Source organism: Saccoglossus kowalevskii, chromosome 8 (genome assembly GCF_978046115.1).
Source record: "Saccoglossus kowalevskii chromosome 8, keSacKowa6.1, whole genome shotgun sequence".
Taxonomy (NCBI): Eukaryota; Metazoa; Hemichordata; class Enteropneusta; family Harrimaniidae; genus Saccoglossus; species Saccoglossus kowalevskii.
In genome coordinates, this window is record NC_140648.1 from 28,816,282 (window position 1) to 28,888,370 (window position 72,089).

General features: G+C 35.4%; 5 protein-coding genes across 7 annotated transcripts; 2 read left to right on the forward strand and 3 right to left on the reverse strand.

Annotated features, from left to right (window-relative positions):
* Positions 1 to 3,058: 3,058 nt before the first annotated feature.
* LOC100370410 (ribulose-phosphate 3-epimerase-like) lies at positions 3,059 to 10,193 on the reverse strand. 2 transcript variants are annotated; one of them, XM_006817609.3, is made up of 9 exons: positions 10,129 to 10,193; positions 9,185 to 9,253; positions 8,287 to 8,440; positions 7,809 to 7,882; positions 6,556 to 6,587; positions 6,078 to 6,185; positions 5,361 to 5,495; positions 5,071 to 5,157; positions 3,059 to 4,592 (listed from the first exon to the last, which is right to left on the reverse strand). In XM_006817609.3, exons 3-9 carry the CDS (start codon positions 8,418 to 8,420, stop codon positions 4,470 to 4,472), a joined length of 693 nt encoding a protein of 230 aa, XP_006817672.1. In that variant the 5' UTR covers positions 8,421 to 8,440; positions 9,185 to 9,253; positions 10,129 to 10,193; the 3' UTR covers positions 3,059 to 4,469. The 2 variants fall into 2 exon arrangements, with proteins under 2 accessions (XP_006817672.1, XP_085358580.1); XM_085502454.1 differs by lacking the exons at positions 9,185 to 9,253; positions 10,129 to 10,193 and adding an exon at positions 8,583 to 8,690.
* Positions 10,194 to 10,274: 81 nt separating this feature from the next.
* On the forward strand, positions 10,275 to 29,194 carry LOC100371619 (ATP-dependent RNA helicase DHX30-like). Its single transcript, XM_085502453.1, has 22 exons — positions 10,275 to 10,471; positions 11,619 to 11,875; positions 12,983 to 13,147; positions 13,659 to 13,897; positions 14,408 to 14,558; positions 15,741 to 15,924; positions 16,384 to 16,543; positions 16,689 to 16,875; positions 18,122 to 18,199; positions 18,553 to 18,623; positions 18,793 to 18,922; positions 21,494 to 21,617; positions 22,113 to 22,244; positions 22,950 to 23,088; positions 23,184 to 23,274; positions 23,974 to 24,130; positions 24,700 to 24,818; positions 26,239 to 26,339; positions 26,797 to 26,884; positions 27,476 to 27,584; positions 28,177 to 28,358; positions 28,754 to 29,194. Exons 1-22 carry the CDS (start codon positions 10,294 to 10,296, stop codon positions 28,901 to 28,903), a joined length of 3,192 nt encoding a protein of 1,063 aa, XP_085358579.1. The 5' UTR covers positions 10,275 to 10,293; the 3' UTR covers positions 28,904 to 29,194.
* A 4,586-nt stretch (positions 29,195 to 33,780) lies between these two features.
* LOC102800659 (uncharacterized) lies at positions 33,781 to 43,133 on the forward strand. The gene is made up of 5 exons (XM_006817610.3): positions 33,781 to 33,944; positions 39,068 to 39,324; positions 42,048 to 42,072; positions 42,191 to 42,388; positions 42,731 to 43,133. Exons 1-5 carry the CDS (start codon positions 33,860 to 33,862, stop codon positions 42,799 to 42,801), a joined length of 636 nt encoding a protein of 211 aa, XP_006817673.2. The 5' UTR covers positions 33,781 to 33,859; the 3' UTR covers positions 42,802 to 43,133.
* Positions 43,134 to 46,592: 3,459 nt separating this feature from the next.
* LOC100377911 (NTPase KAP family P-loop domain-containing protein 1-like) lies at positions 46,593 to 58,256 on the reverse strand. The gene is made up of 5 exons (XM_085502465.1): positions 57,945 to 58,256; positions 55,820 to 55,905; positions 51,924 to 52,020; positions 50,326 to 50,517; positions 46,593 to 49,773 (listed from the first exon to the last, which is right to left on the reverse strand). The coding sequence occupies exons 2-5, from the start codon at positions 55,841 to 55,843 to the stop codon at positions 48,080 to 48,082; spliced, it is 2,007 nt and encodes a 668-aa protein (XP_085358591.1). The 5' UTR covers positions 55,844 to 55,905; positions 57,945 to 58,256; the 3' UTR covers positions 46,593 to 48,079.
* A 2,937-nt stretch (positions 58,257 to 61,193) lies between these two features.
* Positions 61,194 to 72,025, reverse strand: LOC102802714 (NTPase KAP family P-loop domain-containing protein 1-like). 2 transcript variants are annotated; one of them, XM_085502455.1, is made up of 9 exons: positions 71,777 to 72,025; positions 69,328 to 69,418; positions 68,864 to 69,061; positions 68,116 to 68,281; positions 66,044 to 66,216; positions 65,366 to 65,473; positions 64,644 to 64,827; positions 64,233 to 64,424; positions 61,194 to 63,859 (listed from the first exon to the last, which is right to left on the reverse strand). In XM_085502455.1, exons 2-9 carry the CDS (start codon positions 69,361 to 69,363, stop codon positions 62,019 to 62,021), a joined length of 2,898 nt encoding a protein of 965 aa, XP_085358581.1. In that variant the 5' UTR covers positions 69,364 to 69,418; positions 71,777 to 72,025; the 3' UTR covers positions 61,194 to 62,018. The 2 variants fall into 2 exon arrangements, with proteins under 2 accessions (XP_085358581.1, XP_006817682.3); XM_006817619.3 differs by lacking the exon at positions 71,777 to 72,025 and adding an exon at positions 70,323 to 70,475.
* Positions 72,026 to 72,089: the final 64 nt, after the last annotated feature.

Here is a 72,089-nt window from a genome sequence, read left to right on the forward strand (position 1 = left end):
CCAACTTTTTCGACCTTCCAACCATTGACAACTTTTTTTGACTTTCCAACCATCGTTTCTGACCCAGCAAACAGCTTTCACGACTGTCCAATCAACTTTTTTGGCTTTCTGAACTAACTGCTTTGGCCTTCCAAGTAACTTTTGCAACTTTCTAATATACATATTTAACTTTATAAACCAACGTTTTTGACCTTTTGACACGACTGTCCAACCAACTTTTAGAACTGACCAATCAACGTTTTCGACATTACAACAAACTTTGTTGACCTTGCAGCTGTTCATTTCGACTTTTCGGTAAATTTGTCCAACCTTCCAAAAACTTTACCGACTACCGCCCGATATTTTCTACTTTCCAATAACTTTCCAAACACCCCCTTTTACCTTTTGAACAATTTTGTTGACTTTCTCAACCAACATTTTCGAATTTTCAAGACTTTCCAACCAGCTACTTGACATTCTATCCAATTTTCACGACTATCGAACTATCATTTTTGATCTCGCAACCAATTTCACGACTGTCAAACCAACTATTTTAACTTTCCGAACCAAATTACTCGACTGACCATCCACATTTTTCAAACATCCAACTGAACATTTCATGCAACTTTGCCAACTTCCCAAACAATATTGTCAACATTTCAACAAACTGTTTTGACTTTTCAACTAACTTCCACGACTGTCCAACCAGTGTTTTCGACCCTACAACCAATTTTCACGACTTTCTTTTTTGACTTCTCAATCCATTTCCACGTCGACTGTCTAATCAACTATTTCGAATCCCCAACCAACTTTCACGACTGGCTGTTCATTTGCAAAAGAATCTTACAAACGTTTTGATCTTCAGTGTAAGCATTTCCACTTTCCATCAAACTTTTTCTAATTTCAACCAAACTTAATCTTCCAGCAAATTTTGAAAACAATTATTTCGGCTTTCCAACCAGCATTGTCGACTTTCAAACAAACAGGTTTTCCAACCAACTTTTTTCCAATAAAACCAACCAATATATTCCATAAAAACAATTTCGGTGACTTTCCAACAAACTTTTCCAACTGTTTAATGAACTTCCAAACAAGGTTTTCGGTTTTTTTGACTTCCCAACCAAATTGTACGACTGTCCAATCAACGTTGCTGAATTTTCAAACTTTCATACACACCATGCACCATTTTGGGCATTCCAAGTAACTTTTGAGGAATTCAATTTTTCCGAACATGCAACCAATTTCATTAAACAAACTTCGTTACCTCCCAAATCAATCATTCAACTTCCGAACAAAATGTTTAACTAACGTTTTTTTTTCCTGGCCATCTACCTTTTCGACTTTCAAACCAACTTTTCATGCCTTTAATTGCGACTTTTCGACATCACTTTTCAAGCAATCTTTCTGTCTACTAAAGTGATTCATAAATAAATGGCGGACTTTTCCACCTTCTGAAAGCGACTCTCAGAAATTTGCAGAATGACATTCAGGCTTTACTCAAGCCATTGAAAGCGATTTTGCAACTCATCAGACGATTTTCATTAGTTTTGAAGCAACTTCCTCCCAAAGCTAGTTTCTTAATTGCTCATATGGTTTCCACTTCCAAATAAACTTTTTGAGTTTTACAGATAGCTCTCGACACTTTTCAGGCAACTTTTGAAGCAGCTTTCTGTCAATTTGTCCGCTTTCCAAACTTTGCAGACGTTTCCCCCCGACTTTTCAAAAGTATCTACAAACTTTGCAGACAGCTTTCACAACTTTCCTGGTATTATTCCTTCCTTCCAAAGATTTTCCGAACGTTTCAGAAAGTTTTCATTACTGGTCAAACTACCTGTCTGCCTTCCAAAGCATTCTACAAACTCTGTAGGCAGCTTCCAAAACAGTTTTCTGGCCTTTTCGGATGGTGTTTATGACTTTTCATAACCTTTTATGTCTTCCAAATTAACTTTATGAATTTGGAAACTACTTTTCAGACCTTCCAGGCAACTTTGCTGCCTTTCAAAGCAACATTTCATAACTTTTGAAACAACTGGTCATACTTCAGAGGCAACTCTCCAAACTTTCAGGCAACTTTTCCCCTCTCTAAAACAATGTATAAACTTTTCAGACAGCTTCATGACTTTTCCAATTTTTGCAGATAATTTTCATATTTCATCAAACATTTCCGCCTTCCAAAATAATCTTTCATGACATTCCAGAGAATGGTTCCCGCCTTCGAAAGCGATTTTCCGAAATTTGCAGACAGGTTTCATGATTTTTCAAACAACGTTTCTGTCTACCAAATTAACTTTTTGAACTTTGCAGACTGCATTTCAGATCGCAGATCGGTTTCATAAATTTATGGCAACTTTCCCGCCTTCCAGAGCAATTTTCTGAGCATTGCAATTGATTTTCAAAACATCCAGGCTAATTTTTTTCATCTTCGAAAGTGACACACCAAATTTCAGGCATTCCGACCAATATAAGCAACGTTTACAACTTTGAAGGTGGCCGTCTTGACTTTCCAGGCATTCAAAGTGAATCTCTCAACATTGCAGCTATGTTTCAGACTGTTTTTGTTACTTTTCAGGCAACTTTCCCACCTCCCTCTTGACTCTACTAAAAACACAGACCACTTTTTACTCTCCAGGCAACTTTTCTAACTTGCATAGCAACACTCCAAACTTGGCAAATGGCTTTCAAGACATTTGTCTTTTGCAGTTAACTTTCCTGCCTTTCAGAGCAACATTTCAAACATTCTAACAGCTTTCATTACTTTTGCAACTTTCCAACCTTTCTCCTTTCAAAGCAACTTTTTAGAATGTTTCAGATGGTCATCACATTTCAATGAAACTTGGTACATAGATGCTCTGATCAGTTTTGGGGTAAAATCTGTGCATATTGATTACCTGACTTTGTATAATCATTAGTGTTTCAGCTTTCCACATATATCTCTAGAACCAATTATAGACAGACAGACAGACAGACAGACAGACAGACAGACAGACAGACAGACAGACAGACAGACAGACAGACAGACAGACAGACAGGATAACTACACAGACAACCATTATGTGCACACAAAAGTAAAAAAGACAAATTTATACACTATAATATAAAACGATTATTTATGCATTATTTCTATGAATAAAAATGAAAAATTTCTAAAATGAATTAATAAGATAGTTTCCAATATGCATAACTTATTCAGAAAGTTTATTCTGTTTGGGAGACATTACCATCTCAGATAACTTTCCATCAATTCCTATGTCAAAATCAAGTTTACCAATAGATGACATATCATCCGTGATTATAATATTTAAATTTAAAGAAAGACCAAATTAACATTGCAGATATTGAGAACGACACCCCCTATAATTCAATCACGAAATAAAGGCTACTTTGTTTTTTTATTGCATGTTCACATCTATGCTCCACAATGTATGGTCTACAGTACAAAAACAACTAATCCACAATAAACATGTTATTTCTCAACTGCTCTAACAAGAATGATAATTTTATATAATCTTGTCACTCTTCCTGAATTCAGACAAGTTTTAAAGGATGGTGGTTTTGTTGTGTTCAATACTACAATTAGCAATGTATACATGTATTGTCGAAAAAATTCAAACATGAGCTGTACAAAAACCAACCCCCCCACATCAGATTAAACATTTGATTCAATGACATTTCACTGTCAAGTGATCATTCATAATTTTCTTCTTGGTTGGTACTGAAGAAATTTTTTTTGATGAATATGACCCACAATCTGAATGGATTAACTTCAATCTGGTGTAAACAGGGATGAGAATGAGAATTTTAATTTTCAGCTGAAAGTAAAGTAGCCGGGGTCCGAGAACCGTAGTTGATCAAATCGCTACAATACAGACACTGCGCCTTTCCCAAGACCTCGCACTTGTTGATGAAGTCACTAAATTTTTCAGTTACCACTTCATCTTTCTTCCTGATTCGCACGATCAAAGTCACTTCTTTGTCAAGCCATGCTGAACAAAATTTGTTCCCAATGTCTTTATCGATCTCTCGCACAGCTGACTTGTTGTCTTTTGTAACGAATTTCACCAGTATCGCTGCATGAAACTTGTAAACAACGATCCAACGCAGCTAACAATTGAAACAATAAAATGGCGCCATTGGTGAAAAGAAAAATGAAAGCTCTTCACTGACAGCCGACAACAATGACCCGACAGCATGTTTACTTCCAGTGAATGAACAAGATTTGTATTCTTACCCCCCTAAAATTTTCTCTTCGGATTTAGATGTTTCAGAAAATCGATCCCTGGGGCTTAGAAATCCGCGAAATTCTGCATATGCGCGGAAAATTCTCATAACTGTGTAAGACTGGAACATAATAAATCCAATTCAGAAATTAGCTTCAATCCCAGTGTAGTCTGAATACAATACTAAATCTAATTCAGAAGTTAACTTTGGTTCGCATTCATACAAAATGTCCAACTATATTCCATTCTTGTCAAGTTGGGTATATATAATTATCACCGTTCTAAGTTTGCTTTTTGTATACTATCTTCTACTTTACTACGAAGTGTCTGAATTACTTGACGAGGATTATCACTTTTCACAACAGCAGTACCAGAGACAATCATATTAGCACCAGCCTAGGGAGTACAAAAAGAGAACAAGAGTCACTGCATGAAAGTGAAGATAGTCTCAGATTTGGATTTAGCTCGGTTCAGTATATAATAGCAGTTTCTGTATATTTGTAGGATTTATTTATAAGGGCACAGTTTTCATACAAACTATGTGCTCATGACCGAATATGACATGCATAGTGCAATGACTGTAAAGAATCAAGCGCAAACTACCGTAGTATAGGAGATAGCACACAACAGTTTGTATAATGCACAGCATTTCATTAACAATGATCGCCAGGTTAAAATAATTTTTTTTTTTTTACAATGTATCACATTGCTTATTGCCAGGCTAAAAATTAAACATATCAACGACGAAATTTCAATTCATCAATGAATCATCACTGATGATTCTTTTTACCCTCTCTACCCTCGTTGCAAACATCTTTCAAGGTGCTCAAATAAATTGGTAAAATACTGAGCAATGAATTGTCACTAGACTCACCTCTGCACACTGTTCTATTGTATTCAACCCAACTCCTCCATCAACTTCAATGTCGAGAGCTCGAAACTTTTGCCGCAAAAACTGAACCTAAAACCATGAGAAATTAACGCAATCATATATGTTACATGCAAATATTTTGGATGTTTATTAGTCATGTAACAAGAAGAAAAATTTGCTGAGACCAAGAAAAACAAAGAAAATTGCTCACTGCTAAAATATTCTTAACCCTTCTACTCTATTCTCAGAATTCATCTCACGCAAAGCGGTTTATTTATGATATAAAGACATACCTTCGGCATCATGTCAGACATAAACGACTGTCCACCAAATCCTGGTTCTACTGTCATTATTAACACCATGTCAACATCTTCTATGTAAGGTAATACCACTTCTACATCTGTTTTAGGTTTAACACCAATACCCACCTAGGTAACAATTAAATGATATTAAAAAAATTTGCCATCATTTTTGGGGGGATGGAGGAGGGTTGGTTAGATGGGTGGAAATTTTATTGATCATTTATTATTGGAAGGACATGTTCTATACTTTATACTGAATTAATTCTAATCTTAAATCTTTTAATTCAATCTTGATTAACATGGATATGCACGTTATTTCATAATTTACACATTTGTTTTGCATGAATACAAAGTCTATGATCAAATAGTATTAAAACCTATTATTATACGTCTGTCACCATAATGCCATAGGTTACAGCGTGCTGTTATTTTGCGGTATTTTCATCCTACCATATAAGGAAATGTGAATTCCAAATATGGGATGATTACGCGCGAAGAAAGCGTCCTCTAATAATAAAAACAAACATGGCTGCCACCGGGGATTGACCGGACTCCACACAAAGAATTTTGCTGATTTTGTTCTAAACTTTTTGTGTTCTAAACTCAGACAGTACTACATCACATCAACCTCCGCTACATGTCAGTCGATACTCTCGCTGTACTGTCTTTGTGCATATCTTAAGGTTTTTTCAGAATAACCTTATATACCTTCATTCCAGCTTCCCGTATTTTCCTGATACATGACTTTGGATCATCAGTTGCCTCCACATGGAAAGTATATTGATTGGCACCGGAATCCGCCATTGGTTCTACCCACTGGAGGAGAATGAACAAACCAATGAATATTACAGCAGGTACGAAAATTCTGTATAAATACCAGGAACCGATTTAATTTTGCAAGGGAAAAAAAACGACAAAAATATTCATCAAAATTAGTAAATTGAATATATCATTATGAAATGAATAAATCTAAGTGAGATCTGCCAAAGGTATATATACACCAAGTATCAAAGCAATAAGGCTTGTAGTTTTCAAGAAGAAGTTGAAAAAGTAAAAATGAGATGAAAATCACTCATGTAATAAGCTTCGCTTGACAGTCAACAGCGGCACTAACAAGTGTAGAATTAATTGCACTGTATAACAGTAGCCATTAAGAAGACACCAAAGCAAAATATAAATGACTTACTGATTCTGGATTAGAAACCATCATGTGCATATCTAGAGAACAAAAAAAACTGCAATATTATTATTATTTACAAGTCAAATCATCATACTATGCTGGATTTATTAAAGTTCTTAGCATTTTGATGCATTGACACACTGAGAATACTTTGATGATGGGGAAATCCTAATATATCATTTTGAATACATCTATATATTTATAACATGATGTAAAACGAATATATAAAATTTGAACATAATCAGTCAAAGCATGGCAAAGATATGGCACTAGAACTGCATTCATTAAAACAAAATGGCCACCAGTTGGCCATTTTGAATCTGATCTAAAAAATAAAATGATGTGCATCAAGGTCCCATAATGTCCAACGTATGTGTACCAAGTTTGAACAAAATCCATCCATAAAAGCTTGATTTTGATGATTTTCTAGCACAAAAATGGCCAACAATTTTCATGCATCTTTACAATCTTTCTGGCAAAATGGATTAATACCTTAATTTCCGATATGCACACAAAATGTAAGTTATCTTGAATCAGAGCGTGAAACAAATTGATGTGCATATGTATAATATTAAGTATGATGTATGTGTGAAGTTTGATTGTGATTGGTCCAGCCATGTCTAAGATATGTGTCCATAAGTCCCAGTTTACAGACTGCGTCTGAACGGGAACTAAAAAAAATTCAGCCATGGTAATATAAACATGTGTATATAGAGTTCTCCTCAGACAAATGCCTAAGCATGACAGTACACATGTAGAAAATTGAAGCATATATACAAGGCAGAATTTGATATGTAAAAAAATTAAACAAGCTGCTTTTTGATTGGTCAGACTTTGAGGTGTTAGGATTGGATAGCCAATCAGGCACAATCTTGCAAGTATCATCCCATTGACTCAAGAATGATGGCTAATTTGCATAATAATACTATACAATTTGAAATAGTTAAAATATCAATAATCTCAGTTACAGAATGCTTTATTAGACATGCTCTAAAAAAGAACCCAAGCTATCTTGTTGCACAGCGACAAATTTGTTTTGTTGTAGCTATATTTCACTTTGAATCCTAGACCAGCAAAATTCTAAAAACAGTATTTTGAATGGCGGATGTTTAAATGACATAACAGTAAGATTTACTCACAGGTACTTGTGTCTTAGCAATAGCAAAGCTGCAATGCATTGTGGGATATAAAAGTACACAATCACAATGATTCAAAGTATTACAAATTATTATACATTTTTGTACTCTTCAGATACTCACCAAAAAATGCACTTGTTTTCTTCCGAAGACAAGCTACCACTGGATGGCCAAATGTAATATTAGGAACAAAATGACTGCAGAAAAAAAAATATTTGTTGAAAATGTGATTTCAGATCTTACACATGGTCTTATTTTCAGAAAACGTTTAATTTAAGATTTTCACCTTAATCCTTATTTTGTCCATATACCCCCCAATACTATACATAGTATGTCCCTAATTACTTATGTACCCCCAATACTATACATGATGTGTCCCTAATTACTACATGTACCCCAATACTATACATGGTATGTCCCTAATTACTACATGTATCCCCCAATACTATACATGGTATGTCCCTAATTACTACATGTATCCCCCAATACTATACATAGTGTGTCCCTAATTACTCATGTACCCCCCAATACTATACATAGTGTGTCCCTAATTACTCATGTACCCCTCAATACTATACATGGTGTGTCCCTAATTACTAACCCATCCATAACATCAAGATGAAGATAGTCAGCGCCGGCATCCATCATTCTTTGCGACTCAGATGCTAACAACGAAAGGTCAGAGTTTAAGATAGATGGCCCAATTTTACACTCAGCATGGTTCTTCTCAGCCATCTTGCACCAACACAAATTTTCTGAAAACAAAACAATCACAGGGTCATATGTTATTATTAATAACATAATGTCACACCATCTCTTGAGAGATAAAATCAGTGATGATGTCAGGACAGTATTGTCCACCATAATAAAAAGTTTGACATAAAAAAGAATACATACCACACTTAAACATACAAGTTTTGGCACTAGAAAAGACAACTGATACACTGATACAACCCTACTACAGCGTGCATAAAACCTGAACCTTGGAAATGCAGTGAAACACTACTCTTACGCCAAATGTGAATGCTATATTTTGCTGAAACTTTCACATGATGTTATTCACTGTATTGTAAGCTTATTTTGAGCTAGGGCTTAATTCTAATGATAAAAGGCAGCATATTGCTGGAGATTCTGAATCTAAAATTAAACAAGCCAATCACAGGATGGCTTACAGTACATGTATAAACTGGTGCACCAGCAAAAAATATCACAGAATTTATAAATAAAATAAGGATAAAGAAGGAACCTTATACATTCACATATTATTTTATATTTATATGTACATATGTAACGAAAAATAACACGCCACTGTCTTCATGTACATTGAAAATAGACAAGTTATATTTTGACTGGATACCGACTTAAAATCACACACCTCATCTCTCATATTATTAACATGTTCATTGTTTGAAGAGCTGAGATGGAGGGGGGCACTTCATGAAGTTGTTTTATTCATTTGTAATATAGTAGATCCAATTGGTTTGGTTAGTGAAACTTACCACAAATGACAACACGGATATCACAAGTTCTTTTTCAGATATTTATCAGTCCCAATTATATTTTTTGGCCTGAAAAAAAATAAAATAAATTCATTAGAAGGTCACGTTTATGAATTTTATCTTGGCTGTTTAATCAAACATTCATAACATAACCAATGGGGTACACAGATATATAGAAAGTTATCTAATAACATAACCTCAACTAGATTGGGTTCTACTCTAGTTGATGACAATACTGTACTTAGGAATACACATTTTTTAGGGTCCAAAAGATAATATTCTTTTAATATGAACAGTCCTTTTATGTAGATGACTGAATATTTAAAGTTTAAGGGTTTGCTAAGCCCATTATAAAAAAGCAACCATACCATAAAATTGATTTGTTTGACCCCCTAGCTGTGGTAGGATAAGCTCTAAATTAATATAAAATGTCCTCTCTAACAGAACAGAACTGTCAATTGTAGAATGGACAAAAAGCAAAATGTTTTGGAAAGTTGCAATCCAACTGACCGTTTGAATAAATCTCAGAACCTAATAATAATTTACAAAAATCATTCTTAAAAACATCTGACACTACATCTGACATCTACTAAAATGGTCAACAGGATAATACTTCAAATTCAATGACCAAACAAATATTCCTCCCACCAATCTACATATAGATCTGTGTACAGATATGCGAATGTGACTATGGAGGTGCTTCTTTTCACCGGGACCTTGGTGTACAGGGAAGTCTCAATGTAGAAATCACCCCTAAATTAATAAACATTAATCACTAAATCAGGGGCACCTTGATGTTCGTATCGTCACATATAAATTTCAATTTTGTTGCAGTAAATAAAGTGATGGAACGTTTGTTACTTATTATTTAATGATCATTTCATAAAACTAAGATCTACTACAATAAACTATTCGCACTTACAAAACATAGATATTTTGCTTACCAGCGTTCCCTTGCAGAGCGGTATAATTTCCACAGGTGACCGGCAATCAGAGGCAGTTTCAAAAACTCGGTAAACGTCGGTGAATCAGGTGATCGAAAAAGTGCATGCTGATTGGCTCAAACTTTTTTCCGAAGTTAACCGAGAAGCTCGGGTCAGCAATTAAAAATGGCTGCGCCCATGCTGAGTGGCATGTCCGGATATTTTCGTCGAGCATGCTCTCTGTGTGGGACATCGACAACATATTCCTTTAATCGGTTTATTGGGGCGTCTTCGTCGGTGCAAGGACAGTGGAACCCACCTCGAAGGAAAAAGAAAGGAGCGCAACGACATCGTTATGTTGAACGTAAGTTTGTGTTCGTAGTGGCCAAGTGTCGTCTGCGCGACTATGTCACGTAATGTATATCAGATAATATGTGTCTAACAACATCGTCGTTTGACTAATGGTGTGTTTCTATTGTCATGTAGTTGCACAGATCGATCGTAATGACACTTCTTTTCACTGGAACATTGTATCTACATTGAATTTTAATAGTATAAGAGTGTGTCTTTACTGTTTTTTGTATGAAAGTCTCACTAGAGGGCGCAAACAACTTAAAATTCAAAGAACATAGTCCTTGGGTCTATGTTTCAGCTAAGTTTTGCTGACAATACAACTCTATTTAAAATTGTGGTGCAGTGATTCCGAGGCTCACTAAACATCTGCAATTTGTTTGGTAATTTTTATATAATGTCCTAAATTTATTAATTTTTTTCAGACAAAAAGCCTGTTAAATTTACTGTTTTACACCCATCATATGCCAAATAATTAAAAAATGTCCTATGACGCCAGTTGCCATTTTGGACAAAATGTTGTAAGCTAAATTTTAAGACAACCGGTAAAAATTACGTAATTTGTAGTAGCCAAATTCATTGGGGATTTACAAAGGGTGAGCACAAGGCCTAATTTATAAGAAAAGACAAGTAAATGCAACATTGTGTACATAACATTAATTAAGACATTTCTAAACTTTGTTTGTATAATTGAATACATGTAGGGTTACATCTTGCTGTATGTAAAAGGAGAAAATATACAAATGATTTCAGTGCATTTGATGTTGCATGCAAATTTACTGTTTTTTTTAAAAAAAACAATGCTTTCCCTGAATAATTTTACCTATTCATCTGATCTTTAGATCTTAAATTAGTGAAAAGAAAAATCCTAAACTGTATCTGTTATACAGTCAGGGATGAACCCAGGGAATAAATTATTAAATTATCAATCCTTAATTATGTACTGCATAAAAACAAAACAAATTCTGTCACTGCCCAAAGATGGCGCTGTTCTCTATAATTAAGGTTTCCCCACAATAATGAAGTCACTGCACTCGCCCACAATTTCTTTTTGGCAAAGCTGATATATTACAATCACGCATTTCAAACTCATGTTACCTTCCATAGTACTACATCGCATTTGTTTAACACCCTTGCGAATATCACGTTATCTATTGCAGCTATTGAACTGTCACCAGAGGAAGAGGTTGCAGTCAAACGATTCAGATCCCCCAAATCTCTACTACACAACACATTTAGTTTGATTCCCAATAAACAGATATCGGAATATAAGTTTAGAACACGAACTGTCAATAGTCAGTTAAAGATGTGTCAAATTACGCTGCAATATCCTGAAGAATTCCAAGTAGTTGGACATGGTAGAAGGAAATCTGAAGCGGAAAATGTGGCTGCTGCGGTAGCATGTGCTAAATTGATGGTAAGGGTGATGTGATTAAAATTTTTCTTGATGAGTTTTTGGCAGAAGTACAAGGTGGTGGTCATTACGACTTCGTGTGTGCAGTGTGGGTCCCCATACTACACATAGAAACATGTCGTCAAATGTTTTGTTTATTTATTTTTTAAAAGCTCATGATGACCACCATTCTCTTATACATGTACATTTATATCATGCATTGTTGAAATTGGGTGAGGATGTCATTCATGATTCTGTTCTAATTCCAGTTTGTAAATGATTTTGTTCACCGTGAAATGGAGCAGTCAAATTGATTTCCAATGCCAGAATCATTGATATTTCGCGAGTGTCTGTATTGGACAATTTTGACTAAAATGATTGTATAGGGTTGTCATGATTACGAGGTCTTACTTAAAATAAAACCGACATATATATTAATTCACAGAACACAATTAAAGTGAAAAAAATTAAATGATTAAATTTCACCCCCTCCCCCCAACAGCCATCAAGAAATTAAATCAATGCAAAGTTATAAATAATTTTGTTGGGAAATTATGGATTGAATACTGATCAAAATATTTACATGTGAAATTAATTGAAGTCCATATATAGTTCAGGTATCTCAAGTTTTTTTTCATGGGATTAACAAGAATAAAACAAAATAATCTTTATAGACAGGTGGTCTTTTATATGAAGGTTGAATAATTTTTTTTATTTATTGTTAACTCATACATTTGATATGGGATTTGTCTAGACAGTAATGAGGTGGTTCTTTTGTTAGAAAAAGACATTTATTTGAGTTGATCCGAATCAAATAAGTTGAACATGGGGGAAATATAAACAGAATGCAAATTATTATTTTGATCCCTAAACAAAAGCCAAATCTGCAAAAGGTTGTCACATAAGAAAGGTTATACACATGTTGCTCATATGTTGTGTTATGCCTCGGGACTGCTGAAAAGTGTTTACTCTAGGCAGGTGGTCCTTATATAGAGGTAGTTACTAACACAGGTTTGACTGTATATATATTACATAGTTTTGTTCTTGGAATCAACAATGGATTCTACAGTCAGTGTATTATATATATTATCTATCTACTAACATTGGTGCATGTGGAATTTCTCACTGCAGGACTATGGAGTGCTAGATGAGAAACTCAGACCAGTCATGCCAGAATATGGAGTTTACAGTCAAATGCAAATAAGAGAATTTGTGAGGAGAGAGACACTGCCAATGTGGTTGCGTATTGATGAGGAATTACAGAATGATATTACCAATGCACTGGATAACTGGAAGGTAATTCATTAATTTATTGCATAGAATTACTAAAAAAAAGTACAATACATCATTGCTCTTTAGCACATACAATGTGAATAATGTACACAGGTAATAAAGATGTTTTCCGATCCAATTTGAGATCATTGCAACTTTTCTGTGATTTGGAATACCACCCATTAGATATTTACTGCCTTAACAAAGTCTTTGCAAAATTATTTCAACAACTCAAATGATTCATCTTAAATAAATCACTTATTCAATTCAATGTGTAAACATACATTATTTCATTCATTTCAACCCTTCTTGAACCAGAGTTCACTAAAGTTTGGAGCTGTTAAGTTGACCTTCAAATTGTGATAAAATTTGCATATGGCTTGAAAAAACATAATCATATTAATATTTTATTGTGCGTTCAAATGTTTGGAATACATAATTTCGGGATTACTGCTGGAATTTATCTATTAGTTTATCTGGTCCTAACTGGATTGAACCAGTTTGAGGACTTCTAGCTTGTGTTCTTCTTATTTAGAGCTGCAATGTCAGACAAGATCTCCATGAGGACACTGTGTCAAATGATGTGATAGACAATAGCACTGACAATGAGGATATGTATAAAATGAGAGAATACTTGTCAGAAGAGGATCTAGATAGATTGCTATGGAAAAGTGACACAATGAGACAACATTTAGAATTTTTAGAAAATGATGAATCTTTATCAAGGAAGAAGATGAGGGAATCTGTTGCTAAGTTACCAATACTTGCAATGAGGTGAGGAGAACAATATCATTGCCTTGTATATGTTGCTATACTTTCTTGAGGGATTATACACCAATCTGAAACTTATTTTTATAAAAGCTAGTTTCCAAATATTTTTTTATATATAATCCCATGGAAGGGTTGAGATGTATCGTACACAAAACTGTGGTGGCAATCGCAATTTTAAATTGATTTTTTGAGGGGCTTAATAAAATTTTGCCAAAACGAACCATTTAATTGTTAACGTAATCCCTTGTTAACCAACTGTATATAAGTCGGTGGTCTGTATAGCCCGGCAGACAACCTTTTGGAAGCTGGTATAACAAAAGGAAGTCACTAGTGTCAGACGTTAAACTATGTAATACACATCCGTTCTGTATTACGTTACATAGTGCATGAGATAATGGAATTTATTTTGTGATTTCCTTGAAGCTGTTGGTCAGACTGATTTTTCTGTATTTTTTGATGAAAGAAGGTTTATTTTAAATTAGAAGATAAACTTTTGAAATTTTTTACCATCAGATCTGAGATTTACTCTGCCATTGAAAATAATCAAGTAATAGTATTAGAAGGGGATACAGGATGTGGCAAAACAACACAAGTACCACAGATCATATTGGATGAATATATCAGAAATGGACGAGGTGCTCACTGTAATATAGTAGTTACACAGGTAATGAATTCGATTAGACCAGAAGCAACCGGTTTTGTAAACTAGTTGAAACTAGAATCAGAGCAGATGAAACTGGTTTCGTAAACTGGTTGAAACTAGAATGTTCCTGATAGAACTAGTCAGTGTATGTGTGGTTAACACATTGGGCACTTCATATAAAAGTCATATTCTGCCCATGATGTGAACATTTGTGTGGCACTTGATGTATTACATTTCTTTTTATTTTTTTTACTAGATTCATTTGATTATGACATTCCCCCTCCCCGTTCAGACGAAGTCCGAAAACGGAGACTTACAATCCAGTCTCCGTCCGTGCGTCTGTGCGTTCGTCCGGAGTCGCATCTCAGAATCCCTTGGACCGATTCCGTTCATTCTTTGCATGTGCTTGTGCCTAGTACCTTATGTGGGACATATGCACATGCAGTGGTTTAGCGATTCGATTCAAAATGGCCGACTGGCAGCCATCTTGTTTTTTGAAAATGTTGTATTCAGGACATGCTTTGTCAGTTGTCATTCAAACTTGGTACATAGATTATACATGTTAGGATACATGTCCATGACGATTTATTTCGCAATTGGATCAAAGATGGTCGACTGGCAGGCATCTTTTTTTTTTTTTATGCGGTATCTTGGACGTGCTCTGTCAGTTTTCATTCAAATTTGGCACATACATGTACTTTATACATGTTAGAATGCATGTCCATGACAATTTATTTCAAAATCTGGTCAAGGATGGTCGATTGACAGTCATCTGACATTTTGGCCTTACTACTATATTTCCACAATTTATGTACCATTTTCATTCGTATTTGGCACATACATCATACAGTGTGTTTCATAATCAGATCAAAGATGGCCGAATAACGGCTGTTTTTATTTTTGGCCATATTACTACTACACGGAACACATGTTTTGATGTAAATAAACAATCTGTTGTTTACGCCACTTGGAATTCAAGTTTCAAGGACACGCTCGTGACAACCCCTCCGCTTTAATATGACAAAGAGAACTTTCAAAAATTTTACGGGGACTGTGTCATTTTCAATGACTTGTTTGTTATCAGTTTACAGCAACCTGTTGATTACCAAAACTCAGACCCTGACAGAACGCATTGAGGCAGATATGTACTGGGTATAACAGAACAAATAAAAATGATTTGTCATGTTTCATTTGATCTTTCAGCCCAGACGAATAAGTGCCGTCTCTATAGCTGAGAGAGTAAGTGATGAGAGGGCAGAAAGAGTTGGACAGACAGTAGGATATCAAGTCAGGCTGGAAAACAGATTGCCTGAAAAAGATGGTTCTGTATTATTCTGTACAGTGGGAATTTTACTGAAAAAAATACAAAGTAATCCATCATTAAATGGTTAGTTGATTGTTTTCATTTTTTCGTGCTGGAGGGGGGTTGGGTTGTTTTTTATTCAACAGAATTGCAATGTTAATGTTGCAAAAAATATACATTTGATAATAAATTTGTAATCAAATTACCAATTATTATATATACCAAAGATATCATTTTTCAATTTACAAGCTGAAGAATTTGAGCAAATCATTTGTGTGTGTATGTGAAGTATAATATAGAATTATTTTACTGTACTGTAATGGCCTTTTCTGTAATTATGTAAATCCATGTTATTTTCTGTAAAACTACACACTTGTTGTTTCTTTATTTTCACAGACAATTGAGCTTGTAGTTGGCTTTTAATGAAAGCACTGCAAATTATCAAAACTTTGAAATAAAAAGTTATTAAGTGCACTTGAAGATATATTTGCATTCATTTGGTATACATGTGGTTAAGCCATGCATCGTTATTTTTATTTCCAGGTGTAACACATGTGATAGTGGATGAAGTCCATGAAAGAGATGTAAATACAGATTTCCTGTTGATTTTACTGAAAGAGTTGGTCCAGAAAAACTCTGATATTAAAATTATATTGATGAGTGCATCAATAAATACGCATATGTTTTCAAAATATTTTAATAAGTAAGTATAAATAAAAAAAAAAATTGTTTATCAATCAAGACTGTTATGAACTTGACAATGGAAAGATTCTTAATTTTATCTCTTAACTCCCAGTCATTCCAAGAGAGAAATTTCAAAGTAATTATTTCCTGTTCCTTATTCCCAGCTGTCCCATCATTAGTGTACCAGGATTGATGTATCCAGTCAAGGAATATTTCTTGGAAGATGTTTTCCGGATGGTTGGTGATGTGCAAAGAAGAAATGGGAATGGCAGACCTTCTTTTGATAAACCTGATACTAACTGGGAAATGGTATCCCGAGTTATAGAATACATTGATACTAACAAACCTCATGTAAGTATAACAACGAGTATATAGCATTCTTAGGACAGGACCACATGTCTTCTGTAATGGTAGATATAAAAACCTTGCTGCAGCCAATCAGTTGGCTAGATGCAGAGTAACCATGTCATAGTTACCATGATATTCCTCAAGTCTATGATTGGCAGATGTAAATGTTACATTAGTTACCAGTCCAAATTGACTGGTCTAGCACGTTGCTGCCAAGTCTGTGTTCTTATTTACTCATTTTGGTTTTTGAAAAATTAAAAATGCTGTTTTAGACTTGAAACCTTCCTGCTTGAATGTTTTGATATTCGGTACACACACATGTATGTAGCTACCTTTGCTGGTCCTCTGTCAGTTTTGTTCAGTTTGTGATAGTATGTTCAGTTCATTTTTTAGCTCCGCTGTCGACTTTGTCGAGCGGAGCTTATCATACGAGTGATTGTCCGTCGTCGTCCGGTGTCTGTCGTTCGTCATCCGTGCCAATGTTTTACATTTTCGACTTCTTCTTGAAAACTAGAGGCTTGAATGCTTTGATACTTGGTGTATATGTACCTTGGGTAGACCTCTCTCAGATTTGTTCATTTCATGATCATATCTTCAATTCTCTAATTTTGGTGAATATTTTTGTCATTTTTGGTAAAAAGTGATATTTTCTTGTTAAAAACCACAATCATTTATGATCAAAAATGATATTTTTGAATTCTTGTTGAAAACAGCAAGTCCCATTGCATTGATACTATGCATATTGTTCATTTTCTAATGATATCTTCTGTTCTTTAATTGAAATATGCATTGCTAACAGCGGAGCTATCTCAGCCGAGAGGCTGCTTGTTTTAGCCTTTATTTTTACCACTTTTGGTAAAAAATGGTATTTTCGATTTTTTTTGAAAACTACCAGCACAATTGCTTTGATACTCAATATGTAGGTACTTAGATGACAATATTTTCAATTGTCTATTTTGTGCAAATATTTTTGTCTTTTTTGGTAAAAAAAATTATATTTTCATCTTTTTCTTGAAAACTACCTGCTCAATTACTGTGATACTTCTATGGTTTGTAACAAGATAATTGTAATGGCCATGGCTATCAACCACCATGTGTAATAACTACCATAGTTTTGATATGGCAAGAACATTGTGGTAACAATAAATATAGCAAATAGCAACTATCTTATAGAACATCATCAACTTTGTTCTGAAGATGACCCTATGAAAAGATAGTATCTTTTCAACAAGTTTTTATTTTTTCCCAGGGTGCAATTTTGTGCTTTCTCCCAGGTTGGCAAGATATTGTTGCTGTTAGGAACAGACTTCAAGAGTTATGGCCATCGGTAAGAATTTACAAGATCTATTTTGTCAAATCCTTCATTATGTATAGACCACAACTCTAAACCATGATGTACCAAATCTAATAAGATAGGCGTAGTAAAAATGTGTAAATTTTAAAGCACAAGTTCTTGAACTGTTTGATGAATGAAAATAAAAAGAAAACGTACCTAAATTTGTTTCCATGGAAACAATGGATTGGAAATTGATCAAAATATAGGTTTACAATTCAAAATCCAAATAGTCATGCAGTCATGTGACAACATTTCATGAAATTAAAATCAAACGTATATTAGTCGCATCTACAGTGCTTTGTATAATATTAATAATTAATAATTTTTGAATGGTTTTTCTAAAGCAAGATTTACACTGGATATTTCCAGTGCATTCTAGTGTTCCAATGTCACAACAACAAGCAATATTTGAAAAGTAAGTATTCAGGTAACTCAATTTTTTGAGAACACTGATCGTTACCTCCATTATGTCAATTTTTGCTCTGATAAGTTTGATAATTGTTAATTCTGTAAAACGAAATGAAACATTCAATATAGCTCAATGAGAAATGTACACAATCGTGGTTTTGACATTTCTGTTTCAGACCTCCAGAGGGTGTGAGAAAAGTAGTATTAGCTACCAACATTGCAGAGACTTCAATTACGATAAATGATGTAGTCTATGTAGTTAATGTTGGCAATCATAAAGAGTTACGTTACAATATAGAAACAGGGGTAAGTCTGGCACCCACTTGTGTTTGATGCAAGTATTCTGAGAATATGTAATATGTTCAAATAAACTTGTATTTCCTTTTTAATATTATGCTTGTTAGTCCCCGTTCGGACGAAGTCCGAAAACGGGGACTTATAATTCGGTCTCCGTGCGTCCGTGTGTCCGTGCGTCCGTGTGTCCGTGCGTCCGTCCGGAGTCGTATCTCAGAGTCCCTTGGACCGATTCCGTTCATTCTTTGCATGTGCCTAGTACTTTATGTGGGACATATGCACATGCAGTGGTTTAGCGATTCGATTCAAAATGGCCAACTGCCAGCCATCTTGTTTTTTGAAAATGTTGTATTTTGGACATGCTTTGTCAGTTTTCATTCAAACTTGGTACATAGATTATACATGTTAGGATACATGTCCATGATGATTTATTTCACAATTGGATCAAAGATGGCCGACTGGCAGCCATCTTGTTTTTTGAAAATGTCGTATTTTGGACATGCTTTGTCAGTTTTCATTCAAATTTAGTACATAGATCATACATGTTAGGATACATGTCCCTGACCGTCCATGAGTTCCTGAGTCTGTCCGTCCGACCGTCCGTGTGTCCGTCTGTCCGTGCGTCAGTCTATCCAACATCATATTTCAGAATCCTGTGGACCGATTCTGTTCATTCTTTGCATGTGCCTAGTACCTTATGTGGGACATATGCACATGCAGTGGTTTAGCGATTCGATTCAAAATGGCCGACTGACAGCCATCTTGTTTTTTGAAAATGTTGTATTTTGGACATGCTTTGTCAGTTTTCATTCAAACTTGGTACATAGATTATACATGTTAGGATACATGTCCATGATGATTTATTTCACAATAGGATCAAAGATGGCTGACTGGCAGCCATCTTGTTTTTTGAAAATGTCGTATTTTGGACATGCTTTGTCAGTTTTCATTCATATTTACTACATAGATCAAACATGTTAGGATACATGTCCCCGACCGTCCATGAGTTCCTGAGTCTGTCCGTCCGTCCGTGTGTCCGTCTGTCCCTGCGTCAGTCTATCCAACGTCATATTTCAGAATCCTGTGGACCGATCCCGTTCATTCTTTGCATGTGCCTAGTACCTTATGTGGGACATATGCACATGCAGTGGTTTAGCGATTCGATTCAAAATGGCCGACTGGCAGCCATCTTGTTTTTTGAAAATGTTGTATTTTGGACATGCTTTGTCAGTTGTCATTCAAACTTGGTACATAGATTATACATGTTAGGATACATGTCCATGATGGATCAAAGATGGTTGACTGGCAGGCATCTTGTTTTTGTTTTTTTATGCGGTATCTTGGACGTGCTCTGTCAGTTTTCATTCAAATTTGGCACATACATGTACTTTATACATGTTAGGATGCATATCCATGACAATTTGTTTCAAAATCTGGTCAAGGATGGCCGATTGACAGCCATCTGACTTTTTGGCCTTACTACTATATTTCCACAATTTATGTACCATTTTCATTCGTATTTGGCACATACATCATACATATCAGTATGTTTCATAATCAGATCAAAGATGGCTGAATAACGGCTGTTTTTATTTTGGCCATATTACTATGACACGAAACACGTGTTTTGATGTAAATAAACAATCTGTTGTATACGCCACTTGGAACTCAAGTTTCAAGGACACGCTCGCGACAACCCCTCCGCTTTAATATGACGAGCACAAAGAGAACTTAACGGGGACTGTGTCATTTTCAATGACTTGTTTCCCATCATCCACTCTGTCATTTCAAAAAATGATATTTCTCTCATATTCATGATTGACTACAATGTGTCATCATTCACTCATATGTCACTGTGTACAGGGAAATTAAGCTACCAATGATGTAGACATTAGTAATAATGATTTCAATATGCAAAAAATCAATCCTTTCCTACCTTACAATGTAATTTGAGCAATATACGTGAAAATTATAAAAAAAAACAATGACAGATCCTGCACAATAAATTCAAATGTGACTTATTTTTTTTTTTCATGTTGTTAAAAGGTCAATGTACATATATATATACATATATATGCATGCATGAATTCACATCTTTGATTGGAGATTTGCTTGACCCCATGTCATACATGTAATCCTTTGTGTGGTACTGTTTGCTCGACAGAAGCTCTCAGTTGTGTAATTTTGAATTTGTGATTGCATCTATTAAATTAATTTTGAAAGTATTTGTGTCATATTTTTTTGGAGAAACAGAAGTAGTTTTCTGAATATCAGTCTTGGATGTCATGTTCTAATTTTTAGTAGATTTGTGTACCATACTGTCGGCAAAGTTTAATTGCACGAATTTTTTGCTATAAAACCTGTCGATGCCAGATCAAAGCATTGCAAATGTTCAATTATACATTTTTATTCAGAATAATGAAACTATTCATTGATTTGATCAAAGTGTATCTTTTTAATTCACACACTTGAACACATCTTTTTTAGGTAGTTAATATTGGTGTTAATAGTTTTGAATATTTGGCATACCAAATTTTGCCAAATATACTATGTCATTAAAAATTACATATTTTTTGTTTACAGACATCATGTTTAGACGTTCACTGGATATCACGAGCAAATGTAAGGCAGCGTAAGGGTAGAGCTGGTCGGTGTCAACCTGGTGAATGCTATCATTTATTTACGGAAAACAAGCTGCAAGATATGGGTCAGTTATGATATATATTATTCAAATGATGAATTTCATAAATAAACGAATGACATTAAGAAATGGAGTGACTGTGTGTGAGTCTGTATTTGTGCAGCATTAGCTGATTTGACCCAAACCATTGTGATTGAAATCGGATGTTAGTTAAAGGCTCTGGTTGCTTTTATAACATACAGCCTCTAGTATACACTTACCTCAATTACATTTGTCCAACTATAGGCAAGTTGTTTTCTGGCTAGTGTCTTCTACAGGAATAAATTAACCAATTGAAGTGTTCCTCACTGGAACAGACAGTGTTTCTCCAGCATCATGCAGCATTTAGCGGATTTTGATTGGAGGGCTGGTCTCAAGTGACTTCAGTGCAATCAGCATATACATGTACATTTGTAATTAGTCAAATGTACTTATGAGAGCCTGTGCCTATATCAGATTTTTATCTGTGAATATTTTCAAATTACTTTACCATTTACCATAATTACAATAATTACATTACAGACGACTTTCAACTTGCTGAGATGTTGCGTGTACCATTAGAGCAGTTAATAGTGCAAACGAAAATACACACTCCGCATACAATAGTTGCCGAATTTCTAGAAAAAGCACTTGAACCACCATCTGAAGATGCAGGTATGCCTTATGTCATGCCAGTGTTGTATTTTATGCTTCTATAATGTCACATGACTTGATTATGTGCCATAATTACATATCTATGAATAATAGATTTGCCCTGTGGGCAGCGGGCCTTGCGTGTGAGTGTGAGTTCCCATGGTACATGTAGGTACTGGAGATTCATGTAGCCAATCAGTGATGACACAGAATTTTTAATATGCAATCTACGTACTTAAGTTTTTAAGTTCACTAGGAAGGGCACTCTGAATGACTGGATTCCAGGCTATACCCTGATTACATTTTAGGAACTGTAAACTTGTACTGGACCACTAGCTGCAAATGTCGCACATGACACATAACTGTGTATAAAACAACTTAATACATTGTGTGTATGACTTTTCACATACAAAATGGAAACTACCGCATACTTGGCCAGGGCTTGAAACTTCCTGGTAACCTAACAACTGCTTTCAGTGAATACCGGTATAAGGTTAAAAAATACTCCGGGCAAATTAATTGCTCACCATATGAATATCTTGTCAGGTAAATCTAGTCCTACTAGAGAAATACAAAAAAACATTCAACCAGATTAGATTAGATTAGATTAGATTGGATGAGATTAGATTGGATTAGATTAGATTAGATTAGACCACCACCAAATTGTTTAGCCACTGGTGAATATATATTAATTTATTGATAAGTGTTTATTTTACTTTCTTGCAGTTGAAAAGGCAGTTGATTTATTACAAGATTTGGATATTTTAGATGATGATGAGAATTTAACACCTTTGGGTAAAAAAATATCACACATAACAACTGACCCAAGACTTGCTAAAGCCATTGTCTATTCAGCTATATTCAGGTAAACATGTTTAGATTTTAACTCAACAATATTTATTTCCATGATGTTGACATGTTAACTGACCATATTTATAATATAATCTCTGAATTTTCTAGATGTGTAGACCCTATACTTACAATATCTGCCAGTTTGAGTTCTAGAGACCCTTACATGGATTCATTGGAAAGGCGAAGTGAGGTGAATCTGGTAAGTCTAGTTAAGTCATGCCTAATAGCTAATCGTATATGTGGTAGCTTCCTGTACTATTGTCCTTGTATGTATTTGGCAAAATGTGAGATGTAAAAAATTAACACCAAATATGAACTACCTTGAAAAACAATTCATAATAAATAATTCATAATAAAAATAATAATTATTTTTTCAAATGTGCAAATTTAAAGCGAGAGCATCGTCACCTGTGCACGCATGGGAATTGAGTCTCAAGCAACGATAACAACACATGCTAAAAATGCAAAGGCTCATGGGTAGACGCTTGTTTGTAAACAATGTCACGCAATGGCCAACTGACGCATGCGCAGGTGACAACTCCCCCGCTTTAACAGCATACAAGTAAAAATTATATTTTCAGTGTGCAAATTAAAAAATGAATATACATTTTGATCATTTTGATAATAGGATTGTATTCACTTTCTTTTGTACATGTAGTTATGTTAATAATTATGTCTTACTCTTACAGCCTTCAACTCTTTCATTTGAGGAGTTTGTAATCTCCATTTTGAGGAAAATGTTCTTGCTAATTGATAACTGTATTGTTAATTTCCTTAACAATGGTAAGATAAAAAAAGGGGATGAGCTTATCTAGATATTGCATATTAACTGCTACAAGAGCAACTCCTGTTAAGCTGTCACATGTCAAGTATTTGAATCGCAGATTCTATTTCACAGGTCAAACGGAGGTTTTCAGGGAATTCAAAGAGCGACCATATTGGACTGCTAAACGTCTTCAGTGAATGGTTGAAATTCAGCATGCATAATAGACATGATGGCAGAAGATTTGCAATGGATAATATACTTCACCACGGTAGTCTCAACTTTATAAAAGGTACTATTAACTGTCATGCTGTCAAGTGTTAATTATTACTAGCAAGTCTAAACTGTGAAACTATCTGTATCATAGATTTGGTTGACTCAGTTTGTAAATGAAGAGAACATACATGTAGCTTGTTAACCTTTTCACCACCAGTTCCCTCTTTTCATCACAAATTCAATAAATAGTCCAGTTTATAGTCTGCAGTTCCTTCGAAGATTGGGACAAAAATAGCCAATTTTTATTGAGTAAAGACTGAAAATTGACAAACATTTTGTCTGTTGGCTCCAAAATTAGGGTTAATTTTTCAGAAATGTTGAAGAATATAAAAAAAAAGTACAAAATAAATTGGGTGGGAAAGCCTGGTGGTGAAATGGTTAATAAGGTATATATTTTATTTTAGGTTTGAGGAGACAAAAAAGATTAATAAGGTATATATTTTATTTTAGGTTTGAGGAGACAAAAAGATTAATAAGGTATATATTTTATTTTAGGTTTGAGAAGACAAAAAGATTAATAAGGTATATATTTTATTTTAGGTTTGAGGAGACAAAAAGATTAATAAGGTATATATTTTATTTTAGGTTTGAGGAGACAATTTTCTGAGAACTTGTATGATGCTGGTATGGTGAATTTTGAAAAAAGTGGATTAATGTATGTGGACGGGTGTAATGAGAATAGTGATGACCAGGAACTCATCAAGGTCAGTATATGTATCCTTAAATTAAATTTGTCAGGTTCATGTCTGTGCCGGTAGTTTTGAATAAAGATGTAATCTAGATGAGAACGTGTAATTTTCAGTACACCTTCACCAGCCAAGGACAATTTATTCGGCCAAAGCCCTCAACATTAACTCTTCACCATTATTTACTGTATGTCGTATGCTCATTTGCATTACCCAATCAGAACTCGTGATAGAAACGACACATTACTTTGTGAAATTAAAATAGTGGAATATAAAAATCAACGCGACGTGTTGCTAGCTCTTTGCTCTGTGAACGAGCTTACTGACCATCAAAAGAAAGCGCTTAGTGCTGTATCTGAGGGAAATGATGTGTTTGTTGCAACGAAGAGCATATCAAGCAAGTCGATATGTTGTCAGTTTCGACAGTTTTGTCAGATTACTAAAACACGGTTTGCACAAATATTTAGACATTCCATCGTCTTCATTCACTTGCCCATAAACAAACAAACAAACGTGTCAACGAATATAGACCTTCTGTTTTTGACTCCTGGTGAATCAGCGCTAAACCTACATGCCACCTTTGTTTTAATCTGTGATGACCCCAGACGTTTATGATACAGCAACGCTGATTGGTGGCGCCAGCTCCTTGGTGCGTCAAATAACTCAATTTACCTGCAGTGAAATACAACTTTTCCTAACACCATCACGCACCGGTTTTTGGGTCGATTATGAATGGCAGGTTTAGCGAAGCTGTGCGATTTGAATGTTTAGAATTTTGACCATAAAAAGCTGTTCTTGTAGCAACATATCTGAATATTCATTCAATAAAACAATTGACATTCTCTATCACACATATGCACTTGTTGTTTGGGTACGTACAATAACAATAACTGCATATCCGCAGTAGTGTTTTTGATTTTATATCCAATGAATATTGTCCCAGAAATGCAACATTTTTAGGTTATGATAAACCATATTTTGGTTTATCATAAATTTTTTTTATTGTTTTTCTCCATATTGCATCTTTTACTTGTTACATGTATTACATGTATGTAACTGATTTTAAAATATCTAAATGTAAACTGTACATTGATGTAGATACAAACTGCTGTAGGTACAACATGTGACCTGCATATATGCACTTTGACTTGAAAGTTAGTTTCATTTACATGACTATAAATAAAACTTGAAACTGGGTTTATTTTGAAGATGCATGTCATTCAGGATAGTTATCTACATCAGGTAATAGGCAATGTATGGGTGTTTCATTTCGTTCGAAACTTGCATAAATGTTCATATAATAAAAAAAGTTCATTGAGCTGAAATAAGTTTCCTTAGGTAAGAAAATATTGAAAAATGCTGTGTTTCTCATAAAAACATGATAAATATATTAACCACACTATGTTACTGTTACTGATATGTTTGTTTCCTGTACCAGGGAGTATTAGCGGCAGCATTGTATCCAAATATTGTATACGTCAGACGTGGAGAGATCATCAATGATAAACTGAAATTAAATAGTGTCATCTGTAAAGATTTGTAAGTGTATATCAAGATTTTTCAACAAACCTCATACTCTGTATTATTATGCAAAGTTGCTCATATTTGTGTTTCAGTGGGCGCAAACAAGATTTGTATGAATAATTTGCAACTTCCCCGGGATATTCCTTATCAATATTCCAATAACCAAATCAACTTCCTCCAGACGAATGAAGCGAGCACAAAAAATGATAATTTACAACTTCTTTTGTATAGTCACAACTTTGCCATAGTTTGAATCTAGACACAAATTAAATGTGATAGTGTGGATTTCGTTGGCATCGAAGGTTTAATTTCATTAGCAATATTTCATCACATAGTTTTTGCCAGATCAGCTGCATGCTAATATTATTCAAGTCTTTTTGGCCACTAATGTCCGATGAATGGCATATGTATTCAATAATTTTGTTGTGTAAAATCATTTTATCATTGTTAATAAATCATTCTTTTTTCACAGAGACAATAATAGGATTATTCTCCATCCAAGTTCAGTGAATTCAGATGAAAAAAAGTTCCCCCATCGATGGCTTACCTACTTCACCAAGGTCAATAAGATTTCAATTTTTTTTAAATACTTGCAATTGTTTATCATGTTACTCTGAGATAATCTGAGATATGTACATCAGGTACTAACATGCACTAAATGTAAACAGAAACAAAGCTGGTCTACAAATCATTGCTTGAATAGGTTTATGAGCACATACACTTTAAGGTTTTGTAAGGGCAGAGCAAATAGAGGGCTAATTGTACACATGTTCATCTGCTACAGTATTCATGTACTCAGATTTCATTCCACTGATATCTTTAGAGCTGCTTGATAGATTGAAATGAGGTTTGGATTTTTTCTGGTGGTATTATCAGTTCACTTATCTCACACCAAAATATATTTTAACCTTATTTATGTAAAGACATACACTTCTAGTAATATAAAATGTGTGTATATGTACAATTATATGTGAACACCAAACTTAATCTTGTGAATAAATACATGCACACATTATACAACACAACACTGTATATGCTGTAACTTAAACATCTGATGAATAAAGTATACAATCTGTGAAATCAAGTGAATGTGAAAAATACCCCTGAATAAGTTGATTCTTTTTCAAACTTATTCCCTACTCTTGTTACAGACCAAATCGTCAGGTACCTTTATCCGAGATAGTTCTATGGTGCATCCCATGGTATTGATATGTCTAGCTGGCAAGTCACTCTGTGTTTTACCTGTACGAAAGTCTGAAGGTATTATACATAGTTAAGTATATGTTCACATGATCATTCACCTGTAGAGTATCCCCTCATCATTATAATCTAGTTTACCATATTTGTTTTGTTTTGTTGAATCCCTGATTACTACAAAATTTCATGTTGTCATTGTGAAGTAATAAAAATGTAATATATAATTAGATGCAGTCCTAACACTGAGTGCTATAGGTCATGGCACTGGTTTTTCAAGTGTGCAAATGTGTGGTAACTATTTGGCTATAGCTGTGGAGTACATTCTGCCCACTAGCCAAATCCTGTTGATATGCAATAGTATGTATGGGTTTTACGCATTGTCCAATTGATATATACTGGCTAAATAAATAATTAAATGGTACAACGAAAAAGAATGGATGAACATTTACACATATGAGAAATAGTGAATTTTTGGTTCTCAATTGTTCAAAAATGATGGGGGCGACTTCTATTAGGGATGCGGCTTCTGATACAGATTTTACGGTACTGGCACATGTGTTGATAGAAGGAAAAAGACATACAGTTTGTTTTAATGTAAGTATATGTAAACATCGTCATTGCTACTTTGGAACATTGATCTACATTCCCCCTACAGCCAAATATCTTGAAGACAGTCGAGATGATGTTTCTGAACCTGTTGTGAAACTAGTTCTTGATAACAATGATAAACTGTCATTCTATACAACTGAGAAGGAAGCTGGATTACTGATGGATGTTGTAGAAGAGATTGATAATATGGTCTTAGATTGTCTAACACAAAATATGACATTCCAGTTGGTGAGTAGACATAATTATTTTGCAATAATTAACATATTGCTCTTGTTTTTTGCAAATGATTTGACGAATGTAGGAATAACAACTGAGCATCCTTGGTCATAATTCATAATAATTTAGCACTAAAATATCTGCCATTCAGTCATTTTGATTTGTATATACATGTGACATGATGTTTTAGTGTAGTTTAAATGTGATTTGCAAAGTCAAGCCTGAAATACAGGAGCAGATGCAATGATGCACTGGAGAATCCACAAATCCCCAGACTTTTTTGTCAAACATACTTACTTATTTTTTACCCATTTCTCTGTCACTATACTATATAACTGAAGACAAAATTCCTAGCATAAATAGTTCTGGAATCATTCCTGACTACATACCAATTACTTTTTTCCCAGCCTAAACCAATTACAGATCGACACACAGAACTGCTAGATATTGTGAAGAGACTTGTAAACACATACCAGCAGCCATATATTGCTGATGACAACAATGAGAAACGTGATTCTAAGAAATCTGAAGAATACAATGGAACATTATTCTGGTGATCTGTATTTAAATTATTCTTGATGCTTGTTGCTAGAAACACAATGTTATGATGCAGTATTCAATAAATTGTGTAATATGTTATTCTACAGTGTAGGAATGTTTAGGAATGTAATGTTTGAAGATTTTTTGAATTGGTTTTTAATCATGATGCTCTGTCAAAATTATACACCCTAGTGCTTTCTGTGGCTTTCTGTGGAGTTGGATATTCAGTATTTACAGTCTGAGAGTGTCTGACGTTTAAAGTATGGTTTATATTATTATTATTATTTAATAAATGATATTAAAGTGAACAGTTGCCCAAGCTTTCTTTATTGTTTCATTTTTGTAAAACTGATAAATCATGTTTATAACTCGACATAACACTCTCAAACTATTATTTGCAAAGGCATTCATCTATGAAGTGTGATCTGAATACTGTGTTAGGTTATCCATGGTTTTTACATCAGGTGAGTAATGTAGATTGCAATCAAGGAGTATTTTGCGTTGGGGAATATTTTATTCATTGCCTAATTTTTTTGTAGAGGGCCAGTTAAAAAAATTACAAATTAATTGTGAACTTATTATATCACATGAGAAAAATGCTCTACATCTGAATCTTGTGTTTGTGTAGGGTGGCACATGGAATGTTACTTGGATGCACTCCCATTGGTTGTAACACTGCAACCAATCAGAATGTTGAGACTAAATGCCTTACACTGTTGGGAAAATTTGTAAGGATCTTCTGGCAGTCTACCCTAGATTACCAATGCTTCATGTTTTATCCAACTAACCCATGTTCATTATCATGGATCAAATTGCTGTGTTAGACAGGACTTTTCCTAGCTATTTGGTGAGCGATAACTGGGGTTCTTTGGATATACGGTTTACCAAACTAACTGATGATGAATGCTCAATGCAAGCAATTTTAAGAGGTAAATTCATGGCACAAGAAAAGTCTGTCTCAAATAAAAGTATAAAAAGTATACAAATTGAAATACTTTGACCTATATTGATGTACCTTACGAGAAACTTGTTTTGTGAAATGTTCTTCGACTCGATGATATTAGATCGACAGAGAAGCACAAAATGCATTGGTGCAGTGTGTAAGCTGGAACTAAAAAGTGAGCAGACACCATTGATGTAATGTTAATAAAAATATGTCTTCAGAAATAACAAAAGCTGCACAGCCAGGATTACCAGACCAGACCAGACCAGACCAGACCAGACCAGACCAGACCAGACGAAATGAGTGAATATTACCAATAATAGAACCTTTTGAAAGTAATGGCAATGTGGTTTATTGCATGTCTCGTTTGTAGAAGACATTAAGTGTTTGGCAGATAGTTGCCTACTGCAATGGTGAAACACTATACTGTGTGTACATATTCAAATCCAGTGTCACTGTAGTGGGTAAATGATTGTCTTGTGAATGTTGGTTTGCCAGTAATTATGTTCATACTAGTTTTTATTACATATATGTACTGCAGTTTATTTTGATTCGTCCCTGAAATCAAAATCGGTATTTCCACAACCCATATGCAAATGAGGTCTGAGAGCAAACAAAGTAGTCCCTTCAGGAGTACAGTTTTTCGGAATAAACAATATTTAGAAGTACGATATTTTCCCTTGGGGTACATGAATATACTTGCCGAGTGAAATGAAATTTGAACAACAGTAATGGTACTTTTAGACAGTCACTTATTTTGGCCCAAACTAATTTGCATATCACCCATGCAATAATGTTTTCGGTATTTTCACGGTCGATATGCAAATGAACATGGTATTTTCATTGGCTACCGAACTATTTTAATTTGTAAACACATTTTCGTCTGCTATTTTTATCTAGTTCAAATCGTCCAACAACATTTTTGGCATGTCAAGTGTACATCACGAGATGCGGTGTATTCTGCTGTACTTTCACTCGCTTCGCTCGAGAAAGTACAGCCGCAGGATACACCGCATCACGCGTGAAAATAACTTCCATACGCAACGAAAGCCACGGGGAGGGTGTGGGGTTCTGTCATAGTATACAATGATGTTCACAATACATTATTAGTTATTAATATATGTTTCCTTTATTCAGCAGTAGAGTAGATTGGAAGTAGTTTTTGTGGTTTCCAATAAAACATTCACTAATTGAGCCGTTTTGCATCTACACTAAATACGCAAGGTTAATAACATACATTGTGGTGCACCTCACATGAAACAAAAAATATCCAACTACTGTAAAAAGACCATCTCTGGCTCTAGAAGATTAAATTAGTTAGGTTTGTAGTTTGACTTGTTGGAGTACAATGGCTGGAAGCTGGAGTACATTATGTGTAAATAAACTAGAACAAAACTGCTTGCTAAGTTAGTCTATTTGTTACTTATAATTACTTACACTATAATTATATAGTTAGATAATTGTCTAATTGAACAAAGTTGCCTTGTAATCAATATTCATATTCCCAGTAGTGAATAATGAAATCACACACCAGGCGCATGGCATCTCTGGGGCTCATATGATGTGTTGAGCGAATAATTATCTTCATTTTCCATGCTCAGACAGAGTCTACAGCCAGAATAGTGATTATTCTATGTTAAGCGTGAAAGGCTGGCAGTGACATCATAAACAATGTATTTTACGTGTTATGTACATGGTGTGTAACATGTATTGACCACGATGTCGCACTATAACCGTCGCCCTTTAAGCAGCATACTGTGGGTAGAACAAAATCGCATGCACGCACGCCTGAACACATATACGTGTGAATTACCTTGTGTCGACATACCACTAACAACATGTTAAATTACATTTGATGATATTTTAATATAGTTAAAGAGTTACCTTGAATTGATCATTTTATGAGTAAAAGAACTTGCTAAATTGGAGGAACGATGTCAAGACTACGCTTATTTTAATGACGCCAAGGTTAGATTTTGGTTGGAGTTTCCCATATTTGAACCCAGTTACCTGCGTTCAGTTTTAAATAGTAACATGTCTGAAGCGCACGCTTGGCAGTTTTGAACCTCCACATTGCGCTCTAAATTTTGTTGCCTTTTTTAAAATGCGTTTTTGCGTGCAATATTTACATTCTGACATGGAGTTTGTTATGTTTGTCACGTTTTAAACAGTTTAAGCATTTTTAAATGTCTGTATGTTTGGTATGTTAAAGTCGTGTTCTGGTGGCTTGAAAAGACGTGGTCATTTATGGTGAAAATGTTATTTTGAAAGATAAAAATAAATGCTTGCTTCATTATATAGTCAGTGAGGCTTAAGCGTGGGGCCTAGTCAATGTGTGATACCAATGAATGTATTGTAATATAAAGGCTTTAATCTTGCTTAAACTATAAACCAAGACATATCCATCAAATTTAAGAGCCAAGTTCGGGTTGTATCAAATGTCAATCATGTCACAGGAAAGCAAGAAAAAGTCGCACCGTCTCTGACAAGTGCGTTAAGTGGGACTACGCCGTGTAACACTTTAGTTGCATCAAGTACGGGTAATAATAATGCTGCGATTCTGATATAAGCTAGAGACGCCAAAGCCCCCTAGCGCTATACTGTATCTTCACAGTCAGCTGGCACACAAGTGGTAATAAAATAAATGTGAGAGAGACTTAATTTCATGCAGTATTCAATATATCGGTCCCATACAGTAAATATCTCATTTATTTTATTACCACTTGTGCGCCAACTGATTATGGTTTATCATAAAATGAAAACACTGTTTATGTAGCATACATCTAGGCATGTATTCAATGTAACAATACAGTTCTCTATTACGCATGTATACTATCATGTAACATGTTTAGCCTATGTTAAATCATCGTCTGTTTTGGTGTACTGTATGCAAATAACATAGAGAATAAGTTATTTTCTTACTCATCTACAGTTTGGCTTATTCAAAAGTTCAATCAAATCCTATTTTTTTTCATCAAACTTTACCCAACTTTGCAAAACAGTCAAGTTGTTGTCCAATCAAGACTTGACAACGCCGTTCCATTGACACTCGCTCAGTTTAGATCATTCCATTGTCATATTAAACGAGGGTAAAGCGTAGATGTTTTCAAAATGATACGTGTTTGTTAGAATACATGTTAATTTAGTTTGTTTAAATAATTATGAATCATACAATGTAGATAGTCAAGAAATGAAGGCTAGTTATTGAATATGTACATAACAAATCACTATATTGACATTCAATCCCCATATAATAGCAAATCTCTGTCAAACGGCGAGGTCAAGTCTAGAACAGAAAGTTGCAAGAAATAATTCCCAGGATCACTATAAACACGATATTTAATGCAATACATGAACAAATTAAAACAAAAAAAGTGTATTGTTATATTTGTAGCATCCAGTCAGGTAAAGCATTACAATATATTAACACAACAGTTTATTCCTATCAAAATCATTAAACTAACATAAGGTGTTATACATACATATACTGTCAATATATTCACTGAATTCACACGTAATTTCCCCCATAGTGTCAACATTTTTCGTAATTATAAAACAGAACGGTAAACACAGAATATGTAATTTAAGCAAGTCACACGTTATTACATGTTAGTCAGTATTACCCATTATTAATATATGACGACAAATGCTAAATTGAGCACACTGTAACTTCTCGGTAATGTATTGTGAAATCAAAGGGAACATCATATGACACAAAGACGTTCATGAACAGATTACACCACCGTATGATTGCTTGTAATAACAGTAATTGTATAGAATCCATTATATATTTCATTAATATTCTAACGCTAGCCTTTGATAAATACTACAGCCAACGTTAATTAGGCCATTGTACAATATTAAAAATGATTGGATTATACCAGTCACGTGTGTGGATGGCAATGTATATATATCCCCGTCACTGCATCGCCCCATTCTCAGTGTTGTTGATAGTCGTTCGGTATCGTAATTCGAGTTAATACTGCTGATTTGTTTTGGGTAGCACATATCGTAATATCGTGCTCGAACCATGGTGTATATATTACACCAGAGCCGCCACGATGCTACAATCAGAATTTACCTTAGCGTATTGGTGTTTCTTCTTTTCAAAATACGTAAGTACAACTTTACTGGTTTACGTAGGATTTATATTGCTGAGATGGAGGTTGGTAATTATCGTGAACCCTCAGTGGATAACAACATAGTGGTTTCATTACGTTACTTATAGCAATGTAAAAATTTGCTTATGTTTGGTTGTGAGAAGTGTCAGCGCAGCTTCTAGCTGAGGTGTCAACCGTTTGTAGGTAGGACATACCACACGACACATCAACAACTACGTCACATACATACGTACTTTGAAGCATTGAATTGTTCTGCCCAATTTAACATATCTCATTAATTTGTATGTGGATCTGAACATATTAATATAATCCTCGTTTTCATAAATACATGACACACACCATTTAACAATCACTAGCTTCTTTTCCAACCATCCAACTTACTATACAACGGCAATACAGAGAATGTAATTATTATTTGCAAAATGCTACGTTTTCAAGTAACGTTGAAACTATATAACCCCCATATCTTGGGCATAAAAGTCAATTCGTCAACGATATAATAGTTTATATTCACAAATACTTATTTTTAAAATGCAACGTCGACAAGTAACTTTGACAACTATATACAACTCAAATCACGAGTATAATAGTCAATTCGTCAACAATATGATATTTTTTTATAATCGCAATCTCATTTGCAAAATGCTCAATTCGTCAAAGATATGATATTTCATAATCACAAATTCATTTGTAAAACTTATAAATAATTTATATAATAGTAGTATATGGGTATAATTACTAATTAAATATTTGGATATGAGATTACATTATTCACCAGGATTACATTTCTTTCAGCTAAAGTTAAATTTCTTAGAAACACGAAATAAAATATTTTGAAAATCAGATGTCAATAAAGTTGACGTGTCCGTTGTTTTACAATTCATATCAAATGCAATACAGTTCAATAAATTATATATTTGTCTTCATTAATCCAATTTTCAATAAATATTGGTATTCAAATTTTGAGTAAACAGTCGACTTCAAATGTATATTTATATTAATGTTTTCTTGTTGCCTGAAAACATAATTTGTAAAAAATATTTTTTTATCTAAAGTGTGTTTTGCAAAGTTGCAAGGCATCTTGGTAACTGAATCCCATGACCGCTATAAACACGGTATTTGATGCAATACATGAACAAATTAAAACAAAAAAGTGTATTGTTATATTTGTAGTATCCAAGCAGGTAAAGCATTACAGTATATTAACACAACAGTTTATTCCCATCAAAATCATTAAACTAACATAAGGTGTTATACATACATATACTGTCAATATATTCACTGAATTCAAACATATTTTCCCCCACAGTGTCAACATTTTTTGTAATTATAAAACAGAACGGTAAACACAGAATACGTAATTTAAGTAAGTCGCACGTTATTACATGTTAGTCAGTATTACCCATTATTAATATATGACGACAAATGCTAAATTGAGCACACTGTAACTTCTCGGTAATGTATTGTGAAATCAAAAGGAACATCATATGACACAAAGATGTTCATGAACAGATTACACCACCGTATGATTGCTTGTAATAACAGTAATTACATGGAATCCATTATATATTTCATTAATATTATACCTTAACGCTAACCTTCCATAAATACTACAGCCAGCGTTAATTAGGCCATCGTACTATGTAAAGGATGATTGGATTACACCAGTCACGTGTGTGGATGGCAATGTATCTATATCCCCGTCACTGCATCGCCCCCTTCTTATTTATCGTGATCGAGTTTAATGCTGCTGATTTGTTTTGAGTAGCACATATCGTAATATCGTGTTCGGACCATGGTGTATATATTTCACCAGAGCCGCCACGATGCTACAATCAGAATTTACCTTAGCGTATTGGTGTTCCTTCTTTTCAAAAGACGTATTAAGTAAACTTTACCGATTTGCATGCGATTTATATTGTGTGTTAATAATTGTCCTGTATTTTATCGTGAACCGCCGGTGGACAAGAACATAGTGGTTTCATTACGTCACTTATAGCAATGTAACAATTTGCTTATGTTTGGCTGTGAGAAGTGTCAGAGCAGCTTCTAGCCGATGTGTCAACCGTTTGTAGGTAGGACATACCACACGACACATCAACAACTACGTACTATATGTATGTACTTTGAAGCAGTGAATTGTTCTGATCAATGTCTCATTAATTTGTATGTCGATCTGAACATATTACAATGTAATATAAATCTAACACATGTTGTCCCCATAAATACATTCAGCACGATAACGTCCTGACACACACCATTTAACAACCATAGCCTCTTTTCCAACTATCCAACTATATGGCAGCAATACAGGGAATGTAATTAATATTTTCACAATGTTACGTTGTCAAGTAACGTTGACAACTATATAACCCCCATATCATGGGCATAAAAGTCAATTCGTCAACGATATGATTATAGTTTATAATCACAAATACTCTTTTTCAAAATGCAACGTTGACAAATAACATGACAACTATATACCACTCAAATCACGAGTATAATAGTCAATTCGTCAACAATATGATATTTTTTATAATCTCAAACTCATTTGCAAAATGCTCAATTCGTCAAAGATATGATATTTCATAATCAAAAATTCATTTGTAAAATTTACACGTGGAGAATGGATATGAACAGACGTTTCCACTTAATCACGAGCATTCACATTATTCACGAAATCGTTCATTGCACACTGCGATACGAGCAGTATACCAGGAATGACAATAATATTTAACCCGTCTAGAAACATTATCGAAAAAGAGAATATTCGACACTATTTAGAACACAAAAAACAAATCAACGACTGTGAGAGCATTTTGAAACAAAAAACATGTCAGAAATGCATGAGAAACCGAATATAGTGATTAAACAAAACAAAACGATAGTAACTTTGAACTGCTTATTATATTCTACTTTATTTATTCTTATTAAATATAATAGTAGTATATGAGTATAATTACTAATTAAATATTTGGATATGAGTTTACGTTATTCACCAGAATAAAATTTCTGTCACCTAAAGTTAAATTTCTTAGAAAAACGAAATAAAATATTTCGAAAATCAGATGTCAGTAAAATTGGCTTGTCTGTTATATCACAATTCATAGCAAATGTAATATAGTTCAATGCATTACAAATTATATATTTATCTTCATTAATCAAATTTTCGATAGACAATGAGCTTTTGAAATGGTACTGATGACCCTGGGTACGGCAAGATATATTCAAAGTTTGAGTAAACAGTCGACTTCAAATGTCATTTTATATTAATATTTTCTTGTTTCCTGAAAATATAATTTGTAACAAATATTTATTTTTTTTATCTAAAAATGAATTAATATCCATACTATGATTCAAAGTAAATGAATCTTTATTTATTATTTATTTGTTCTTTTATTAACTTTTATCAATTGATTTCACTTTTCATCAAAATTGAAATAGTAAAATATTTTTTAAACTTTTTGGCTTTATTAAATAATGTTTTTGAATCATGAGCTTGTTTCGAACGTATGTGTAATCCGAATGAAACATGTATATCTGACAGTGATTCCAAATTAGTATTTACGACTACATAATATAACACAGTTGCGTGTAGCTGGGGCTCAGTATTTAACGGTCCAATATATGAGCAGTTTCATCAAATAAGTGAATGATTATTGTATTTGTGTTTATAGTCCAAACAGATGTTCTCTCCATGGAAACCATGGATTATTCCATGTGATATGAGATTGTTTATGATATACTGCTGATATTTCTGCATGAATTTAAATGAAAGGTGGGGGAGGTTATTTTATCATTAATCTCATTTTAACTCGACGATTAAACATAGAAAAATACAATGTGTATAATCATATCGTCCTAATGAAGGAAGTGATGTGTCGACCACTCTTGTCTATACTTGAATCTGGTGCAATATTATTAACGATTAACATCAAAATTGTAATTGTACTCTGAGGAAATCAGCGGAGTTTATTGGACTCCTGAAAAAATATATTGCTTAATACCATTGTTCGTATTTGGTAACATCAGTGACGTCATCGTCGACAATTATCAGCGCGATTCACATGGGTATGATGTCGCGGCTATAAATATAAAATAAACAAGCATTAGTGAAACTCAATAATATGAGCATTTTGAACGTGAACAATATGATGATATAATAATGAACATCTCGCAATGTTAGAGGCAATTCCACTGCCCACAATGAGATCGCCCGCAGCTGACGTAGAATCGACTTCTCATCCACCATGATATATGAGCATAGCGTGCTTTTTGTATTGTTGAGCATGTACATTTCTAACTGTTCTCTGTACTCACAAACTTGAAGTAGAATAAACAACAGACCTGTGAGTTGAACTTTGGATCTATGTACTACATATTGTTGTATTTTTGTTTCACACTAACTAAACTTTGCTTTTTATAAGTACAGAGAAATATATTGTGGGTCGTTTATCAACGTCATTTCGTAGTCAACAGATAACGCGCTGTTTCATTTACTCGTTGCGTATTCATGGTCAGAAATAATATATACTCATATATAATAAAATCATTGCCAATTTATTCGAAACACATTAGTCGAAAAATCGAAAGCGTTAATATTTTTAGCGATCAACATTGACACCTTAATGAATTGCTTATATTACATATATTTCGAGTTTATTGTCTCGCATATTTTAGACACTTAGATGTAGATTCACTTGATAACAAACTACAGCGTTAATTGTTATGAATCGTATACTGTGTACTGAGTATCAGAGAAGCCTGAAACGTCCATTGCTTTTTGTTCAATGTATTTGTTAGACCCGTACAAGCGAAATATTACTTCACATGTTACAACTTTGACTTCACTACATAATACAAATGATTACCCTAGCAGCGATTGACATTCAGAACAGTTCATTATCAACGGAGACAAAGCTTTAAAAGTCATTAAAAAATTTGTCTTTACAAAATAATTTTTAATTAATAACAATTGTCAATCTTGAAACACTAAATAAAAAGTTTGAAGTAATAAATACGGTGTTTATGTGATTCTAACTTGGATACATTCAATTATCAAATAACTGATGCACATGTCGATCAGATCCTAATGCTTTTCTTGATTAATTATATAGTTCCAGTTTACGCAGAAAACATATTTACCCAAGTGATTAAATACGACGTTGCACTCAAGTCACATGCCGTTCACACACAGCCAGCTGGTACGTTACTTTCCTGTGGACTCATGTGCATGCATGACCCGGCTTGCAAATCAATCAACTACAACACTGGAATATGTGAGCTCAATGCTTCTAGGAAGGATGAAAATATGTTAGATCTCATCGACACACCGGGAAACGTGTATCTGGAAGTCGGGGTAGGAAGTGATTTGGTGAGAATGTGTTTTTTTATGTGTATAAATCGTATTGCGCGTGCATGTATTTGGCAACCATCAACAATTAAAGTATATACAAATATATTTAATATGTCATATCTGGATATTATTAATTAGAAGTTTACACAAATCTGTTTGAATATAATATGTACGTACTTATGATCCAGCTTAAAATATTATAATATATGGAATATATATATATATATATATATATATATATATATATATATATATATATATATATATATATATGAAACATACATCCATATTTGCATACAAACAATCTCATGATTCTTTAACTATAGTATGAAAATATCACGTAATGTAACGCTCGAAATCATGATCTGTTGAGCTACAGTGTAGACCATTCTGACCACAGTGTAAGGTGGTGACATTTTTTTTGTCTGTATGATAGATTACAAATTTCTATGTAACCTCGATTTCCAAGTGACAACTCGGTGTGTCGCAAGTCAAGCTTTAGGCCGGATTTAGTACGAAATATTGAAAATCCTTACGTGTGATACCATATCAGTCCAGTCCTGCCCGTCATGTGTTGATTGTCAACAAATTAGAACACCGAGTCATTCATACGTATGGTATAATTACTGAACACATTTACTAGAAGTATTATCAATCGAATGATTTATTTATATTCAATTCATTTATTGCTGTGCACAAAAATGGTAGATTTATTTTTGACCCGAATACTTTTAAAATATAACACATTGTACAGCCATCTGACAATTCAGTAAATGGAACACAGAATTGCGCTCTGCATTACTCAAAACAGCTTTATTATTTCAATTTAAACATAGTTAAGTAACAGGAAGCATTATGGCAGATTCATTAAAAGCCATTATTTTGACGGGTCGTGTGATGATGCAGTTTTTGAATCTTGTTATTAGAATATTGTATGCTGACCGCTCTTTGATATCATAACAAAATAGTAACCTTGGTGATATATTTAGAAATGAAAGTCAATACGTGGAAGATTCATAAGATTCGAGTATGTTCATCAATATGTACAGTTATTATATTCAATCACATATCGGTTTCACTCTATATCCATATTAACCTTTATGTTATTAATAAAATGTCATTCTTCATGCAAAAGAACCGATTCGAGCGAACTAATCTTGTAAATATGCATTACAGATACAATTGACAATCAAAGTTCGTGTCGGCTGACCAAACACTAAAAACGTACCTTTTAAAACATACAATTTGTGAATTTGAACAAATTTTGACATATTTATCATCAATCTGAAGTTTTAAAAAGAGCAAACGGTGGCAATAACCAACATCACATTACATGTACAATATTTCAAAACAGATTTGATGGGCGTTACTCTAGAAAGATGATTGATTCTCGCTCTTTCTTTTAAAAAAACAAAGTTTGATCAATTTCGACAACGTTTTGGTTTCAATAAATAAGACTTAACTCATGTCTTGAAACGTGTCAAGTTTTATAGATGTTCCATCGACTAGAACAAAATAAATAGTTTCAGATACTTTTTGTTTATACATTTTGTCATTATTGACCAAGTTCAATCTATTCCTGGAATAACACTTTTATTGGATCGCACGTTGATTCCAGTAACGTCGTATAATAAATAGATTGTGGCCCTTAGTCGAATTCTTCCCACTTTTTATTTCTGAGAATATGCATATAACATGGAAATCACTGACATAAACTCCGCCTACTAAACTTAATCAGCAAAAAACATTGTTATTTACGTATAACCTTATGGTTGATCAATGGGTTGGCGGGGAATTCATTAATGTTATTAATTTTTGCACTATAAAGCAGAATCTGTATAAATTAAAATGCAATTCTTGAAATTCTTTTTCACCCTCTCATTTGACGAAATAAAATAGGAAAGAAACTACTTTTAATCCATCAAATATTCTTGTATTTTGCGCGTGGTGTACTGTACTGTGTGGTGTGGAGTAGCATTATAGTGATTGCCCTTACGAACGAACGGTACACGGGTACGACGTTTTGGTGCGTGTAAGCATACCCCTTATCTTGAGTATTCTCAACGCATCAAGATAGATGTTATTGGCATCTGTTTCGTCAGCGTAATAGTTATTTTCCAATGCTAAGAGCGGCCGGTGAATTGTAGAATACTTTGAACTGAAACTAAATGAAAAGCATAGCGAGCGGTCTAACATGACTGGAAAGCCGGTGGGATTTTAGCCTTGAAGAGAAACAAAACAAAAACAGTGGATTTTAACGTGATTGTACAAATAAAAAACACATCTGGGAACAGGGATACTTCCACTTGTTGACACAAACTGTGACCTGGACAGTAACCTAGTTCACACTTATCTTGCCTAAGGCCAGCCAACATGTGTTGTTTGTTGAATAAACAAGATGAAACTTTAGTTCGCTTTCACACAGTCAAAACTTCATTATTATAAGGTCTTGGTAAAATTAGCATATTTATGGCAGATAATGGTCTTCCAACGTTCGGTTATTATCTCCCGCCAAGTATGCTAATTTTACCCAGACAGGTCTTACCAGTTTTTATAACCTCTAAATATAATAAGGTATATTAGGTTCAAGCAAATACTAAGAATAACGAGAACACTTTTCTGTAACGTAAACAATGTCGTTCACATAGAAAACTGTGTTTGTGTAAGTAGTCCTTCGTCGCTTACGCCAATTGTTGTCGCTAGAAAGGGTTATAATTATTATATCTCTTCTTAAATTTCAGAAAATTGCTAGATATTGTGATTATGGTAAGAGCACAATATTTATTGTAATCTTCAACTTAATTCAGTCATTTCAATATTTATAATAGCTTGCCTTGTTAATGTTTGAGTTCTAACATCTACATTGTTTGTTTTTCATTGCAAGCTGACTGTTCGTATTCATCAAACTGTGCCACCAAAACACTTCGCCATGGCGAACAATTAGAAATCAACTATACATGCCCATGCGGGCAACATGGTTGTCTGTTGCCGCCAGGCGACAAGACCGCAAACCTATTTTGCTTTGATGGCGTATTGCAAACATCATTAACATCAGACTGGAAGGAAATGATTGTACAATTGGGTTAGTATTTTTTCCACTGTAAACAAACACAAACAAGAAATAGTGTTATCGTATACAGAAATTTGCATAAAACGTCTGTCTATACATAGGCTATGGCGTATCTACATACTAACCATTTCGGTGCTTGAAAAGCGTGAAGCTTGTTACGATCATCGCATGGTCTAATCCGGTTTTATACTCGTGATTGGTGTTACAGTACCGAGAAAGTTGGTTCTTATAATATTTTACAAATACATATATTGTACATCGACAGCAGTGTAGATGTTAACTCTGTTGTCATATGAATGAATCTCGTTTGTTTGAAAAATGTCTGAATGATTATATTTGTCTTTCCTCACATAGATTGTTATGATACTAACACGCCATGTGGAATCAACTTCAATGCCACATTTCAACAGATGAAAGTGAAATAAAGTACATCAACAACGGATCTCTTCACTAATATCTCATTTTGTATGCATCGTATTATCTTGTAGTTTACAAGAGAGACTACTGTCAACGCAATGTCTTGGTTTTGTTTAGCACTTCAATATTTTATTCAGTTAGTCAAAGCGCTGAAGTCGCCACGCAAGGCACGCGCTGTTTACATCGCGTAGCTCCCATATCCCACGCGGAGCGGCGGTCGTCTAATAATTATAGCGAGAAAATAATATCATTAGAAAGAGGAATAGGTGTACCTCATAATCTACTAGTGTATTTATGCCAAGTACTATTAATTTAATAAATCACTAATATTACTGTAAAACCAATGAGTAAATTTAATTCCTTTGGTATAATGATTTCACATCTCTGTTGACCATTTTATTTATTGTAGCTAATTTTAAAACTATAAATTCGGCTACAAGTTTTTTCACTGATACTGGATTTCGATGGATCTAGTAGTATACTTCCTGGGGTGATGCTGTGGCTGTTACAGTATTATACATCTAGAACAATAGAATTCATACGTACGGACGTAAGTGTTAGAAATGCGTTCGAATGTCTTCCTTATTAACAAAACGCGAGTCTCGTTTAAGTCGCATTCGAACACGAGAATACCGCAAAGTATGCAATGAGGCGTCGATACAATCGCAGTTCTGCCTTCATGTATACTTTGCGCTATTCTCTTGAAAGCCGCAGAACATACGCATTTACATATCGATGAATAAGATGAGAACCAGGCTGGAGGTAATTTATTGTGAAATTACCTATATAGTTATTATTATTATTATTATTATAAAATAGTCAATGACCACACATGGGAAATGTACAAATGTTTGCAGCAAATGAGAATGGATGTTTGGTCGACCAAAAATTTTCAGTTAATTTATTTATTAAATTTATTAAATGATATTTCACCTTGTGGTTGCTCATTTGAGTCCACAAAGTTGATAATGAAAAAAACAGCTATAGTTAGACTGAGTAACAACGAATAGTTCGGTTCGAATTAGACTCAATAATTCGACATCGCCCGTCATTTATTTATTACATTACATGTATTTGAGGCTTTATGAATTGTTAGTGATTTGGCGTCACTATGTGACATATTTCTAAAAGGAGTGTATGACTAGAATCAAGCATTATTTCAGAACGTAACTGGAATATATAGATGAGCTATATTATGCTATTAGAGTCAATACATTTCTATTTTTAGGTATATATTAAAAACTGAATTGAAAGATATTTCGACTAATGCTCTAGCTGTGATAAATAATGGGTTTGTTTTTAATTTGTTCACTCCTGGCGAGGGGGGGTATGTCAGATGGACGCAGTATTTTAATATGTTGACATGAGATACTTTTTTACTATTTGGGATTGACACTCAATTCAAAAACTAAGGATATATTAAGCACAATGATGAGTAATTCAATTCAATAAGGCAAAGGCAAACACATTTATATCAGAAAACGTCCGTTGCCATTGTTACTAAGTTGCAGAAAGAGCCTTTGTTATTCGTTATGCGTTGTACTAAGCACATATTTAGTATCAAGGTTTATTAAACATAACTGTTACAGCAATTCTAATGAATAAATTGAAGAGTGTGATTCTTTTTCTTTGAACTTCAGAAATATGAGTTGTAGTAACACATTACAACAGTTGAATGATTTGAAAATCTGGTGGTCACAGTAATTTGAAATAAAAGCGGGTATCAGTGAAAGCACGGAAGGCTATTCAAAATAATTGGCACTTGATTTTGGAAAATCAAAATCAGGAAAAAGATCGATGAAACAAGATTTGCAAAATACGGGCTTAGTCCCAACAGCCCACGTGAAAATGGTTTAAGTGAAATGCGATTGATAAATAGTCGTAAGCACTGTTTGATGAATACATAAACACACTTTAGGTGATTTTCATTTGGAGATGCTGTTTTCCTGTTCGTGGGGAGTTGTGACGTCATCTTTGTTAAGGTAAGTACATTTTGCTATTCTTTTTACTTATAACAAAAATGGTGTCTATCTACTATTTATTTTAATCTTGCTGAAAAAATATTTCATTCTTGCGTAATATTTTAGAAATTTTTGCTGAATAAATTAGTCATTATTGCTGAATGAATTAAATATTATTACTGAATAAACTAGTCATTTATGAATAAAAAAGTGATTACTGCCAAATAAATTAGTCATTAATGCTGAATAATTATATAATTCGATTAAGGTCAATGTTCAAGATATCAATCCTTGTATTCATTCTCATTGGGTACCTCTGTTATTCTGATTCATGCTGTATAAACTAGGTGTCCACTATTCGTTTGTATTCATGTCAGCATTGCATACGAGGACGATGATAGGACAATGTGTTTTCGTGAGCAATCAATACTGCTCTTATGACATTAGAAAAGAAACTACTATGCAACGGAAGTAACAATTAATGGCCGTTTTCACACTTTCCTTATTTATAATATAGTGTATATCATGAGTTCATTATCAGGGTAATTTTAAAAGCATATTGATATAACCTGACCCTGGGGGCACCATGAATAAATGAAACGTGTATTAACATGAGTGAATTTTCAATACCATCATGTTATTTGTTTCGCATGTTGAACTCAATGACACATGTTATATGTTGAATCATTGATAAAATAATGGTATATATGTGTAGCCTGTGATCTTTCATAAGTGCTTACAGGGGCTAAGGGTCAATACATAATATCAGGGCTAGACCTACAATGTATCAGGGGGTTACATGTCAAAAATGGATTAATAATTGGTATCGTCATCAGTGATATTTGATGTTATAATTCTTATTTGTTTTCATTTTTTTATGAAGTCTGAATAAGATCTAATGACCAAGGGGCGTGATGAAACCTACCATGGCGGGAACTAACACGGAGACACCAGATAATGTATTGATTGCGCTCGCTACCTACACTTTCTTTCGTTTTTTAGGTAATCGCATCACCACAGTTACTTTGGCAGAATATATTCAGCGAAATTTTATTCGAGTGCGCCCTCTTTGTCAATTGGACACCCCGCAATTATGTTTCATGTCCACAGATTCCGTTGGGGGAGTTTAGTTATTATATTGAGTTCACGAAACCACGCGATTTTGATGACATATTAATATTCCAACTTCACAATCAGATATAGCAGCGGTATGATTAAATATGGAAATTATAAAAAAAAAACTGCTCAGTATTTTGATGTTTACCCACAATGTGTGTGTGAAGATATTCTGGTCTGTTGTTGAGAACAGTCCTGAAAGCGAAGCCCTGAAGAGTTAGCATGCTGAAGGGAATTATATCACGGCGAACTCTGCAGTCGAGCACAAGAAACAACTAGTATGTGGAGACGTTAATACCCGCAAAATGACAGTTCGTTTTTATTACGCTGAACGAATGTCACAACATAGACTACTGTTTATTGTAGAAGTATTTCTAACTTATGTGGTCGATGTGCAATTTTCCATAAAACCGACCGAAAATGTTGTATCACGAGGGCTCATTTATAAGTTTGTCATTTTTCTGTGCGTCAGTTGGGTGAACGCAGCCCTGAAAGCGAAGCCCTGAAAAGCGAGTAACGAAGTTACTCCTATTACACAAACAATTCCCATACAAGTCCGGGTGATTTGTTTGAGAACCTCATGGCCTTGTTTTTTTAACTATCCACTAAATTACATATGTACTATATTCCTTTTTTATTTTATATCTGTTGACTCCCAAGCAGTTTGGCGAGGGGTAGACAAGACAATAGTACTGGAAATAAAATACACATACACCAAAATATCAAGTGAAAGCTGCTGGTTTTAATACCTCTCAACATAATTACAAAAAAAAAGAAAAAAAAGAAAAGCACAGAAAAATGAAATTGCCTTGGGAAGTGTGCATTGGTTCCAGGATGCGGACATTGATGACAGTCAATGGCTTCTGCAATACAACGACGAAGAAATACAGGAGTATTACTTGCAGAGGAACGCTGTTATTTTGGAGGGCACCGCCGAAGCAAGAGATTGCAGAGCAGTTCATACTTGTCTCACAATATCGCCCAGATTCAGGTACACCATCCGGGTTTCCACATAAGTGTGATCAGAATGTGGTCTTGCTAGCAGCTGTCTCATGTAGATCGTAAACATCCTTTGTTATGTAAATCACAAACACACCTGGTAGATTCCAATTGTCCTTACAGAGTTGTAAACATCCGTTGTTATGTAAATCACAAGCACACCTGGTAGGTTCCAATTGTCCTTCCAGAGTTGTAAACAAGAATGACCTGTCAATCAACTTCATGACAGTTACCAAATGGCAATGCACACATTACTTTCAATGCACACTTCTATTTGCAGGCGTTGAGGTAATATGACAAAAGCTGAGGATAAAGAATACTGACACCCTCTCAACAGATAAATAAGCCATGATTAATTAAACACACTGCAAATAACGCCACAGATGATATCGTTGTTCGCTATTTATCTACAATATTTACTTTCCGGCTCAATAATTTCTACCCTTTTTTACATTGAACGTTTAGTACCATTTGAAATCAACAGAAGACAAATCTGTTTATAAAGCGAGTGCAATATATGTGGCGCATTTAGTATCATGCAATTTGACAATGACAATAATAGAATTTGTTTAAGTTGACTTCAATCCACGGGCCTATGTATGATCGAAGAAAACGTTGTTCAAGAAGAAGTTACACTCCAATTTTCATATCAAAGACAGAAGAGAAAAGGATCTGAAAATCCTTGCTGAATTATTAGAAGTCATGGGGGAATTTACAGAATTCCTTCTGGTTGAGTGGTCTATCTTGGGAATTCACCCAGATAAATATCACAAAATACAATAGTGTGACGTCGTTTAAACTACAGATCCTAAATGATCCAATGGCACATTGGGGCAGAGAATGAACTAGCAACAAGCTGCAATAGAATTTGGAAATAATTTCATCAGTTCATGCTGGCCACATTCACCTACTGATTGCGTGCAGCTTGACTAGTTTATCTATACGTTATATAATATTTGTAATTGTACATATTTGTAATTACTCACTTGATTGAGTAAGAAGACTGTAAGAAGAATTGTCAGACTGTCTGTCTGTCTCTCACTCACTCACTCACTCACTCACTCACTCACTCACTCACTCACTCACTCACCTATTTATTTACCTAACTAATTACCTAACTAATAACCTTCTTACTTAACTAATTACTTGAAGAGCTTGTTGATTATAATAGAAACGATTCACCTCCTTGTTTCAATGTCTCTGCATTAGATCAATCGGAATTTGATTTGATGTCCTCTGCTGTATCAGCATGTTGGATGGAGTATTTAATCGATCTATCAAGATGAACTGTGTATGGCATCATTTGCTCTACGATATTAACATCGAATGTGGTCATCTCTGTCTTGATGAGTCTCTGAAATAAATCAGGGTTTCCATCAAGTGAAAGCAGCATCTCCCAGTTTTTGGGTGTATTGAGTTCACTTTCTACATATGGGTATATTTCTTTCAGTGTAGTGGTGAGTTTGAGCCACTCTGAGTTGACATCAATTCCAAGGTCACGCTCCCGAAAAGACTCTTCAATAAAGTGAATCATATAGGACGATCTGTATGGCCATTGTTCCAGTAAAACGATCCACAGTACGACTTGTCTTGCTGGAAACTGAGGACCTCCTGCTACCTTCACCAGATGTGTTGTTATGCAGAGAAGGTTGAATATGCGTTTAATCTGATGTGGATTCCCAGCAAGGTATTGCATGATTTCCTTTCGCTCAAACTCCATTAGTAATTCATTCATATAGCACTTTCCATCAATAAGTGTTGTGGGATTTTTACTGATAACCTCGAGCTCGATTGTGTCAGATACAGATGCTTGGAGTTTAGTCTCGCTACCACATTGTTCAGCATCACCATGCTCAGTTGAAGATGCTTCCTTCTTCAACTGCTTCAGAAATCTTTGTTTAGCACGTGTGGACATTACTGGAATACAGAACGCAACTTGTATGTATTTTTTCATGAATTCATGACCAGTGAAATAAGCATTCTGTGCCAGTTTGCCAAGATTCTCTTCAATTGCCTGTACAATAATTCTGGAGTCTGCAGCAATGATGCAGATAAACGCAGACAATTCATCTGAGAGAAGTATATTCATTGCTTCAATAACTTTGACGGCTTTTTCTTTAGGACATCTGTCAAGATCATCAACTGCGATGATTACACGTATCGGCTTTTTCTTGTACACTGATATCCAGTTTATTAGAGCAGAAACAATCAGTATCTCTTTCTTGATTGTGGACATGAAACCCAACTGTTGAGAAAAATTGGGTTTATTAACCATACGTTCAATTTTGCTTTTCTGGGAGTTGATGAATGTCAATAAAGCATTCCCAACATTTTTTATATTCAGGATTACCGTTCCTCCAAGAACTGAAAGAATAGCAGTTTCGATGCCAATGAATGTGTCTTGAGCACTTCCCTTCGTTATCTCCTCTGTAGTGTCATTGCTCTTGTTTGAAGGTACATCGACTCTCACTTCACCAATTACGATGAGGACCGCTAAGGCGACGACAGCTACGACAATAAGTACAAATAAGGCAAACCATATGACATTGGGAAGGCTAAAGATAACTAACTTTGATTTTCGGAATTTTTGTTTCACTTTTCCATGTCCGGCATGTTTGGGAACCTCTCCGGGCTTTGCAACGATTCGAAAAAAACGTGTTTTCCAGTAGCCAGCGTACCCCTCGATCTTGCTGACGAGGCTTGTAACTATTCCAGCCCACAGAACGTCAGTCCCGGCATACTCCCATGCGTTGAATTTCACTATGATAAAATCCATCTCATCAGTATCGTCGTAGTATATTTCTGCTGGGGGAAGGTAGAATATAATCTGCAGAAGCAATTTAAATTCACTCCAGATACTTGACTTTGTTTTCCTGTAAGCGTTTTGCATTCCTGTCAAGGTATCTGAAAGTGTATATAAATTAATAATTTTTTTATGTTCACGTTACATATATACATTATCGAATTGTTCAACAGTGTGGGGAAGGGCATGCAATTTCACATGATTCAAAATGCAACTAAACTTATATGACAACATTGTCAGCGTACAGCTGCTTATAATTTCAATCATTCATTAACACAAAGATATGATTATAAATTGATTTGTCCACCATGGTTAGATATCAACAAATCTATCAGTCAAATCTCATGAAATTATATACCAGTTATCCACAAATCATCTATCAATTTTTTGAGGCCAAATGCAGAATATCGAATTAAAAATTGCAAGGGCAACACAATTTCCTCATTAACAAATCATTCTCTTATTTCCATCATCTGTTAACACTCAGCAGCTATGACCACGCCTGTAATACGACTTAAGATAATTACATGCTTCGAAAACACACTGAAACATTCAGGACATTTACACCATGGCTTTCTCTAAATAATGCACGAAACTGCCAGCTGCCGAGTGCTGGTCATTTCTAAGTAGTAATCATGATGATCGCTACTTACTTATAAGCATTTTCAACAGGAATGACTTCCCTGCACCCCATGGAGCGAATATTCCCACTGTTATAGGAGTCTGTAGTCTTGGGCTATACAGTGCATTGGCAAGACTTTTTGCATACACCTTGTGACCTATGGCATCGTCACTAAAATCTCGATCGTTTCGTAGGTCGTACCCGATTTTCTGTTTTCTGTGCTCTGCAAGTAATAAACACAATCGTTAGTGCAAGAGGGGCAAGCAAAAACTGGAGTGGTTGTCAACTGCGCAAGCGCGGGAGTCGAGTTCCAATCGACGATAAAAACGCAAGCCAAAGCCAGCAAATATATTATATGTGCACATATGCTGTTAGTTATATTACAACATTTAAAGATCAAAGTCCCTTATAATGGTGACCGCGTTCGCTGACAGGAGTGTTATAAATTAGGTTGAAGTAGTCTGAACTATTTATATGCCTATGAGAATAACTATATAGACCTTGTTTGATGAGCTGAAATGCCAACACCCTCCGACAGCTCATATCAAATAGAAATCAACACCGCGTGCAAACAATCGTTCAAAGCAATAGCAGCATCTATTGATTTATCTCTTGAACTTAAAACTGAAAGTTGTATACGTAGATATCTGTTTATGTATATTGAATTATGTATTACTGTATGATGTGGTTTGATACACACATTCACTTGATACAACGTGTTTCTAACTGAACTTATTTGTTCAGTGAACTCACTACGCAAAAGCGCAAGATTTCGCCGAATACCGGATCACAATCATACATAACCCAGTGTGAATTAATTAGTCAATGTAGAAGACATAAACATAAATGTTTACACATGTTTTTCACAGTTTTATACAAATAGAGCCATCTGTCAAACAGAGTTAAAGTGGATTATAGTTTAGAAAACCTGTTTAATATAATTCTTAATTAAAAAAAAAATGCCTCAACACAGAGACTCAGTGGCGTACACACTTCCACATAAATTCCCAGTGAACTGGGAAGTGAAAGTGTCACCCAAACGTTATATTGATGTTGACTTGTTAAACAAAGGACGGGAGCGGGTGGCGGGTGACATCAGCGTGGAATGTCCCTGAACGGTCATCAGCTAAATTTATTCTTTCACAACAAAAGGGAACTCCCAGCGAATCTGATTTTGGGAATTCAAACGTTACATCATAACCGGAAGCTCAGAGTTCAAAAAACGGCCTTGAATTGTCTGACAGGAGCCCATAATGTATGGAATATTAAATATTGACATGAACATAAAAAAATAGTCATGGGATAATGCGTAAATGCGGTTCACTCATTACCGACAAACTAAATCTGAATATGTATCTTCGTTATGTTTAGTCTAGTTTGGAACTATTATATGAGCCATCTTACGTGTTTATTACGGCTAGCAGTGATTATTTTAAAAATTAGAATGTCTCATTGAACTTTATCTGTTATCTGAACAAGTCAATGTAAAGGTACACGTGGCTGACAGGTTAGGGATTAAATACCAATGTAACTAAAATATATTGTCATTCAATCGAGGATTTAAAAGTGTCTAAGAAAACTTCTCTTAAACTAGTGACGTTTTATATACATGCTATGAACCGTACTTACCAGCCACTTGTAGCCCCGCATCGGCAAATCCGTACACTGTCGATCGACGCTTATATGTCTTTGCCCCGAGAAGTTGCTCGGCACTCTGACCAGAATCCTTCAAAATGAAAACGAAAAAGATTTTTAATTATTGTGTGCGCTTTGTTTGTTTGTTCATTGTAATGCATAAAACCGAGGACAGAATTACGTGATCATTACCAAACGCTTCAGCGTGGTATTAAGAGTTTGTTTTCAGGGGTGGGTGATACCAAGGTGGGAAATGGATGCACATATGGGGTTAATTCCTTGAATTGCAATATAGAGGGTTCAGGCTGAAATACAATATATAGTGTTTTCATGTTTCGTCTGATATTTCTGTGGTATTCTGCTGCTGTAAGTAATGCAAGATTTGTTCCGAAATTCAGTATATTGTGTGTATTCCAGGGTTATTCGTTTTTTGCTGAAAACACCCCTATTTTTTAGTGGCAGAGTCGAATAGTCTCACTCCCACTGGGAAATCTGCATTGTTGCTTGAATGTGAGTTAATTAAACACATTTTCCAGACCGGCGAAAGAGTATGCAACAGCCAATTTTAACAGCCTGTCACGTGATTTTACTCTGAATGTCAACAAGAAAGAGGCTAGTCCATTTTACGCAGGAATAATTGGGGGTAGAATATGTGAGGGATAGTATCAACAGAGATGTGTATAGTGAAAAGTAATATCTATCCTTCATTTGCATCTCTGAGCATTTCTGTTTTAGTATATTGGTTTGAAAATGTTGAACTTGCATGATTTGCAATGTGTTTTTTTAATGGGACTCCCCTATTGATCGAATCCCGGGTTTGAACGAGAACGGCACACCACGTGATTCGTTTGAATACAATGCTGATGGCAAACATGTCGTGTTACTGCAGTACTGCACTGACGGGATGACTTACTGGTACTGCATGCTACAACTTCGCTTGTGATGTTGCTTGTTAGCCATGGATTACATGAATCTTGATTACCAGTCAGACGTTGGTAATCTTTATTTGGAACTGAGTAACTTCCTGGTACTTCGTACTATGATAAAAATCAGTCAACATACATCAAGTTCTCTCAATCGTAGTATTCCATGTGATGTACACCTAATATGCCAAAAATGTTGCTGAACGATTTGAACTGAATAAAAATAGCAGACGAAAATTTGTTTACAAAATAAAAATACTTCGGTTGCCAATGAAAACCGGTAAAAAACAAGCAATATGTTTTCGGCTGTTATCATGGAAGGACATGAACGTGAAGCTAACGTCTGTTTATAACTAAAACCGGGCACCTTATACGAGGTTCGCAAAATAACATGGCAGTCATTAGAAGTCACTTTATTTTATTGTTAGGACGTATTCAGCCGTTAAATGTATTATTTCCAACCGTTTTGCGATAGTATTTTCTAGATTGGAGGCAGCATTTACATTTTATTCAAAGTTCAAAGCTGCGTTGGGATTCCGTTGACAGTGCAGTGGTAACAATGTCGGCGCCGGTGATCTCTTACCAGTGCGCAACGTAGCCACGATAAAAGGCATGATCATTTGGGCACTGCTATTACAAGACTTTTGGCTGTTGCCATGGTAGCGGTGGGTCAGGATTGTTTTTCCAATTAGTGATGGTACGACCTGCCTGTCAAGTATGAACCGTGACAAAATCAGCCAAGCCCAAAAAAATCACAGAAGAGTTAAAAAGCCATTCCTGCTGAACAGTTACTCTAACTTCGGGGTCAACTTTCTCATTAATGAAAACAGATATCAAAAATTCAAATAGTAACTTTTTGCCCACACTCAAGCCGAGTACAATGAGCTATGTCTGAGGTGTTGTATCACAAGGAGTTGGACAAACTTATGTATTTTAATAAATTATTGAATAATAAAATGTTATATAACTTTTCTTTTACCCCCTCCCCTTTCTGGTATCTATTTCAAGTATTTTTGTCAGGTTCAAATCGTTCACCAGCATTTTTGGCATGTTAGATGTACATCACATAGAATACTAGGATTGGGAGAACTTAATGTTTGTTGACCACCTGGAATCTGAGTTTTATAAATCTTGAAGGGCTCTCGGAAGATCCACCCGCTGCCTGGACCCGCAGTGAAATCTCCGATTAATATGGAGCCGCAACCATCAACATCGATATACCATGAGGTTTCTGTTGGCGACGTTGCGGCGTTACTCAGTTCCAAATAACCGAAATAAAGATTACCAACGCCAAATTAGCAAAATTTAACCGGTAACCAAGACTCAGTCCATCCACGACGAGCAAGCAACATCACAAACGAGGTTGTAGTGTGCAGCTCACGAGTCAGCGACGACCGATTTCAACGAAAGTCATTCCGTCAGTGGAGTGTTGCAGTTGCACGGCATGTTTGCCAATGCACAGATCTGTGGAGGAACTTTTAACTTCAACATCAACCGTGTATCGTAGTCGCCCAGTTTAAGTTCTGGTTCTGTCGTGGTCCCAACTAAAGGGCGACAGTCGTCGTGTCGCGTCCTGTTCGATATGGGACTCATAGCGACGTATACAACGCGTGTAAAATACATTGTTTATTTACATGAAATTCGAACACGCGCTGCGCTACGACCACCGCGCTTAAACATCCACGAGTTATTTATTCGGACAATGACTTAAATTAGACGTCTGATTATTTTATTTTCACACGTACAGCGACACGCGTTCTACACTGACAAGTGTTGCTAGGTCGCAGCACTGTCTTGGAGCATATTAATGGGCAATTGGGTTCCCCGATCTAAATTTCTATCCCGGTTTGTTGCACGTTCTTTTTTTAATATGAAATAATCAAATATGGGACATGTGTATAATAACAGAACCCCACACCCTCCCCGTGGCTTCGCTCGTGAAAGTACGGCAGCAGGATACACCGCATCACTCGTGAAAATAACTTCCATACGCAATGAAAGCCACGGGGAGGGTATCTGTCATAATACTTCATTATCACTGAAAACATTTTTCCCCTGAAATAAATTCCAGTGAATATGCCATTTCCCTCATACTCTATTGAGACACAGCGCAGTGAAAATTGGATTCACATGTAATGCTTGAAAACATGTCAGAAAAAATAAATTAAGTGAAATTCTACGTGACTTCATAATAGTTGGAAATGAACACATTACACCCGACCCTACCACTCTATATACAATGTAAACTACACCCCAAAACATCCTTTCACCCACAGTTACTACCGTGTTTCACCAGTGTATTCTATTTGACGTCAGGAGAAATTGAAATAAACAAATTAATTATAATTTCAGCCTCTAGTTGACCACTGATTAAATAAACTACCTCGTCTTTATGTCAACTTGCAGTTATTCGTTGCCTACACCAGTGACTTCAAAATATATGTTTCAATCCCAGGAATTTCACTCGCTGTTAATTGCATGGGAGTGGCAGTCTTTAATGAATTTCTATTGTCATGTCAATTTCTTGCGATTACTCGAACATTAAGCTGTAACCACATACCGCCTAGGTGCTGTAATTAAATCCTGGTGTAAGCACCATATGAACTATGAACAATGCATGTGAAGCCAGCTGTGGGGTATATTCAATCCTATAGATTTCTCATTGTTTGGTAACTATTTGCTGCAAATGCAACAAAAATCAATATAAAAAATATTACCCACACAGTATTCTACAGGTTACTTGTTATATGTAGGGTTCGAGTCTGTGATACTTTGTGTATTTTTCTGGACTCGTTTCATATCGATTACAGGCTTTATAATTGCATACCCACACATATACACGGGGGGGGGGCACCCGAAGTGGACGCAAAGAAGAAACTACTCTGCTACTCTGTAATCTCATGACCATGCAGGTGCTGTTCAGTTGACAGAAATGATGTGTGTTGCAATTACGTTATACGTGTTTACCTTCTCGTTCACCGTCTTCTTCATTTTCTCCTTTCAAATTATCCGATCCGTGAGTTGGGATCACTCTAATTACTTGTAACGTAATTCTGTAAACAAAAGAGTAAAGCAGGTTTCAGGATTTGTAGTAAAACTGTACGCATGTTTTATAAAAAAAATACGCTGTTTCATGAACTGATCCGGAAATGACATCATCACTTTGCTTTCTGTTTTCTCGTTAAATTCTAAGAAAATATGTAATGCATTCTATCTGCTGATTGCTACATTCTTTTATGGAAACAGGACACGCTTTGGAAATACCCCGTAACTTCACACCACACCACCAATAAACATATATTATTATTTAAATATTTCTTAGAAACCTGAAAAAACAAATCCGATCGATTACAAACCTCTAAAAACGTGGTGAATCACACTTAAAAAATAGCAAGCCTGCTAATTTTTAAGTGTGGCATAGTTGAATAAAATGATGCAACGTTAAATAATCGACGGAAAGCTAACACAATAAATTGTTGCTCACACATATGTGTTTAGCATAAGAAATAGGGGTTGCAAAAAACGACAATAGGATTTTGCAGGGGAGGTAACTTGTTGAAATAGTGATTTATAGTTTAATACTACACTTGTGCTGTGCTACAGGTGATTATATTCCCCTTTCTTTCCCTCTTCTGACTTACACATGGTTATGACGGCAAGTTCAAAAAGGCGTGGAAGTCAGTGGTTTCATTCGGTCAGTGGTAAATATAACTTGGTCAAGGTAAAACGTGGTTGATATGACGTTACAGGAAGAACCAAGCAATGTTGCAATGATCGCAACAAAATAGTTATGCCTACACACGTGGTTAAAACAACGTCTGGACTAACCAATTTGACTGTCTGGGTCACTGTGAAGGACGCTGACTTTATAAATAAATATGGGTTTCACCAAGAGAAAGAGTAAATTACATTGTACTTCAGTTTTGATCTGGATTTCTTTCCAGATATACAGTATTGAAGGCCGCTATTCGTCACGCCTTCTACTGCTTGGCTGAATGCGTTCTTGCAAAAAAATAATTTTCAACTTATTATTTAACTCTATTCATTATATGTCAAAGGGGACAAGGGGGCGTAGTCGCGTTTACATTGAACACTCAAAGGGTTAATGGGGGTGTTATATGATATGCAATACAGAATATTCTCGATCAGTTTGTGGCGGCCACGATTGGTAACAGATTTCGTGGACCCTGGAGACATTTTTCTAACTTCGTTTAATTACATTCTATCACGTGTCCGCCAATTGTCTGCGGTTATACTTAGCTGCGTGATAATGCTTGGGGTACATATAACATTACTGTTGTTGGGACAGAAGCCACATTTCTCTGAAACATCACAATACAAAAATAGTTCATATATCTACTCTTGAAAATATAAAACAATAATTATTAGTAATTAGTTCCAATCGTGCAAATCCCAATCCTATAATTACGAAATTTCGTGATATTATTATCAGATCTCGTGTTATTATTACGAGTTCCCGTTATACTAATACGAGATCTTGAGCAAAAAACATTCATTTGACTTTTTCCAATGACCCCAACGGGCTTTCATAGTTTTCTTTTCCCTCAAAAACCCAACCCATCACGTTTAATTTGCAGCACAGTCGCAGAGAAGTAAAACGTACACTTCAGCATTTTTTCAAACATAGTCTATTTACAGAAGAGACTATCGACACAAATCTAAATAGTCTACGCACGGTTGTCTACGATAACAGTGTACTATTATCCACACAATAATACAAATACAAATTGTTTCTAAACGAGCCTGATTAGCGCATCTTTATTTTCAAGGGATTTACATTCCCCAAACTCATACTATTTTTAAATCGTTTCCCATAATCGCGCATACTCATTCAAATTCATTAAAACTGGGTCATTCGTACGTACACAGTATTCTAATTGAATTATATATGATTTAGTTGTAATTACTTCTCTCCACAAGAGTCGACTAAAATATGTCCCAAATATCTCAGCTCTAAATTGGGAGCAAATGCTTCGATTTTTTTATAACTGCGAACATGTAGTGTTGTTTCAAAGTTTACAGGGATCAGCACACGTAAAACTTCACAAAGATAACATGCAATATTACTTACGTTTAGTTTTTTGGTCTCACAAAACAAGATATATCTGGTTTTCAGTAAGCGGACTAGAAACGCGATCTCATGTAACAACTCTTTCCTTCCAATACCTTGCTACACACCGGATGAGTTTTGTGTAGTTCCTGCAATGGAGATTGGTAACATGCGGTGAAAGGTTCGCACCACCCGAAGTAGTTATCGTGTTCGTTTTTTTTTATCAAAGACTCGCGACGAAAGCAGTCTTCCTACTGCGCCAACTTCAGCGAATAAATCATACGGTACTTCCCCGTATACTTCCTAGTACCCTCTATATCAGGTATTTTTTGCGAATGCGATTATGATGCTATGAATGCCGGGATATGTCAACGAGACATATACTGATATAAGTTGAATTTGTTACAGTAAATAATATAATGACACCAATCTGACTTTGTAAATTTTTCGATTATATCACTAACTATTTACTGCGAAAGTGTCATTTTCACGAGAAATGTTATTTTTAAATAAAATTCTAAAAAGTTCTGGCCATTTCACACTTACATTACATTATATCACGCACAATATTATCAGTGAGTCTGACTCGACGTGATAATGGTGTTATGTTATGCTTACACACAGTTACGAAACGACACTGATAAGCAAAGTAGTTTCACACGCAGACATAAACAACTGATGTTTTTTATGGTAACTGAAAACATCTTTCGATCCGTACGTATATCGTAGTTACAGATACGGGTTTGAAGACACTCGCACTGGCTGAATGATCACTTAATGATCAGCTTTCTTTCACCGTTTTACCCTCGGTCCACCGAAGCTAACACTTTACTAACTTTAAATGCACAATGTGTTTCCTGTTGGCGTGTTGTTTATTCAGTAAAAAAACATCCGGGATGGTAGTGTGTTTTGTTCTTATGTAACAATGTGTCAAACGTAATTAAGCCTACTCAAGTAGACAACACTACTGGCTTCAGAACGTCTAAGAAGTAAACACACACAAATGAACGTATATTTGTTTTAGAAACACACCGCATGTAATTTATAAATAACAAATGTACTGGACAAAGTCCTGAAAATATTAATTTATTTTTACCAGGCGTAGATAATGCTCGTATTTTCCACGTTTACTATCACTGACCACCAACAGCGTAGAGGTCCATTATAGGTTGACCCTAATTCACATCATGCCATGAAATGATCGGACCCATATCTTGGGCGACCATGTCACATACCAAATTAAGGTACTATGTCAAGTAGTCAAGATTTATGATGTGTCTTGCTGGTGGCGGGTGACGTGGATAAAATCAACATATGCTCAAGTTCGACCGGGGCAAGATTGATGACAGGACAAACAGCTTCTCGACCGATCAGAATGCTCTCCGTGCATGCCCTGACCGGGGTCCTGACTCGTTTTCTCAAGTCAAGGACTTTTATATCGAAGTGTCCTAGATTTTTTATACGAATTCACGCAATATCAGAAATGTAACACTGATAAAGTTCAACTGCGCCGAAAAGAAGCCGTCATGGTTGGGTTGAAAACCGTGATACTTAAGCTGCATTTATTAATGGATAGTTTTTGAAATGGTTTTATATTCTACTTTTATAATTCTGGGAATTTCCTGTGTGAGGTTTTACTTACGCAATCAGAGGTTGACCTTGGGATGTATTACAGATTGTATGAATAGCCGTGATTACAAAGTTTTAAAAACAACAGTCTCTTTCATATTTAGCCCAAATTTGTTGTCTCTTGAATGAATAAACACGTCATTAGTAAGGCCGGTCTAAAGCGCCCTCTTTTCGTTGGAATACAGATTTGTTTCGTCAGCGGTGTACGCTGAGGACCTCAGCGTTTTCCTGTGTTTACGTAACGAATCTCGACAAAGGTCGGAATGGTGTCTTAAATTGTCCTCGTCGTGAATGGCGGCGAGAAGAGTGGGCAAACGATCGATTCAATTTAAATTGGATAAGGTTTATTTTTAACCGTTGAACAGAACTCGGCGACAATTGACAGACCTATCTGGTGAATGTAAATAGAATTGAGATTTTCGCAGGATCGCAAGACTTTCTCTTTTGGTCACTACGACTGTTGTTGTCAACGGTAAAATTCTATCCGCCGGAATACTTGGCGGAATATAGGTGTTGCCATTCATTCATTCGTTGTAAACTCATCAATATGGGATGCCTCGAAATATAATTTGGTCTTTATAAAATCCCTACTAAAATATACTAACCTTAGCTTTTTACAAAATGGAATAATTAAAATCATTTTGTATTTTAACGCGATTCCGAATTCCGGCCATGAATTCTGCTTTTTCAGATTTGCATTGTTAACTAACGCTTTACAATCCGCCCGATGAAATCTTTACTTGCTCTAAACTGTGCTGCAGTTCTCTCTATTTCAGTACCTCCCATACGGGCTGCGTTCATTTCATATGCGATGCTGTCTCTGGAAGTACCGTTGGGAAAATTTGCTTTATATGACGATGGATGATTATCATCTTCCCAATTGACTCCTCTTACAGCCACCGTTGCTGCGATTATGAAATAGTTTTCAGACAAACACAATTTGTTTATTTAGTCGAGAATAGTGGCGATTACATAATTTGGCGCTTGTTCAATATTCGGGATCGTGTTGTCACACGAAATTTCTTCAAGCTTAAAATTTGGCTAATCTCAAGGCCTTTTTATTTTCTAATGTACGTTGTTCTCAGCAGAAGTAAATAAACTGAACCATTTCTTTTACCATAGACAGTATATTAAAGCGCGGTGGTCGTCACGCAGAGCGTGTTCGAATTTTATGTAAATAAACAATGTATTTTACACGCGTTGTATACGTCGATATATCGAACAGGACGCGGCACGACGACTACCGCCCTTTAAGTATTGCTCGATACGTGTAACTTTATACCTCAGAATTACATACGGCGGCGGGGTCAATATTTACAAAGCGGACGAAAGTATAAGGTCAATTCAACACTGAGGGCAGTATACAATTGTTGGAGCCTTTTTAGTTGTTGATAATAACATCATCACAGGTAAAGGTGAACGCGGTACAACATGTTGTATTTATTTCCAGTAAATCAGAAAGTCGTGATACAAGCGAATGCCGCTATAACCACATTTAGGTAAGTTTTTGTATTTCTACTAAATAAATGTATGAATGAGATAAATGTATAAAACAATATATGTGTATTGTCGTTATGGCAATGACTATTGCTTTAGTATCACCAGATTCTAACATTTCTCACTAAATGCCACACCACGAAATAATATCAAAGTTTTATTGTTAAAAATACAATCCATTCATGACATTAATAACATTGTAAATTACAGCACATACTACTTTAACAAATGTTTATGGAATGTGTAATATTACCCGCAAAACCCGTATCCGATAAACTAGTATTGAAACATTACTGTGTGATGTGACTTAAATGTAAGTTTGAATCTAGAAATGAAGACGCAACAGACGTCACGTTCGCTACAGTCGTCGTGCAGCGCGCGCGTTTCAGTATAGTGTAAGGGCATACACGTTATATACATCGAATTGGGACCATGATAACGAATACAGCGCGGCGCGACGACTGTGTCGCTTTAATTGATATATGCGCAACAGAGACAAATAAACAAACAAACAAACAAACAAACAAAGCGATGTATTACATTAGTTTGATACATACCACTATGTTTTTTCGAATTTTACAAAGACATTTCATTTATTAGGTTATTAAATAAAAAATAAGATCATTAATTTTCGTACACATATTGGGTAAATTATCCGTGAAATTTTGATTCTTAAGCAACTCGCATTTGTTTCCTAAGTTAAAAAATAATAGTATATCTCAAATGGTTCAATATCAAATGACGACACATCTATTAAATTAACAGATACATTTCAAATAAATTTTAATTATTAGGTGAACATTAATTTTTTATAAAATGTGATGAATTTTTGAATTTTGATTAATACTTCCAATATTGTGATAAATGTTTTAGCTATTTAAATACAGAATGGCCTTGGACGACCTTGAATATTTGTGTATTCTCATTTTTTGCATATAAAATAACGACACGTGACACCAAAGATCATCCCTAATAACCTAAATTATCACACAAATCGTCCAGACGACTATTGAGTTTAGAGTTAATGTTGCACATTGTGCAAGGCGACTGATCTGGAGAACGCTCAATATCAGTAAGAGTCTGCGCATGTGCAATAGAGTACCTGATAGATCGATCGAGATGGATAGTGTAAGGTATAATCTGCTGAACGTTTCGTACATCAAAGTCTCTCATCTCGGTATTCAGATATCTTTGCATCAACTCCGGGTCTCCGTCCAGCGATATCAACATCTCCCAGTCATTCGGTTTGTTGAAGTCACCTTTCACCTTTGGGTAAATCTCCTTCAGGGTTGTCATATGAGTAAGTCCGTCCCAGGCCACTTCCATTCCAAGTTCTTGTCTCTGAAAAAAGTCCTCTATGTAGTGGATTATGTAAGTCGTCCTATAAGGCCATTGATCCAGTAGCACAGTCCACATGACAATTTCTTTCGGTAAGAATTTGGGACCACCGGATACTTTTACTAAATGCGCAGTTATGCATAGTAGATTAAAGATTCGCTTGATGTGTCGTGGGTTTCCAGCAAGGTATTGTAATATTTCTATTTTCGCGAACTCTTTCAACAGATCTTCCATATAACTATCATCTTTATTTAGTTCATAATTGAATTGCGATTCAACTTTGAGCTGAATTTTGTCATCGTCCTCAACCTTCGCGTTACAGCAACACGAATACTTAGTTGCTTTTTCCGGTTCTTCGGTTTCGCGGTCTTGCCAACCTATGCCATAAAAATCGTCTTCATTATCGTCATTAGACGAAGAAGCCTCTTCCTTGAGTTTCCTCATAAACTTTTCTTTTGAACTTAACGACATAGCCGGAATACAGAACGGAACCTGTAAGAACTTCTTGAGATACTCGTGACCTGTTAAATAGGCATTCGTAGCTACTTTGCCGAGGCTTTCTTCAATTGCCTCCACGATAATTCTAGAGTCAACAGCAAGTATGCAAATGAAGGGTGAGAACTCGTCTGAAAGTAGAATATTCATAGCTTCTATGACTTTTACAGCTTTCTTTTTGGGGCATCGATCAAGGTCATCAACTGTAATGATAACGCGGATAGGTTTCTTCTTATAGCTGGAAATCCAGTTGATCAAAGCTGAAGCAATCACGACTTCATTTTTAATTTCAGACATAAAACCCAACTTCGAGGAGAAATCTGGTTTGTTGACCATCTTCTCAATCTTATCTTTCTGTGAATTTACAAAGGTCATTATACCTTTCCCAATACTTTTAATATTCAGAAATACAGTCCCTCCGAGAACAGATGTAATGCAAGCTTGTATAGCTATCAGTGTATCTTTGGCACTTCCTTCCGATGACTGCACTTCATCTGTGGCATTACCAGTTGAATTGGAAGGATACTCCACTCGCAACTCTCCAGTAGCTATCAACACCGCTAACACGATGGCAGCTACTAAGAGAAGTAAAAACAACCCGAGCCATACAAAATTCGGCAATTTCACAATAAGTGTTGTCTTTCTTAGTTTCAGATTGGCTGCTTTGTTCTGTTTCGTTGGTGGAACCTTCGCGACTTCCTTCGGTTTAGCAACAATTCGGAAGAACCTGGTCTTCCAATAACCAGCATAAGTCTCGATCTTACTGACCAAATTTGTCACGATGCCAGCCCACAGGGAATCACTGCCAGCATATTCCCAAGCATTGAAGTTGACTATGATGAAATCCATCTCATCAGTTTCCTCAAAGTAGGTTGGTGGCGGCGGAAGAAAAAACACTATATGAAGAAACAGCTTAAACTCATTCCAGCAAGTGCTCTTCGTTTTGTTATACTTCTTCTGCATTCCTTTCAATATTTCTATAATATAGACACAACAAAGTAAGATCGAGAATGTATGATTGTGTTTAATAGTTCAATATAGTTGTGTGCATCGAGTCTAAATTTGTTTTGTTGTAGCCTTTCTTCACGACATTGTAACATATCTCATCTATGAACAATTAGTGAGTAGATAAATATATGATTTGGTGAGATCATGCTATTACACTGTGAAAAATTATAATTAAATGTACATTATTGTCAGAGTCTATCATGTCTTTGTGTCACATAACTCACACACGATTCGATGCTGTATACTTTGCTGTATTATTCAGTGTGAGCTTACATTTTTTTCTCTCTCTCTCTCTCTGTCATGTTTGTTTTTATTTATTTAGTATTTTCTCTTCTTACTTACTTAACAGTAACTTCAAAAGAAAGGTCTTGCCTGATCCCCATGGTGCGAATAACCCGACAGTAAGTGGCGTTTGTAGCTTTGAGCTGTACAGGGCGTTCGCCAGACTTTTTGCATATATTTTGTGACCAATAGCATCATCTCCAAAATCACGGTCATTCCTTAGATTATAGCCGACAGATTGTTTCTCGTAGTCTATGAATTAGAAAACACAAATGAATGAAACATACGCTCTAAAACACAGACACTGCAAAGCTCAGAGTTCTCCCTAGAGCAATGTATACTAGGGTGCGTATATACATTCTACAGTTTTGAATGAAACAAAATAACGTAAGAAGTTACACTATATATTGTTATGCAAATTAGTCATAGAACCATGGAGTTTTTATTGACTGAGAAATGTTTAATTCGTACCGGACACCTGGACTTCTGTATCCGTAAATCTGTAGTTTGCTAATCGTTGCATCTTTTTACTGGCGATATCTAAAGGTTCTTCGTTGAATCTGTTTTTGTAGTTTCTCAATTCAGGGCATTTCTTCAACATGTAAACTCCTGCGTCGTCGGAGCGACACCTGAATGCCACATGAAGCGCTGTGTCCTGGAACAAAAACACAAAAGTGTTGACATATATATATATATATAAGACTGTATCAGAATTTTGTCGTTTAATAACGTCACTACAATGGTAGTAATATATGTTTTAAAGTTTCTGATTTCGACAACAACACGCACTGCGTTGAATGCATTTACTAATGCAGCCACGTTGTGTGTTGATTTCAGATAGATAGTGGTACTACATAACATTTCTTGAATTTCTATTTTTTGTGTGTGTAAAATTAGCATTCGTTAGTCATACTATCGACGAAAAGCAGATAACCTTTCCAAACTATCTTTTTGAAAGTTTATAACAATAGTTTATGTTTAGAATTTGGAGTTATATATAACGGAAAACAATGTGGAAACGAATAACTTGCATCTCTTAGATTAGACTAGAAACTCAAAAATATATATTCTTCTCCAAGACGAATTAGCTTACGCCTGAATAAATAATAAAGCTATTCAAAAGTTATTCTATGTTTGGCGTCAGCGTTCTGTCATGTATTTTGTTTGTATGTAAAAATCTTTAATGCATTTACCCCCTCAGAGTTCAATTCTTTGAGATCTTCGGGGTTGTAGTCCTTCTGTAGCATTTGTTCCATTGTTCCCAAGTCATTATTCATCGCAGCAACAGAAAAGTCGTTGGCCTGTAAGGAGTAACCACACTCATTTGTATATGACATATTCACCTTTTAAGTGAACTTTGTAGTTCGAAAAACAACCTGTTTTATTTTATGTGTCCAATGAAGGAAGAATTATTATGTTTGTAATACGTTCAATCCGTGGCCCAAAACACTATGAATGGATGTTCTTAAGTTGAAGTAGGGAGCATACGAAATTATGCAACAAGTAAATGTGAATTTATAACACAAACATTAAATAGTATCTAAAAATACCAGAAAATATTTTGTAATTCCTGAAATTACTAACATATTTTGATGTTGACCGTGATGTCAATAATTAAATTTGATTGCACTAATTACCCGACTTAATTTCACGGAATTACCAAGCTGTGATGTATATATATATTATATGAAAAAAAAGGCTAGCGTACGATGTACGGTACACCACTGACCTCTCACCTTTATTGACGATGTGAGTAAGGATATGTACGCATCATTGTGTAAGTCGCATACGATGCTGAGACTACTCACAATACATACTGTCAATTGCTTTGTCAGTTAAATGAATAAGAGTTGGTTTATTTGTATACATACCTTATCAACAGTGTGGGTCTTGCGTTTCAGCTGCACAGTGACCTTGAATACGTGGCACGCATTCTTCTCCTCAACTAGCAACTTAGGTGCACCTAAACGTGGATCATGGTTTGGGAACATAGCTGTTAAAATTATGAACGAGGCTCCTCTGATGTCGGACAAACTCTTCGTTCCTATCGGTAAATGCCAAATAATAGCGTGTTATCAAAATGCCAGTGTATAGGTGGGAAGTACCCCATGGGACTGGAAGTATCATTTCCATACTTTACGTTTTCCTAAATATTTCTAAACAAAACGGCTGTTTGTGCATTTTTAATCCGAATATGTGGTTCCAATATTCTGCGAACATTTCAGAAGTCATTCATTTCAGAGTGGAACACAAGAAAAAAATTTGACTCAATTTTGGCGAAGATCATTATTTCAATAACCTAATTTTCAAATATTTTTGATAAATCAATCGAGCAAGCGCAAACATTTGTGTGATTGTCCTCATCAACTATCCGCCGTTATTTACTCAACAGTGTTCTTTTATTAATGGTGAAGTAGTCCAAGAAGGGAGGATGCCATCCAGTGACGACATTTGTTCAGTGGTTCGCTTAGACCCAATTTTATATTTCGAAATATAACTTGACAGAATTTAGACCAACTTGAATGTTAGATTTAACATGACACCTTTGTCGGCCAAAGGGGCTTTAAATTACAATCAAGGCTAAGTACACCCACGAACGCCTGTGCGGCATGCGTACCCGGAAATGAGCATCCCGCAAATTGACTAGAACACATTTCCGCACTAGATGATCTTTCCAAATCTTTACAAGATATATTTTACAATAATTTAGGGAAAACGAGGCTTTCGTATGTAAGCATATGTAAGCACGTCAGTAACCAAAACTAATAAAAAAGTAACCTGTCAAATCACCCCTCGGATTGAACTAGTTTAATAACCATGTAATATCAAATACTATATATAACAGAATTGTTTTGCCTTAATAGACAAAAGGAAGATACTAGCATGAACTATATCCGTGTTTATTTGATATACCATCATCAGAACTATAATGTGTTGTAATAGAAGTCAGTATTGTCAGTTTGTCAACCTTATGTAATGTTACACATCACGTCATTCTTACGACAAAGTAAACTTTTTTTTTTATTTGTGTTGATATCGATTAAACAGATCAGATAAACTATGTATTTCTGTGCCACACTTTGAGTTTGCTCGTAAAAACAATAGCACCTCTGAGAAACAATACTCACCCGGGATTGACTTGACTACGATACAGTGTTTTACGGACAGGTAGTTAGGTCGTAAACTTGGTCTCAAGTGCCTACATTCTAATAAAATTTACCCACCCCAAACACTTTGTTATCGGTAAAAAATACGACATGGCATACTTGACTTAACTGGTCCAGCAAATTGTTGACACCCGCCCTAATCACAGTCCCTCAAGTGTTGAGGGACTGTGCCCTAATGAAACAATTTTCTCCTCAAAATCCGGCGTCTCCCGGATTTGGTTCTACTTTATAGCTTTGACGTAAAATGACTGAAACTATCTGACGACGCTTGTTTTTACAGTATCAGTAATCACCGGGACGGGATGGTTGGGTAGATGAGTTGTGTTCCACCTTCACCTTTATAAATCAATTTCCCCATGAGTATGTTGGAAACATATATGTGTTTACATAGTGATCAGTTGTTTCCTACTAAGATAGGTTAGCTAACATACAATCCGTGTTTAGTTATTTAGCGCAATCCATGATCATGGCGATTGTGACTCGAGTATTAAACTATCACTGCTAGTCTGTGGCAATATATACTGCATTTCTTCAGAATATGACGTCATAAAATAAATACCGGAAGTTACTTTTCCAGTCACGTCATATTGTTTTGCTGCAAACAAACGTTTATCTGTTTGGTGCAAACACGGAGTGTTTATATCGTAGTGTAATCTCGTTGGGCTAATCCTGCTAATCAAATGTTATTTATGAAGCTGCCCTCCAACATCCCCAGATACACAGTGAAATTAAACAAATCCAACGGTGACGAAAATAATCTACTTGGGAAAACTCACCTCCAAACCACTCCACACTCCAGGCGTTCCCGGAATGCTCTTTCCTTGTAAACAGCCGCCATCTTACCGAATCGTCAGCCAAACATTTTACCTTACCGCTGTCTATACCATACGCCCCAAAGTCAAATTTCCACGATACCAGAGACATAGGGTCCACATACCCCGACTACACGGGAAATAAAACCACATGCAAAAGAGATTGGTTGCATTTGAAAGTCAATAAACAAATGTGCAGAGTATAACACCAATATTTCTATTTTTGTTTCAAAACAATATGACGTAATCTAAACTATTACATTTATTTGCATCCAATCAAACACTTGTTGCATGATGATTTAACGAAACATGTAAACATGTATCGCATGGATCTATATTCAACTTCGAATATCAACTAAAGAATTTACATGTTTTTAATTTCCTAACGCCAACAACTGAATATTTGTAACAATATTTGCTTATCACCGCTTAAAAATATTATTATTGTTTGATTTACTAAGGTGCCATATTCAGGGTCAAAGGTCGAATATTTTGTACCACAATTGTGGATTTGTTATGTCAATGTTGGGAAGAACTGAAAAGTTGGGTGAGAGAATACTCCTTTATTTCGACCAGAGAAGTATTTGTTCTGCCATCTAACTAATAAATTTTACAAATTGTAGTTGGATTTTATGCATTGAAAAATGATTTTGGAAATATTCTTCTTCACCCAGGCCCCGCAGTATATTTAATGTTATACTTTTGTACCTACATCGACAATACTCCTTGGACAAGCATTCCTATGGTAGAAGGTCCCAGACTCCCATCCGTCTAAATTACTGTAATGTCCCTTGTCACGATCACCTCGTTCGTAACGGTTCTTGCGAGATGAGTACTGCAGATGAAACTCGCCAAGGCTCCTCTCACTCTCATTCAGCATAAACACATCTCCCCGTGTTCTGCAGAACCTCTGAAAGAAAGAAACGTATAAGTCAGTGGCGGATTTAGAGAGAAAGCTCCGCTCAACACAGAATTCCATAATGCAATGCGATAATTACGTCATCGTAAAATGCGTCTCCATATCCGACATCCGTCCCGCAAATAATAATTCCAATGTTCCCAGTCTTGTTGTTCGAGGAAAATAGTTCAATGAAGTTAACGTAATATTGCCCAGTATTTAAAATGATATTGTTAAATAAAAATTACGCCCTTTGTTATTTCTATTACATAACTTACCTCGCGTTCATGCACGAGTGTGGTTTCATTGGCCATATTTAGAGACGGTTTGTTCTACTAATGGTGTTAGTTCATATTCACTGATGGTGATCTGTCAATGATAAGTAAATGTCAACATCGATGATGCGTTTCAAAAATAGGCATAGAGAAAATGAATTGAATTGAATTCCGATTTAATCACGTTCTTCGCCAGTCTTCGGTTTCTTTGCGCTGGCTTGCTGATCAGTTGGCAGAACTTATTTGATACATACAGTACCAATTTGTACAACACTATGGATAGCGTCAGTTCTATTCAAGTCCCAATTTCAATATTGCGTGATTTCGCACCATTATTTTAATGTTTGCCCGAAAAAGTTAGACAATGCATCTTAGGCAGGGTAGGGTTATGAGAACCACACATATTTTTGTATTTGACCTTATAATAATTCGACGTTTCATACACTAAATTTACTACCCGCCTTCTTCTATATTCTCACGTGACCTTACATATCACTGTCTGCCTACTACTGTATTCACGATTAATAAATTGGGAGAATCCTGATTCAATCTTTGTACCAATATATGAATATACGATTTAGTTACACATAAATTGACCGTAGTGATCGCTACGGAGAAGCCTTGACAGATGTTCGTAGCCGAGAAAACCCGGGCTACGACTGCATGCATACTAATCGAACCCACTATTGTGGTGTCGTCCACAATCAAGTAAATGAATTGTTTGTGTGACCTCAGAAACCATATGTATAGTGCGCATCCACAGCGAACACTTCTGTATTTGCCAAATTGTGTCGCCTGTTTAACACCAAATTACGCCAAACCACCATCGCCTGTTCACAAATCAATGGTTCGTAAGATATACGTTGTCTACACTATCCATGAATCGCCAAATCTAAAACGTGGCGATTATGCAATGTATGTACAAAAAATAGTTGTATATGAACGCAGTGTATAACGCAGTGCAATAACCGTAGGTTTGTACACACCGCGACACATACCTATTTTCTTGAACCGTGCTCCCAAAAAACTCAAATCAGGATATTCCCCTTATATTATACCTAATTCAGTAAGCCGTCGTAAATTAGCAGTAAACATCGACGGCTTGCGGTGGCCCTCTAGGCTGAATGCGCGGCAGTAGTCCACATATACGACAACAGGCTATTATGGCTCATGGCAACCAAGCAGACTCGTCACTTTCATACATATGCAAATGAGAGTTCACATCAGGTCAAGGCAGAGCTTCGCGCCGGGGCTTCGCGTGAGCTGTCAGTCATGATTTTATCGCGTATCGTTTCACATCAACTCTCCTTATTCAAATGTTACGTCGTTTGTGGTTTATACTACATACAACATAACTAACAGCCGCCACGCATTATTCTGACTGTTTAAATTCACAGTAAATGGTGATTTGCTATGAAAATAATACACATGTACGTATCTCGGACAACAGAGTGTGGCTAAATGTTAATAACTTTTCTTTTTATTGTCAGTACTATTAAATAACGAAAGCATTGATTCCGACATTATTTGACCTCCACCACCAACAGTCGTTATTGGAAACAGAGGTGAAATGAATAGGATATATTATACATTATATTATACCAGTATATTGATGGTGTGAATCAATTGATTTGATTGGTCCAAACACAAAATTTGCATATGCAATCCATGGTATATTGGCTGATAATGCACGGCTAAACCAAGTGGCCCTGGAACATGAATTGACTACAGGTTTAATACGGAAATACATAAAACCGGTATTATTTGATTTTTAGGGAAATATAGTGGTTGAATTTTGGAAGAATATTGAAAAAAAATACTGAATTAAAAACACCTGAAAAGTTATATAACTATAATATTGCTTTTTGTTAATGGTGGGATCCAAGTTGTGAGCGTCGGTCGTTGGGTGATTGTCGTTCGCCACACAAACCTAAACCACCGTCCCTCAACACCGTGAGGTGCCTACACGAACGCCAGAACGCTATGTTCTCAGTGTTGTTACTTTGAGATGGATTGCGAACTTCCAACAAAGAAAACATGATCTTTATTAAAGTACAAGATATAATTGAGGGATTTAATGACATAAAAATGCAAAAAAACTATGAGTCACAGGCAAAAATGTATGCCACCAATAACATCCGGTGTCCGGTAGCGGCAACTGACAAAATTGCAGTGCACCCGGGTAATTGCCATCTGTTTCAAAAAAAACAAAAAAAAAAACACGGGACAACGCAGGATTCGACGACGATATATGGTATTGTAATTCTCCACTATGGGTAAATAAATTACAGGAGATGATGAAGGGAATTTCGAAAGCTACAGATTTGTGCCGAGTGTACACCAACCACTGTATTAGAGCGACGGCGTGCAAAGTCTTTCGGCCGGAGTTGAGACAAGGCATATCATGTCACAAAAACGATGCGAAAATCCGATCTTACACCATCAAACTTACCCCAAAACAACGACAAAACTTGTCAGTCATACTGTCACAAAACTTTGGTTATACCAAAGGTATCCAGGTCAGATGTTGGAACTGAGGTCGCTGTGCCGGTCGCCGTACATGGTACACCGCGTCCCGCCGCGTCTCAAATTTCGGTCGAACCAAGTACCGCTGAACGTCAAATATCCACAGTTACAAGTAGTATGATGAGTCACAAAACCGGTTTATTTCACAACTGTACTTTCACTAGGAAAATTACAGTCCAAATTGTACAAAAACTGGAATGAAAACGTGGAAAATCCGTTGTTTAAATGATCCAAACTGT

Bases quoted from the DNA above. Each gene is read 5' to 3' on its own strand.
- LOC100377911 (XM_085502465.1), bottom strand. From the start codon at position 55,843: ATGAAGAAGACGGTGAACGAGAAG. The intron at 50,518-51,923 runs GTAAGTACGGTT...TATTACTTGCAG, and splicing joins TGCGGGGCTACAAGTGGCTG to AGCACAGAAAACAGAAAATC. The intron at 49,774-50,325 runs GTAAGTAGCGAT...ATACACTTTCAG, and splicing joins CCTGTTGAAAATGCTTATAA to ATACCTTGACAGGAATGCAA.
- LOC100370410 (XM_085502454.1), bottom strand. The intron at 7,883-8,286 runs GTTAGTAATTAG...TTTTTTCTGCAG, and splicing joins CATCTTGATGTTATGGATGG to TCATTTTGTTCCTAATATTA. The intron at 5,496-6,077 runs GTATATAAGGTT...ATTGTTACCTAG, and splicing joins TACGGGAAGCTGGAATGAAG to GTGGGTATTGGTGTTAAACC.
- LOC100371619 (XM_085502453.1), top strand. From the start codon at position 10,294: ATGGCTGCGCCCATGCTGAGTGGCATGTCCGGATATTTTCGTCGAGCA. The intron at 16,876-18,121 runs GTAAGTATAACA...ATTTTTTCCCAG, and splicing joins TTGATACTAACAAACCTCAT to GGTGCAATTTTGTGCTTTCT. The intron at 27,585-28,176 runs GTATTATACATA...TTCCCCCTACAG, and splicing joins ACCTGTACGAAAGTCTGAAG to CCAAATATCTTGAAGACAGT.
- LOC102800659 (XM_006817610.3), top strand. From the start codon at position 33,860: ATGGTGTATATATTACACCAGAGCCGCCACGATGCTACAATCAGAATT. The intron at 33,945-39,067 runs GTAAGTACAACT...TTAATTATATAG, and splicing joins GTTTCTTCTTTTCAAAATAC to TTCCAGTTTACGCAGAAAAC. The intron at 42,073-42,190 runs GTAAGAGCACAA...TTTCATTGCAAG, and splicing joins TGCTAGATATTGTGATTATG to CTGACTGTTCGTATTCATCA.
- LOC102802714 (XM_085502455.1), bottom strand. From the start codon at position 69,363: ATGGCCAATGAAACCACACTCGTGCATGAACGCGAG. The intron at 68,282-68,863 runs GTAGGTACAAAA...TTTCCCGTGTAG, and splicing joins GTCCAAGGAGTATTGTCGAT to TCGGGGTATGTGGACCCTAT. The intron at 63,860-64,232 runs GTAAGTAAGAAG...TCTATATTATAG, and splicing joins TCTTTTGAAGTTACTGTTAA to AAATATTGAAAGGAATGCAG.